General features: G+C 35.7%; 3 protein-coding genes across 3 annotated transcripts; 2 read left to right on the forward strand and 1 right to left on the reverse strand.

The window, feature by feature from the left end:
- The first annotated feature begins 1,152 nt into the window (after positions 1–1,152).
- On the forward strand, positions 1,153–10,650 carry LOC127791597 (uncharacterized). Its single transcript, XM_052321582.1, has 4 exons — positions 1,153–1,215; positions 1,291–1,378; positions 2,277–2,395; positions 9,709–10,650. The coding sequence occupies exons 1-4, from the start codon at positions 1,153–1,155 to the stop codon at positions 10,648–10,650; spliced, it is 1,212 nt and encodes a 403-aa protein (XP_052177542.1).
- Positions 10,651–10,656: 6 nt separating this feature from the next.
- Positions 10,657–11,919, forward strand: LOC127791598 (uncharacterized). Its single transcript, XM_052321583.1, has 3 exons — positions 10,657–11,260; positions 11,362–11,566; positions 11,655–11,919. The coding sequence occupies exons 1-3, from the start codon at positions 10,657–10,659 to the stop codon at positions 11,917–11,919; spliced, it is 1,074 nt and encodes a 357-aa protein (XP_052177543.1).
- A 6,385-nt stretch (positions 11,920–18,304) lies between these two features.
- On the reverse strand, positions 18,305–57,687 carry LOC127791599 (pentatricopeptide repeat-containing protein At2g17140-like). The gene is given in 13 exon segments (XM_052321584.1): positions 18,305–18,542; positions 18,683–19,024; positions 21,405–21,506; positions 21,591–21,683; positions 21,775–21,981; positions 39,287–39,461; positions 39,710–39,772; positions 40,577–42,354; positions 47,885–47,903; positions 54,512–54,685; positions 54,960–55,022; positions 55,815–56,522; positions 56,524–57,687. Coding segments are annotated over 8 exon segments (4,020 nt in total). The 5' UTR covers positions 57,655–57,687; the 3' UTR covers positions 18,305–18,542; positions 18,683–19,024; positions 21,405–21,506; positions 21,591–21,683; positions 21,775–21,981; positions 39,287–39,377.
- Positions 57,688–72,089: the final 14,402 nt, after the last annotated feature.

Raw genomic sequence — 72,089 nt, forward strand, 5'->3', positions numbered from 1 at the left:
CTCTCCCGAAGTAGTGCTTTCCACCATTTCATCATATCTCTCGTGAATGATGGTTTTCCCCATGCTTCGATGCCTTTTGGATGACAATTCCTATGGGAAATGAGCATATAGGTAAGTGTCTCGGGGCTTGGCACGAGTATCCTTAAGGGGGGAGGGTTCCTTTGGTGGTAAAAGATTGCTTCAATCTAACCAATGCCAAAATGCCTCAACGATTTTGGTAACTCGATAATAGGAAGCTAAGTGTTAATAAAGCCTATTAGTTCTTTTAGTGTTGGGTATTTTCCTTATGGCTCCTTCTCAAGTTCTCATAATTGTGCTTTAAATCTTTATACTCTGCAACTAACACTATAGTGGGTGTAATACCCAAGGCTCCCACCATCATGGCACAAGAAATATGATGTGACACCCTACTTGGGATAGAAGAATTGCCCGAGGATAACATCTATGATGTGAAGTTATCTGGGGGAAATAAGCTAGGTGTGTGGTAGAGGACAATTGTCCAGGACAACATTTGGGAAGTCCTCGTCTCAGGCCGAGTGAATAAGCTTCCATTATCCCGTGCACTTGTCTTACAGGAGGTTCCTTTCTTTTTGAAGTCTCCACAGTTGATTTGGTGCAAGCCATCATGATTTTTGTCTATTTCCCACAAATAATGTTAAATTGTTGCTGCTAAAATAAAACAGTTAAAATTAAATATGAATTGTGGATATAAAGCATAGCTGTAGCACAAAAAGATCAATGTTGTGAGGGAATTGTTATGTACCTACTTAATATGTCATACATAAGAATAAAGGAAAGGGGGAGAGGAATATTAGTTGAGAAGACTTGCACTAAGCATATGCTTTGTATGATTGTACGTAGGCGATTATTGCTTTGGCAGGAAAGAACTCCCATGTGACTTGGGGAATCAGTATAAATAGAGACTGATCGTCCCCAAGGAAGGCATGAGAAGATTAATTCAAATTCTAAAAATTCTCTCACTCAATTCTCTCTCTATCTCTCTCTCAAATTCTCTTTTGTTCTCTAGAATTATGAGAATTCTCCTCAGAATTCTTGAGAATTGTCAGAATTCTAAGATCTGACAATTTGGTATTAGAGCACATCCTAGACTGGATCAGTTCACTGTGAATTCAAGTAGATGGCGAAGGAAACATGAATGAAGAATATGGAGATGCAGCTGCAACAATTCGGCTCTACGATAACCGATTTGCAAGCGTAAGTGGGTTAGTTGGAGATAGGATCTAACTATAACTATGAAGCAATCATCTCCATTTATTGGAAATTGGATAGGACGGTCACTCAGATCCAAGAACAGGTTGGGACTCAAATCAGGGAGCAATTGCAGGGGTTCATGATGATGTTTACCAGACAACACTCGGTAAGGCTTTCTCCTAATTTTCCTCCTAGGGGGAGGTTTGATCTGATTCTCCTCGGACAGGGGACAAATCAAATGGTACCTAGAACCTCCGAAATTGGAGATGATCCAGGGAAAGTAGGGGAGCATGTAGTAGGACGTTGGAAGGAAGGACTTGGGGGGTATAACCACCTGGGGTTTCCTATGCCAAAGCTAGACATCCCCATGTTTGATGGGATTATTGGGCCAAAAGCCGTGAGAGGATGTTTGAATGGTAAGGAATTCTGGATCAACAGAGGGTGACCTTGGTTGCCGCCTACCTTAATGATGCTAGTGATGCCTGGTACCAAGGATGGTCCAAGGTGAAAGAGGGGATGTTTGTGGGTTGAATTTTTAGAGGACTTATGTGAAAGATTTGGGGATAGAGGTCTAGCATATGTGGTGGAGGAATTCAATAAGATCCAGCAAAAGGGATTTGTGTTAGAATACCAACTCAGATTTGAAGAGTTGAAGGCATTTATGCTCAACCACAATCCCCACCTTATTGAAGCTTATTTTGTTTCAAATTGCATAAGTGGACTAAATGAAGAGTTGAGGCCAATGGTAAAGGTATTATAGCCTAGAACACTTAAGCATGCAGCGGAGAGTGTAAGATTGCACTAGTTGACAGTTGAGGCACTACTGAGGAAGTAGAGGCTGTTGATAAGGGGTGGAACACACAATGTGTTGACCCCCGTGGGTAAGAACTTTGGTAAGGAAGTTAACAAGGGCATGCAGGGGGTTAGAAGCCTAGCCCTACCAACCCCTAAGACACAAAGGGACAAGACTACAGAACAAAGAAGGCTGGTTGGGCTCTATTTTAGATGTGGGGATAAGTACTTCTCGTGCCACTAATGTAAGAAGCAATTGCTTCTACTGGAAGGGGAAGAAGGTAGTGAAGGAGATGAGGAGATGAATGAGATGCTTGAAGGAGTAAAGGAGGATAACAGGGAGATATCTGTGCCTGCATTAAGAAGACTGACCAATAGCAAGATTATCAAGGTAGTGGGGAAGGTGGAGGATTACATATTGATGATTTTTTTATCAACAATGGGAGTATCCACAGTTTCTTGGATGAAGGGACAACCAAGAAACTGAAATGCCCTTTGGTTAACATTTAGCCCCTTACAGTCACAATACCAAATGGGAACAAGGTTATGAGTAAGTTAGCATGTGCAGGCTTTTGTTGGGAAATGCAAAGGGAGCAATTTGAGGTTGATCAAATTAAGAGGTTGTGATGTAGTGTTGGGAGTGGATTGGATAAAGCATGTGAGCCCCATATGCTTTGAATTCAATAAGATGGAGGTGACATTTGAGAAGGAAGGAAGAAGGATGGCCCAAACAGGCAATAAGAAGGTGGGAGTGTGCAAAATGATTACGAGGAAATGCCTACAAAATATGTTCAGATAAAAGATGACTTAGATGGTCCAACTCTTTTCCATTCAGGCCATAAAAGAAGATGAGGAATAAAGCCAAGAGGAGAGGAATGAACTCATGTTGGTTGTCAGCAGTCCACCACAAATGGAATGGGAGGTATAACAACTTGACCTACTTCATATACTCTTAGTTGAATTTGAGGATCTTTTTAGGGAACCTAATGCCTTACCTCCTCCTAGACCCCATGATCATTCTGTTAGCCTGAAACCCAACTCTGTTAATGCTCAAGCATACTGGGACCCCCCCCCCCCACCCAGAAAATAGAAATAGAGAAAATGTCAAAGACATGCTACAAAAATCTTTGATTCGACCCAACCACAACCCTTTTGCATCCCAAGTGTTATTAGTAAAAAAGAAAGACGAATCATGGAGTTTTTGCATGGATTACTCCCAACTAAATGCCATGACAATTAAAAACAAATTCCTTATCCCGTTCATTGAAGACCTATTAGATGAACTAAGGGATGCCACCATTTTTCTAAACTTGACATTCGTTCAGGCTATCACCAAATCAGGATGGCACCCCAAGACATACCAAAAATTGCCTTTCGAACCCATCAGGGCCATTATGAATTCTTAGTAATGCCCTTTGGCCTTACTAATGCCCCAATCACATTTTAATCTTTAATGAATTGGATATTTGAGCCTCACCTAGGAAGCTTTATCCTCGTGTTCTTCGATGACATATTGGTGTATAGCTAAACCTTTATCTAACACCTAACACACCTAAGGGCTACCTTTGAGATCCATAGGGTTAACCGATTGTATATAAAAAGGCCAAAGTGTGCCCTTGCTCAAAGCCAGGTGGAGTACCTTGGCTACGTCATTTCAAACCAAGGGGTTAGCACGGATCCTAGGAAAGTGGCACCCATGAAATCTTGGCCAAGGCCAACCACTATTAAGGCTTTGAGGGGATTTTTGGGCCTAACTGGGTCTATAGATGGTTTGTAAAGAACTATGGGGTGATAAGTAAGCCATTGACTGAGCTATTGAAGAAGGAGGGTTTCAAGTAGGGTCCCCAGGCTGAAGCAGCCTTAGAATAATTAAAAAGGGCAAAGAGTGAGGCCCCGATGCTGGGATTGCCAGACTTTAACAAGACTTTCATGCTGGAGACTAATGCATGTGGAAAAGGAGTTAGGGATGTTCTAATGTAGGAGGGAAGGCTCGTAGCATTCATCAGCCAAGCCCTAGCCCCGAGGCATGAGGGTTTAAGCATTTATAAGAAAGAATTATTAGTTGTGTTAATTGTGGTAGAGAAATGGAGGCATTATCTTGAAGGGACCACATTTGTGATCAAGATAGACTACGAAAGCTTGAAGTTTTTGCTGTAATGGAAACTTCACACTCAGTTACAAAAGAAGGAAATGACCAAATTGATGGGCTTAGACTACATCATTTAATACAAGAATGGGAAAGAAAATGTGGCAACTGATGTACTATCGAGGTGTTAAGAAGAAGAGGAGTTGGTTGTTATTTCTACTCTAGTGCCTGACAGGTACTAGGAGGTGGCTACCAGTTATGAATAAGATGAGCAGCTTAAATGTTTGTTGGAGCAGTTGATCCTAGACCCTACCAGTAAGAGGGGTTACACATTAAAGAATGGGTTAATTAGGTATCAAGGAAGGATAATAATTGATGATTGTCAGGACCTTAATGAAATGATACTTCAAACATTGCATGAGTCCCCATTGGGAGGGCATTTAGGGATACAAAACACATACCATAAGGTTAAACAACTTTTCTTTTGGCCTAATTTCAAGGAGACAATGATTATGTTTGTGATGGCTTGTGACACTTGTAAGAGGTGCAAGTAGAGAATCGTGGCTTCACCAGGGTTGCTACAACCGTTAGCCATACTAGGACAAGCTTAGGAAAGTGTATCGATGGATTTTGTTGAAGGGTTGCCTAGATCAGAAGGAAGCAATTGCATATTAGTGGTGGTGGATAGGTTTACAAAGTTTGCACACTTCCTAAGCCTAACTCACCTTTTTACCACTTAGGAGGTTACTAGAGTTTTCCTTGACCAAGTTATTAAATTGCATGGAGTTCCCAGGATTATAATCTTTAATCGAGTTAAGGTCTTTACTAATCTCCTATGGCAAACGTTGTTGAAGGCTCTCGAGTCCAAGCTAAGTATATTTTCAGCTTATCACCCACAAACCGATAGGCAAACAGAGAGTAAATCAATGTCTGGAAAATTACTTGAGGTGTTTATGTTTTCTACATCCTAAGGGATGGTGTAAGTGGTTTTCCCTAGCCTAGTGGTGGTATAACTCAAGCCACCATAGCTTAATCAGAATATCACCTTTTGAATCCCTGTTTGGTTATAAACCACCCCTCTTACCGGTCATTCATGACCTTACCAATGTGGCAGCAGTGGATGCACACCTTCAATAGACCCAGAAGATCTTATAGCAGCTCAAAAGAGAGTTAGCTGTGGCCTAAAATAGAATAAAGCAACAAGCAAATAAGGGAAGAAGTGAAAGGGAATTTGTAGTGGGAGAAAAGGTTTATTTGAAGCTACAACCATCCTACCTCAAGGCAATAATAGCAGGACCCGTATCCAAACTATGCCCAAGGTACTATGGACCCTTTCTGATTTTAACCAAGTTGGGGAGTGTGGCATATAAGCTTCAGCTACCGGAGAATTTCCAAATTCATCTAGTATTCCACATATCCCTACTAAAGAATTATGTAGAAGGCTAAGCAGCAAGCCCAAGCTTACCTCTAGGCATTGGAAGCAGTGTCCTTATAGCGGAGCCTATAGTTATCTTAGAGAAGAAGGTCATCTACAGGTATAGAGCCCCTATCACCTAGGTGTTGGTGAAGTGATCCAACCTTCATGTAGAAAACAACACATGGAAATACCTCCCAGACTTGCTGAAGTACTTTCCTAGGGTAGCTAGCCTACTTTATATTTCTTGAGGACAAGAAATTCCTCAAAGGGTGGGAAATTATTATGTACCTTCTTAATATGTTGTACATGGGAATAAAGGAGGGGGGGAATATCGACTGAGAAGCCTTACATAAAGCATATGGTTTGTATGATTGTACTTAGGCGGTTATTGCTTTTGGCGAGAAAGAACTCCCATGTGAGTTGGAGAATCAGTATAAATAGAGACTAATCGTCCCCAAGGAAGGCACAGGAAGATTAATTCAAATTTTGAAAATTCTCTCTCTCTCTCTCTCTCTCTCTCTATTTTCTATCAAATTCTCCCATGTTTTCTAGAATTCTCCTTAGAATTCTTGAGAACTCCTATCAGATCTCCAAGATCTGACAAGAATGTAAGAGAATGACCCTCAAGGAATTACTGTAAAGTACACTGTAGCTTGAGGTCTTGAATAAACAACTTCTAAGCTTTGAAGAAGCAAGTTCCATTGTGCGAGACGAGCTTCTTCCTCGTGGAGGAGTAGAGATCTTTGTTCGAGAGAAGGAAGTCTTTGATTGGGAAGAGATCTTTGAAAAAAAGGAGTGTTATGTAAGACTCAAATGCAATTAGAAGGCATGTGGGGAATTGTTGCATGCGGGCCCTCCGATGCTTAATTTAGAAAATATGTTGAAGAAGCAAGTCAAAGGATGTCGATTCAGCATTACACTTACGTCTGGAGCTGGATAAGAAAACCAATGTTTTAAAAACCAGACCAGACCGACCAGTTCGACCTGTTAAACTGGGAACCGGTCTGTCATCCGGTCCGGTTATATGTATATGGTTGACCTTCGTTTAAACAGGTCAAAACCGGGATAACCCGGTGAACTGGGTCAGAACCGGAAATTGGGTTAACCCCGATTTTTTAATTATTTTAGTTGGTACTTGGGCTACCTAGGGTTTATCACTTTACCTTTCCCATTTGTTGCTGCTTTGGCCTCTCGTAGCTCTTCCTCTGAATATTTTTCTTCTTAGTTCCATTACTGCTGCACATCTATAGATTTGAGATTCTACACCTCGCTGCCACACTTCACCGCACTCCTCTCACCGTCGCACCTTGCCACCACACTCCTCCTCTCGCTATCGTACCTTGCAGCTCTACTCGTGCTTCTCTTTCAAGAGGTTAGTCTGGTTCGTTTGTCTTTTTCTTTTTCAAAATTTACAGTTACTTGGGCTGAAATTTTATGCAATATAAGTATGTTGGGGCTGAGATTTTATGTAATATTTTAGTTTTTCCTTCCTCTGCCTTCTTCGAAAAAAACCTCTGTTCTTCTCGAAACTTACAGTTATTTGGGCTGAGATTTTATGCAATATAAATATGATTGGGGCTGAGATATTATGTAATATTTTAGTTTTTCCTTCCTCTGCCTTCTTCGAAAAAAACCTCTGTTCTTCTCGAAACTTACAGTTATTTGGGCTGAGATTTTATGCAATATAAATATGATTGGGGCTGAGATTTTATGTAATATTTTAGTTTTTCCTTCCTTTGTTGACTTCTCTTGGGTTTATGATAATTTTCTTGCGTGGAATCATCCTCCACATTTATGTTACAATTAAAGTTACTCAAACTGTAATTAAAGTTTGAATCATCCTTCAATTGCATGGAATTTTCTTAAACTGTAATTAAAGTTTGCTATTTGTTGTAACTATTTTCTTTGTTTATGAATTATGAATTCTATTACTAGTTTCATTGCAGTTTGTGAAAGTAAAGCAAGATCGCTACGGGGCAAGCAGCGTAGTTCAAATATTTTGAACCTTACCCCGATCCCGGCGATTGGATCAACGTCGAAATCAAATCATTCACAAACAAATAAATAAATCTAACCTTTAGATTATCGAGTCGTTCGCGGATTCGAGCCGTCCAAGCGTCCGGCCTCTAACTCGTGATACGCGGCACGCGTCCGTTGGCAAGGAGAGCGGAATAGGAGTGCTAGCTCCTTCTCCTTTGCGCAGCTTGTGTATGGACGGTAAAAGAACACCCACGTTTCAAATCGATGCCAAAAGAAACGGGGAAGAGTGAACGGCAATGCGTTTTTCAACTCTTGAAAAACGACACCAAAAATCACCTCAATAATGGGCAACCTATAAAAGGATATTTATAATGAAATATCCTAGGGTTTCTAAAACCCTAATGGATTGGGCTAGCTCATTAATTCTAATTTAATTAGAATCATAAGTGGGCTTATTCTAGTCCAACTAGAAATATAATTAAATGGCCCAATCCTTTTATAGGTTAAATAAAATATTATGGCGCAAATCTAATTCAAGCCCAAATATATTTTATTTAATATTTGGCCCAAATCTAATTTGGTCCAAATATAATATTTAATATTTGGCCCAAATCTAATTTAGTCCAAATATAATATTTATTTTAATATTTGGCCCAAATCCAATTTAGTCCAAATATAATATTTAATTTAATATTTGGCCCAAATCTAATTTAGTCCAAATATTAACTTAAGCCCAAAAATATTTTATTTCCTATTTGCCACTCCAACAAATAGAAAATCATTAAATTAGAAACTCCTTCCTAATTTAATCAAATGCCATTTTTAGGAAACTCTTTCCATTACGACGACTCCTCGTCATATCGACGTCATTACGTCTATCTGTTCTTTTTCCGTGAGAACATACGACGGCACAACTTCTTGCCGAAGTGTCCCACTCAACCATACGTCCACTCTCCTAGTTTAAGCCAGGGACCGTGCCTATTGCGTATGACTCATTAGGCTTCCGAATATGTTGGCAATGTGTCGGTACGAACACATAAGACAAGATTGGCCTCTAGCAAGGCGTCATGCCTACCCAATTATTCAGAAGGATTCATAATCCGCAAATAACCTTTCACGAGCATGGTTACCGTGTAATACGATCCTCTCGTCAATGCATCTTATGTGATCTCAAGTGTGGCGATGTGTTGCTTGATAATAATCACATGAGTTTTCTTCGGTCTTTCGGATATCTTCACTTAATAGAAAGTGAATCAATAACTCCTTATTGATCTCTTTCACCATGGCCATGGATTTAAAGTGAATATCCACCGAATGCGCCTTAGATACATCATCCTCTATCAAGGGATAGACGAGTCCCATCTTGGCTATGCACCCATCTCCATAAGCCTCATGATATACCCAACGATCGCCCACGTGTAGCCTTTGTCTAGGCCCATCGAAACGATGTCAAAGCATACCGGTCTTCTTATGAGATGACCGTGACAACCTCAGGTCCAAGGATTAGTTACACCCATCTCGTATGAGAATTCCATCAACATTTAACCAAAATGGATTCTCATGGCGAGTCATGTCCAGTGACACGTTCTCCAACATTAGTCACCTATGTACTTGTCTAGGCATCCCCATGCCTATGGGTGTGAGACCCCCATTGCTATCACATAGCAAAAACATAGCACATACAAGTCTTACCGCAATTGTCAATGTCCATTCTTGACATTGCTACGACTTGGGACGTTTAATGATGTCTATAAACTGTGATGCATCATCTCACATCTTTATAGATTATTCACAGTATACATCATATGGACTTCTATCTAGTTTCATTCGGTTATTACAATAATAACAATAAACTAATAGAATGACTTCTTGTGAATTTGAATAACTCCTTATTCAAATAATAACATGATTACAATTGTCAGTGTACAACATGCCCAATCTGATTGGGTCTAGAGCACCTACACTTTGCCCCATTAATTAATTTCTTTGTGTAATATTAGTTGTAATATGTGTAATTGTTTGTGCTTTTATTTGTTTTTAGTAAATGGAAACTATTGACTCAAGATCAACTCCAAATAGTGAAGAACAATCCTCAGATCAATATACTCCTAGTCAATGAGCAACTATTAGACAAAAAAAAGACATAACATGGAGATATGTTACTAAAACAAAAAATTATGAAGGAAAAAAGGTCTTAATATGTACTTTTTGTCAAAAACAGAATGCAGGAGGAGACATTAACAGAATGAAGGGAAATGTTGACTCTTGTAAAAAATTTCTAGGAGATGTGAGGTTTTTGATTCAAGGGTCACTACAAGAAAACTTGCAAAAGGCCAAAGAAAAGAATAATGGGCCTCAATTTGATGATGATGATGAGATTGAAGAGATCCAACATTTTACAACTAAAGATGGTAAAAGTGGTAGTTCTGCATCCTCTAAAGGAAAGAGAAAAATTGGAGAGATGACATCATTTTTCAAGTATGGAGTTCAAGATTCTAAACAACCTTCCATTAAGGCTTGTGTGCAAAGTAAAGAAAGATGGCATGTCATTGACATGGCAATTGCTTTATGGTTTTATGATGCATGTATTCCAACAAATGCAGTGAATTCTCCATTTTTTCAGAAAGCAGTTGACAAAATAGCTAGTATGGGCCATGGATACAAGGCTCCTAATTATCATGCATTGCGTGTTAATTTATTGAGGGATGCAAAGACACAAATCAAGCTAATTATTGATTCTTTTCGATCACATTGGGCTGAAGTCAGATGCACAATTATGGGTGATGGATGGACAGATACTAGGCAAAGGCCGTTGATTAACTTTTTGGTGTATTGTTCAAAGGGCCTATCATTCACCAAGTTTGTTGATGCCTCAAATTTCATAACGGATGCTGAAACATTATGTAATCTTTTTGCAGAGATTGTTGAGTTTGTTGGTCCAAATAATGTGGTTCATATAGTGACAGACAATGGTGCTAATTATAAAGCTGCTGGGAGGAAACTTTCAGAGAGATATCCTACTATTCGATGGTCTCCATGTGCTGCTCATTGTATCAATTTGATTATGAAAGATATGTTAAAGATGAATGATGTGAAAAATGTTGCTACTTTAGCTTCAAATGTCACTGTTTTCATCTACGATCACAAATGGACCTTGAATTAGTTGAGGATGAGGCCTAGTTGGAAAGAGATAGTTTGTCCAGGAGCTACTCGCTTTGCCACAACATTTATTGCATTAAAGAGTTTACATGATCACAAAGATCACCTGCAAGCTTTGGTGGTAAGTGATGGCTATAAAACATTTCTTAAGATGCCAAAAGGTAGAGAAGTTAAGCAAATTGTTTTAGATGAAAGATTCTGGAACAATAGCTTAATCTTTGTCAGAATAATGACACCTTTGATACGCCTTTTGCGCATTTGTGATTCTGATGAAAAACCATCATTAGGGTATGTTTATGATGGAATGTATAGGGCTCGTAAAGGGATAAAAAATTTATTCAAAGGAAGGAAGACTTTGTACAGGCCTTATACCGCATTGATCAAGGGACGATGGGATAGAATGTTACGCCATGATCTTCATGCTGCAACATATTGGTTCAATCCAGTTTTTCAATATGATCAAGAAAATTCTTACAAAAAGCCAGAAATTATGAGAGGAGTTTTGGATGTAATTGATAAGCAAAAACTAGTTGATGAGATTCTATTTTTTCGAGATAAAGAGCAAGGTTTTTCACGAGATTTGGCTATTACAAGTTGCAGGACTATTAGACCCGGTAAGCATAAATTAAACTTGTTATTTAAAATTTACTTATCAAACTTGTAATTTGATATCTATTATCTAATGCATTCTATTGATTTGTGTTTGTTTATTTAGATGATTGGTGGAAGATATTTGGTTATGATGCGCTAACTTTGCAAAAGTTGGCAATAAGAATTCTTAGTCAAACATCTTCTTTGTCTGGACGTGAATGCAATTGGAGTGTGTTTGAGCGTATACATAGTAAAAAGAGAAATAGATTAGAACATCAAAGGCTCAATGACTTGGTATATGTTCATTACAATTTGCGTTTGCAAAATAGGTATGAAACCGTTTTATACAACAATTTATTTATTTTATTTGTTCTTATTTTCAAACATTGATTTAGTGATTATTTTTACTTTTTATAGGTCTAAAGTTGACAAAAAATCTTATGACCCTGTTGATTATGAATCAATCAACGAAACTAAGTTTTGGATATTAGAAGAAGAGGAAGAAGGCGAACTTGACATTGATGAGCTAGAGGGTATGACTGAAGAACATCCAAAAAATGATGAAAACAATGAAGATGCTGAATTTATGGTACTTGATGAAGACAATGAAGATGGCAAAGGTGGTGCTTCACTAGAAGAAGATGAAAATAATGAAGAAGATTGGTTGCAATATCCATTATGAGTTTGAAATTGTGTTTGTTAGAGATAATTTGAAATTGAGGAGTGGTTGATGTTGTGTTTGTATTGGATGTTGTTTGTCAAACAACATTGTTTAAGAATACTTTGATATTGAGATATAATTAATCTTGTTGGATTTGGGCATTTGACAGGTTTTGTGATGATTTTAGTTAAAATTATATTGATATTATTGATTATGGTCTCTAAACCATTTTTGGTTGCGTATTGTGGACATCTTAGGCTGTTAAACATTCTTGCTGATTTTTATTAGTTAAGATCTATATGTCCTATTGAGCAATCATTCCCATGCCATTAACTATATTGATGATTTTAGTTAAAATTATTATAATTGTATTGATATTATTGATTATTTATTTTATTAGGATGATTAATTATAATTTTTTGTTAATTATTTTTTGCAGGATATAAATTATCTTTAATAAATTATATATATATATTTATGACATCATCCGATCGAACCACTTCGGTTCAACCGGTTGGACCAACTGACCCATGACCCAGTTAATAGACCGGTTCGCTTTCTGGTCCGATTTTTAAAACATTGAAGAAAACCAGTCAGTCTAAGAGGATCATCATTATAGGAGTGCTAAACACAAGACTACTCTAAAGAGGTTGTGCGGTAGACGTGAAACTGTTTAAAGGTGCTTCTAAGAAAGCATATCTTCCAGAGGGAGTGCTAAACAATTCCCAAAGTGTTATGCTGATATCTTTTGTTTACACAATTCAACATGACCTACATATATAGTTGGAGGTTTAAAGATGCGTTGCCCTTGAAGCAATATCTTTGAGGAGAACACCTTCACCAAAGGAGATACTTTTTAAAGAATATCACACCAGTGCTGGTGGAAACTGGTTGTGCTCGGGAGCGCCTTAATTCAAGCAGCTAGCTTCTAGGACTTCATTGATACGTCCTTCTAAATAACTCTTAATGGCTCATGTAGGTGTTGAGCGACAGCTACAATCGAGGGCATAGTTAATGCTTGTCCCGGGGAGATGACCCTTTGCTTACGGTTTGTTTTCCAGGAGGAGAGAGTTACATCATGTGCCTTTAGGTTGTCTCAAGAGACTGACACTCGTACATGGGGACTTTTAAGTGTTATGGGAAAGTTTACTGGAAGTACTTCTTGAATGTTCCCTCATTTATTCCCACAACTATTCTTTTGCTACTACATTTAGATAAATAAGCCATTAAAAGGAAAGAAAACATTTATTCGAATGCTTCCATTTTCTTCAAGAAATGACAGCAAATAGTGGACCACCTGGGTGGTTGAGGAGACATGCTCGCTTGGGGAGCTGAGTCTTGCAGGCGTTTTTCACTTTTCTTTTACTAGCTAGATGAGGCAAATAGAATATTGGATAAATCCTCATCGTGGTAGATATTTTTCCTCCGTGGGAGGTACAAAGATTTGCGAGATGCTGGTGCACCATCTCCATCACAACTTAGGATATGAAGGAGAAATGGCTATGAGAGACCACAAGGAATAAGACCTTTTGCAATATGGTTGAAAATAAGCAACCCTCTTCATGGTGATCTGAAGGGTGTTGAGGGCCTTCTTAGCCTTTTCTACCATCTTCTCCCTTCATCCGCATGTGGTCTGCAAGGGTAGTCACAAGGGAGGATGGATATGGGGTGCGGAGCTTGATGACTATAGCAAGTGCTTTTGTGATGGAAAAAACTGACCATGGGAAGGTGGATTTGTCTCGAGTTAAAAACTCCGTCAAGCACTATAAGGCCACCTTCGTGCTTTGTCTCCCACTCCGAGAGATCTTGATGTTCCATGACGTGTCCCCTGATGATCATTGGGTTAGATGTTGAAACATAAGAGGAAAAAGTCGTTCGGGAAGAGTTGTGGGGTGCTTTCCTCAACCGAAAGTTGGGGGGTCTTGTGGAGAAGTATGCATGGTTGCCTTTTTCTCCTCAAGTGCTAGTTCGGGAGGCTTAAGAGCGTAGCCCCATCAAGAATTCTTATAATATTAGCCTAGAAAAGGTGAGGTCAACTCGGAGGAACTAGTTTCGGCTGTCAGTACCCTTTAATGGAAAAGGATAATAGGCCAATGAGCTCTTTAACTTAATACATTCTAATGTATGTGGCCTGATAAACATACATGCTAAAGGAGGTTTTTCCTACTTCATCACATTTACTAATGATCATTCTATATATGGTTATATATACTTGATGAGATTCGAATCAAGGTAGAGAATACTTGAGTATTGAATTTTTGGATCACTGGAAAGAGAATTTGATTTTTTGAGAAGGGATACCTTCATATACTCCATAGCTAAATGGTGTATTAGAAATAAGGAATTGCATCTTGTTAGACATGGTATGATCCATGATGAGTTTTGCAACACTTTTAACATCCTTTTGGGGTTATGCCCTAAAAACAACTGCCTACCTACTAAATAGAGTTCCATCAAAATCGGTTGACAAAACTCCATATGAGATATAAACTAGCAAGAAACCAAATATTTGGCATATAAAAATTTGGGGTTGCCATGCTTATGTGAACCAACCAATATTTAACAAATTAGAAGCTAAGTCAAATAAATATACTTTTGTGAAAAAATAAAAGGATATTATTTCTATCATGCTTATAACCAAAAGGTGTTTGTGTCTAAACATGCCGTATTCTTAGAAAAATAAATTATTCTAAGAGAGGGTAGTGGGAGCAAGATAGAACTCGAAGAAGTTTGAGAACCACTTAGTACACAATCGATGGAACTAGAGCCCAAACCACTACCATCAGAGGCACAATCGGAAGCTCTTGTAACACAAGGATTACATAGATCTAGTAGGATATGTCAGGCACCAAAAAGGTATGGTTTCACAATGATTATGCACAATGATGTATTGCTCATAAAGAAATGACAAGCCTGCTAATTATGAGGAAGTAATGTTAGACATCGACTCTAAGAGATGGCATGAAGCCATGAAAGCCAAAATGGACTCCATGTATGAAAACCAAGTATGTACTTTGATTGACGCACCTGAAGAGATAAAACCCATAGGGTGCAAATTGGTCTTTAAGAGAAAGACTGACATGGATGATAATATGCATGCCTATAAGGCAAGATTGGTTGCAAAAAGTCATAATCAAAGGCAAGGTGTTGACTTTAATGAAACCTTTTCAACACTCACGATGCTTAAGTCCATCAAGAACGTTAGTTTAAGATAAGGCAATCAAACAGTTTGATTTGATCTAAAACAAAGATGAACCTTGTGTTTATAAGAAAGTTAGTGGAAGCACAATTGTTTTCCTAGTCTTATATCTAGATAACATATTATTGACTAGGGATAACATACCACTTTTGTAATCAGCTAAGATATGGTCGTCCAAGAATTTTTTTCATGACGGATTTGGGTGAAGCAACCTATGTTCTGGGAATAAAGATCTATAGAGATAGATCTAATAGGTTGCTTGGGTCATCACAACCCACATACATAAACAAGATGTTAAAGTGGTTTAACAAGGATGACTCCAAGAAGGGGTTCTTGCCCATAACATATGGGATTCATCTCTCAAATGAAATGTGTCCTAAGACACAAGTTGAGAGAGAGCATGCAAGCAAGTTTCCTTGTGCTTCTACAATAAGAACTATCATGTATGTTATGTTATGTACAAGGGCCGATATCTTTTATTCTCTAAGTGTTACAAGTAGATATCAGGCCAATCCAAGCGAGGGTCATTGGACCGCTATGAAGAACATCCTTAAGTTCTTGAGAAAAACTAAGGAGGCATTCTTGGTGTATAGTGGAGTAGAAAAGAGAGTTCAAGGCTTTATTGATGCTAGCTTCCAATCAAATAAGAATGATAGGAAATCAAAGTCAAGGTATATGTATTTGTTAAATGGTGCCGTTGTGATTTGGAAAAGTTCCAAATTGGAGACAACAACGAATTAAACAACTAAAACTGAACACATTACTACTTTAGAAGCAGCAAAATAAGTTGTTTGGATCAACAGATACATCAACGATCCAAACATGTGTTACGAGAGTATTATCTGTGAAAAGTAATAGATCGTTGGAATGAAATAAAAGTTGAGTGTGTACCCACAAATGCGAATCTTGCATATTCATTCACTAAAGCATTGTCCCAATAGTAATATGATTATCATATTCAACCATTAGGTATGAGATACATAAACGACAAGCTCTAATGCAAGTGGGAGATTATTAGTGTTGTGCCCTAAAGCCATAAAAAAGTCTATGTAAACCACTATTTTATTATGCAAACCTAATTCTAATTTGGCATTCTTTATCAATGAGTCTTCTTAATACATATTTGTATGCTTGTTTGATAAAGTCCCTAAAGCAAATGCAGTGTAGAGGAAATCAAAAGTGTTTATGATGATGAGCTTCTTATTATATAATGGAATGCTCTAAAATATCCCTAGTCATAGTACTATCAAGATGGGACATTGATAGTGCGAAGAGAGACTAACACATGTTATGTTCTTTTCTTATGAAGAAAGTAACTGTACTCACAAGTTAAAGTGTGGTAACACTTGAACAAACATGCAAATGCTTGTTAGGAAACAAGTTCATTAGGTGAACTCACTAAGAGAATTCCATATGGAGTATAGTTTGCGTGTTTATGGAACGTCTCTCATAACGATGGTGTAAGTGATCGTTAGACTTATGATCATCATAGTATTTTATATGTGAATTGTTATATTTTGATGCTATTTTTGATTATCTTAGCCATAGGTCGCTCATCATGTAATACTTGGGTATAACATAAAGCATATAGAGGTAGGTGAGTAGTCAATATAAGATTCATCACTCTTGATTATAAGAGAGTATATCCCACAGTTGCTTGATGAATTGATAACTCAAAATTCCCTGGCCAAAGTGAAAAGGAAATTTGAAAGGAGTTTCAAATTTCACTTGTCATTAAAATTGATCAATTCGGTATCAAGAAAAATTATTATTAAGCAAATATAGGGTTGACACTAATTCCATACTTTATGCTTAATGGGGATATAATATAATGAAATGATTGAATTACACAATAATCGTTTATGAAAAGATATAGTCAAATCAATTGACATTCTTCCCAATTTGGTGGTTGTGACACATTGCTAGATGTCAATCTTGATCTATAAGTATAAATTGGTTAATTGAAGAATTAATGATAAAATAAAGTTTTTGATTTATCAAATCCTAATTTTAATTAGGATTGTATTTTATATTTATTGCTAACTTGGAAAGGACCTAACGAGTCCCACACGAAAGAAAATTTAGCAACAAATTAAATCAAATTTTAAGTGAAGACTTAATTTACTTTAATATCAGATATTTACATAAAGTTAAAAATTATTATTTAAATATGTGATATTTAAATAAATAAGACTAATGGTGTAAATTAAATACATCAAAAGGGGTATTTAAGTCAAAAGAGTGGTAAATCCTAATTAGGTTAGGATTATAACATAACTATAAACTTAAAGCCTATAAATATCCCATTATGCATCTACTAGGCTTTCAATCTCAAATGAAGAACTAGCATTCTTCAAGATCCGCTCCAAGATTGAAGAGTTCAAGTTTGGAGTTCTGTTTCTAGTTTTCGTGTGGATCATCGTTAGAGACTAGGCATTTGTGCAGCTTGATTTAACGAAATTTGGGATCTACGAAAGCTATAAACAAGGTAACTTTATTATTTGTGTTCATAGTTGTTTTAATTACACAAGGAATATAACGATCGAAGATCTAGTGACACTACAAAAAAACAGCATTTTAGCGGCGGTTTTTTTGTTATTTAGCGGCGGTTTTGAAAACCGCTGGAATAACCGCCGCTAATACAGCCGTCGTGAGGTATTTAGCGGCGATTTTCAACAACCGCTGGAATAACCGCCGCTAAATGTTGTTTTTTGCGGCGGTTTACAAACCGTCGCTAAGTTTGACATTTAGTAGCGGTTTTGTAAACAATTAGCGGCGATTTGGTAACCGCCGCTAAATATTTAGATATTATTTTATTTCCAGCGGTTATGTATTTTTAGCGGCGGTTTAGCAAACCGCCGCTAATATTTTTAGTGAGTATTTTATTTTTAGCGGTGATTTTTTAACCACTGCTAAAATCATAATTCGCAGTGGTTTAAAGAAACTGCCGCTAAAATAAAACAATTGTTAAAACAATTAGCGGCGATTTTATTTTGATTTTTAGCGACGATTATATAACCGCCGCTAAAATAAAATAATTTGTAAAAAATAACAGCGGTTTTATTTTGATTTTAGCGACAGTTTTGAAACCGCCGCTAAAAGCCTAAAAGAATCGCTCCCAGCTTGCTTTTTTGTTCACCAAAACAAAAACCTGTGCCAAATTACTCACAATGCAACTCACAAATAACCTAAAATTTATAACATATATACAAAATTCACATACACAATATTTCAATCCATTTAATCAATAAACCATAAATATTCAATACAACTTAAATATCCAAATATGTAACATATTTTAAACAATTTAATATCCAAAATGAAGTTCCATATCATCACATCAACTTTGTTGGTTTGGATCTTGATGGGTCTGATGAATGTCATGACTTGCATTAGAAGAGAGCCTTCCTGCTGGTGACACTGGTCCACTATGTGCATCTGGTGCCTAAAATAATTAAAATTATATTAGATATGTATACAAAAAGAAAAAACATACTTTGATGAATATTTGTGGAGATAAACATAAACAATCACTTGAAATGAAAAATTAAAATTCATAATTTAAGAATTGATATATTAACATACCATTGTATTGAGCATAGCAGCAAACTCAGGTGGTATATTCCCCACGATATTGGTGAAAATATAAGCCATTGCACTCTTTAAACTTCGAACCTCTTATTGACTAGTCTCTAATTTTTCCTCCAATTTTTTCACATATTGTACAACAGCTGTACTAGTATTATTGGATGACGAGGGTGTCCCACTGAATTGAGCAGTGGTCCCAAAAACTTGGTTTGGACTAGGACCGAAGCCCAAACCTCGAACTCGGCTTGAATGTTCTTTTCCTAGCACACGAGCAAGTGAATCATTTAAGGAGACTGACTGTGAAGACGTGCCTTGGCTCTCAATCTCAGAAATTTTCTCCTATATGGATTAAAAAACAATATCAATCATAAAAATCTCAAAAAAAGACTTGGGTCTTACTCAAAGGTTTCAATGTCACATTCACCTTTATCATTACATGTCTTTTGAGCAACACACACAAAAAAAAGGTGAGGAAATTGCCACAAGGAAAACTTCAACAAAATATAAGAAAATGTGAAGGGCATTATGTAATTGGTTATAGTACTGCTCACATCTAGACGTAGTCAAAGACTCAAAGCACATGCAAGAATTTTAACAAGAAGTTAAAAACATCCAATCCAGCCAACCAATGCATCAAATCAATATATATATATATGTGCGTGTTAAAAAGCTAGATGATATGAATTAGAAGCCCAAATAAGACCAGGCAAATGCTACCTGGCTGACTGCCTTCCTAATATTGCTTCAAAACTATCCCTTCATCATCTTCAACCTCTCTCATCTAAATTTCCCAACCCTAATTTCAGCTGAAATTGCAGTTTTGAGTTCATTCTCTATTCTTGAACATGTAATCACCATAACATTTCATAAAGAAGAAAATATATTATCCAATCTAAGAACCAATCTAAGAACTAATGAAGTAGGATGACATATTTTGAACAGTTGGAATCTACATGAAAAAAATGTGCTTTGAGTCTAAATTATATATTTTTTAAAAGCTGCCTTCAGAATACAAAAAGAAACATTTATATATGATGTCATCAAACCCTATTTAGAAGCAAACAATGAAAATTAAAATAAAAACTAATTAGGAAATTCAATCAAATTACCAATTGTTAATTTTTTAAATTGTACCGTGCTATTGAAGAGGCAATATATAGGAGTCTGATGACATGCAAAATAGTAGTAAGCCAAAAATGCAGCTCAAGTTTTCTTTGGTGAGGTTTCAAATCCTTAACATGGAAAACATAATTAGTATTCATGTCATAAGATCAAACATGTATTGATCTGGATGGATATGAACCATGAGATAATCATCTTGATTCTAGTCCCTAGCTGTAGTGCACATCAATAACAAGTTTATGATCAACATTACTTGTCGTTGTGTTTTGCCTGATCTTGACATGGAAATCATGGATGTTTATCTAAATTTTACTAAAATCAAGAGTTGACTTTCCTAAAAATTCCAAATCCCTCGATTTAGGTTCTTCTTCATGCATCCTAATATAGTTATATGTATTATTTATCATGGTAGTTGTTATGCCATTTTATTCCTCTGTTCTCCCTCGTGGTCTGAGACTAAAAATTAAAGCAATGAACCTCAAGTTTAATCAAACTTACAAGCCTGCTGATGCAAAGTCTAGATAACTCAATGAATGTATTCTTTCTCATTAAAGCACTGATTTTTGTTTATAAACCTCCTATATTTTTCTTGCAGGTTGTGGACTACTTGATTAAATTGATAGGTCCCAATGGTGGTGAAATTTGTGATAATGCCTCTATATTTCTGGCTTGTGATACAGTCATGAATTTTCTTTTGAAGGTAGTATACTATATTACAGACTCGCAGATCTCTGTAAATTTTGTAGTTGTTTCTAGAAGATATTGCTGATATTTGTATTTCTTTTATGAATAGAGTGAAGAAATCGATGTTCCATTAGATGGTGATTATTTTGTTCATCTGTTGGGAGCATTGTCATATTCGGCAGGTATCTATTCAGTCACTGCATTTAAAAATTGCTTGGTTTCTGAATATTGACTGGAAGACTTGGTTCCCAAAATATCTTACTATTTAATCTTTTCTTTTTTTTATTACTGCTTGCCTTCATTACTTCAGATTCTATCTTTTAAATGATATCTGCTATTGTGAAACAGAAAGTAAGCCAATAAGAAGAAACCTTTCCTGTATTCACCCTGTATGGGGTTTTAGTGAGCTGTGGGGTATGGGAAGGCATCTCTAAGGTTGTTTTTCTTCATTTAAGAGTGAATTTTCCCATATTCTTTTGAGCATGCTTTCAGATCAAGAAAACTTGTGCTTGATTCTGAAACTCATGTTGACTTTTATTAAAAAATTAAAGTTCAAGAAGAATGTAATGCAATGGTAAGACTCTTATTGATTACACCTCTCAAAAGACATGAGTTATTTATTACCCAACTTGAGGATAATTGTTACCTGATTTTCGTAACTCATAAGCTTCCTGTTTTTAAGGCCCAGGTGGATGTTTGTGTCTACTAGAAATGGCAATAGCCTGATTGTGGTGAATTATATCAGATCATACGCAGCTTCCTGTTTTTAAGCTTCCTATTTTTTAGTATATGTATGTTTTCTGCTAACAAGTTCAACTAAACTTATAACTCATTTATTAATAAAGCATAATATAGATAAAAGCTTCTTCTATGATTCAAAAAGTGGAATGGTTATGATACAAAAAAAACTTACGCTTATAGTTCGTGCTCCTTCATTCACAAAAGATCCATCTTTCTTCTTATGCGTCGCAATGTATAATAAACCCCTACTCACAGGCTGGCCACTCTCAATTTCCTATAATTTAGAACAATTTCACATAAATATTAGTTGATGTTAGAATAAAAAATTCATATTAAGGATAAATTTTTGCAATATTACCATCTCATATTTTTTCCTTACTAGACTCTTCGACCCTCCTGTGTGTGGAATTGTCAATTTGAATCGATTTTCAGCATTTTTTTGACATATCTCCTAGATATCCAACAAAAACATCATTAGTTTAATCTTAACCACTTAGTCGTAAAAATATTAGTAATCTTATAAGCAAGATTAGTAACATCACCTTAGTCTTATCTTGTGCACGATAGTCAATAAAACTTGCCCATTGGTCTTGAGATATTCCCGGTGGATGCTTTGTAATATTTGCTTCTCGACCAATATTGGGATCATACCACTCATGGTATAATTTACATCTATTGTCCTTCCATTTCTTCCCAATGTTCTTCAAAATAAAATTTTTAGCAAGCCCCTCGTCAACATTAAATTTTTCCTTCAAAAAACAACAATATTAGTTACAATAACATATTCAAAAAATATATCAAAAAATACAATATTAGTTAATTATCATGATTCTATTTTTGTAAATTTCTTCTTTGTATGTCTTCGGTACTTTGTGCCAACTTTCATAATTGACAGGAAAAGCAACAAAATCATAGGCTAATTCTCCTAAAATCCCTCCAAGAAGTCCAACTGGATCTCCAATTGGTTGGAATGATTCATTGAACTCTAACATAACACGCCTTCCACGTGCTAATAACCAAACATCTTTAACCCTTAGTTTTTCCTGTTTTATAAGCCCTTCTTCATCTGTCAATCAAAATACATATACCTAATTTAATAATTAATGCAAGTATATAATAATTACATGCAATTTAAATATTTTGTGCATACCTATCACATTAACTGTCCAGTAACGACGTGATGTAGACGAGGCTGTCGATGGAATATCGTGAGAGAGATGTGGGGTGGATGATTCTGATGGAATCTGCCTAGATCCTGGAGGTTGTGATGGGCATGGCCAGATAATGGAGGTTGCGGTGGAGTTGGGGAGGATGCTATAGGTTGTGGTGGAGCTGGGGATGATGCTGGGGGTTGTGGTGGAGTTGACAATGATGCTGAAGCATGTGTGGGAAGTGAGGCATCTCCACCTAAATTAGTAATGCCTATCTTTCTTAGACGTTTCTTCCTAATCATGGCTGCAATTTTTTATACATGAGAAAAACATGCACATATAAAGCAAAGCAAAAAAAAATAATAATAATAATAAAGGAGAAGGAGAAACATAATAATAAGCGATGTAAAATGCAATATAATTTTCTACATTTAAGAGTGTGTAATGACCGTTAGATGATTACATGATTTTAAAAGTGTTTTTTTAAACTAAATCACTAATCATAATTTGACTATTTCTTAAAGTATAATAAAATCGTTAACCTCCTTTTATCTTAAATTTGAATAATAATAATGTTATAAAGAGCAACCTAGCTATCTGTAAGCCCCTTAGGACAAAGAGGTCTCATTAAAGCAGGGATAATCTCTTTTAAATCAAATCTCGTGTCATTTGGACTATCTCTTTTGAGTTTGAACATGTATGTTTGTGGTACGTGTGAGCACAATAAATCTAAGATAAACTACAGAACATGCAATGGATGGCTACAGTACCTCTTGGTGGCCCATGAAGTACTAGCTACACTCTGATATGAAAATTACCCTATCAAGTACTGCTACTATGTCCTCTACAACTAGGGTTCAAATTTCTTGAGACTAAGTCATAAAGATTTTTGTATGTTTACCTGGTGCACATGGTTCTTAGGTAATTGCACTCACCCACGGCACAATTGGAGTAGTGGCTGTAGGTTCTCGTCTATAGCAGAAAATTAAAAATAAAACAAGAACTGCACCTATTTGCGTGGTCCTCAGACCTCGGGCAGTGCAAGCAACTCAAGAGCTTAGATAGTGTTCTCTTCTGATGGTAAGAAATTAACTCTGAATCCTCAATCACTTCGTACTGGCATCTCAAGTTTTCACAGCCCCAAGAAGCTATAATTGTTGTTATTAGTAACTACCAATTTGTCGATGGAATATCCGTCACTCTGCCAGTGGACCAAACACTAGCTAGTCACGTTTCTGATGACTTGACTAACTTACCAAAGGGATTCAAATGTTCAAGTTTCTCCAATATTTGGCACCTTAGATATAGGAAATATATACTCAAGCAAAGCTCTGCCATACAGATGAAGAAACAGAAGAAACCATCATCCTATCATGCTGCATCCTCCAGTCACATCAGCTTCCCATCTAATACTTGCTGACTCCACCTAAGATGGCCTGATAACCAAATCGATCAATTTCACGTCAAATGCAAAGAACTTAAGAGAGAGAGAGAGAGAGAGAGAGCAAATTAAAATGAAGGACTATCATTCTGTACTCGAAAAACAAGATATAAAGAAGACAACAGACACACTGATAACAACAAACATCTCCACGCATTTCGTGTTATTGTTATTTGGTTGTAACATAGTGGGTTAGAAGGGGAACAAATAATCACATATATAAAAAAACATGTTTCTTCATTACTCTTACCAATAGACTTGGAATCTTGAATGCCTACCTACTATAGATTGTCAAGTTATCCATAACCAAGTAAAACATAACCCTGCCCTGTCACCTACCTCTGGTAATCCTGCTTCATCTAACTTCAATAAATTTAAAAAAAAAAATTAAAACAATCATCTACATTTAGCCCCCTTAAACTTGAAGTTCAGTAAGGTATCACCACGTTACCAACAGAAAATGCTCAGTAGGCACCTAATCATGTCAATGTGTGGTTGCCTGGCAATAACCATACCAGCAGCACTGATGATTATTATTACTCTAAATCATGTTCTCATGCACAAAATATAAAAGGTTGTATTCTTCCTTCTGTTCAACTGTCCTTGCGCTTCTTCTATGTAATAGCACATCAAACAAAATTAACTATATTATTTCCAAACAATATCTTTTACCATTTCTCATAGGTAAACAACGTTATTACTGGCTCTCCATGTCCAGTCAGAAAACAGAATGGATCACTGATCGAAGTTGTCTCCAGAGGAACCAAATACAATTGGAAGCATGAAAGGTCACAGGTTTAACAGTGTGGTTACTAGTGAAATGCCATAAATTGAAGTCCAGCAAGTAATCAAGAGAAGAACACAAGTTCAATCCTTATGATCACAATTTGGAACTGTTCTGGATGAAATTAATGGAAAACAGAGCCCACACTTACACAACATATATATGAATCCAAGATTGCTAATTAGTAATTACAGATGAAAGAAAGTCTTGACTGCATTGCTTATCCTTCAAATGTAGTCACAAGAAAACATCCTCAACAGTTTGAACATGTAAGGTTTCATTAGGTTAGCTTGTATTCGAATGTGCTACTTCTTCCCAGTCTACATTGACCAACTGCCATGAAAATAGCTCTGTTTGTGTCCTAAGCGGTTATGTATTTATTGTCTAATTAGTCTAAACCCTTCTAGTAAGACATGTGAGGTGATGGTGAAAAAAAAATCTTAAACCTTTATGTTGTGTTTGCTTATTATATTGTTGTTACCACTTCTCTATTGGTACCTCTTAGACGTTTCTTCCTAATCATGGCTGCAACTTTTTATAAATGATAAAAACATGCACGTATAGATAAAGCAAAACAAAATGAAAGGCAAAATAAAAAAAGGCTAACAATAATATAATAAGCAAAGTAAAATGTAATATAATATTCTACATTTGCATTAATTAAATCCATAGAATTACATATCCTCATCATCAACATTTTCAACATTAGGCATTGGATCATCATCTATTTGTCCTCTTGCAAGTGACAGAATTCCAGTATCATTAGGAAAAAATAACCCTAAGTCTTGTGTTTGATATGGCTCGTTCTCATAGAATGTCTCTTCAGTGTCTTCACCCATATCATACAAATCTCTTGGTTTTAAATGTACAATAGCACTCCAATCCTTTTCTACAACATCTTCAACATAGTACACTTATTGTGCTTGTGAAGCTTCAATATAAGGTTCATCTTCTTCACGTTCACCAGTATGTATCAATCGAGAGAAATTCACTAAAGTAAACTGCAAAGCATCTTGTCTGATCCCTCTATCAGTTATAGTATTGGCCCATTTACACTTGAATAGAATAATCCTGAATCGACCATAGTAATTAAGCTCGATTATATCTACCAATTTTCCATAATAATTAACATCTCCATTAACTGGGTTGTTGTCACTGATTCTAGAATGACTTCTTGTTCCAGAAATCACAAAAACTCCACTGTTTTGAGTTTTCAAGCTATGTTCTCGTTCCATAGTCCGAAATTTGAATCCATTGACATTATATGCACTAAATCGTCTGGCACGTTGAAGTGGCCCTTGTGCAAGGAACTTAAGATCATCTGAATGGGATTCATTTTCATCATTCATAATCTAAAATGATACAAAAGGAAATCGATAAGTACAATTTTTCATGATTGAAATATTGTTCTTAATAAAATATATCAATGGTAAACCTACACGCTTAGAGAACCAATCAACGAATTCCCGATGTACTGTTCTTTCAATCTCTATAGTTGATCGTGTTCGATTCCTGAGCCTTCTCTTGGTTATCTCTCTAAATTCCCTATATAAAATTAAGTCATTAACGCAACAAGATAGGAAAATAAGGGATTTTGATAAATTATATATCTTTTATGTACGAACTCACTTCACAAACCGATCGACTAGTTCTGAATTCATCAACACATATCTGTGTGCTTGTCGTTTCTCAATATGAGTAAGGTTGAAATATGAAGTACTCCCAACTGATTTCCCTATTTTAGTAAAAAACATTGAAACTTGAGACGATTCATTGTTTTTCGTTTGATCATCAACACGTCCAAGCTGGTTGAATCTTGTCTCAATGCCCTCCAAGTATCTTGAACAAAAGGTCAAACATTCTTCAGCCAAATAACCTTCAGCAATGGAACCTTCTGGTTGTGCCCTATTACGTACATAGGACTTCAAATGTCCCAAGTATCTAAAGTAAAAAACACAATTAGAAAATAGTGTTATACATATATACCTGCAAATCCAATGGCAAATAGCAATTATGATATATAGAATATTTACCTTTCTATAGGATACATCCATCGATAATGTACTGGGCCTCCAAGCTTCAGTTCATTCACTAGATGCACAACCAAATGAACCATGACTGTAAAGAACCCAGGCGGAAAAAGCATTTCCATATGGCATTGTGTGAGAATGACTCGACGTTGGAGCTTGTCAAAGTCTAGAGGATTCAACACCTTGCCACATATTTGCCTAAATATTGAGCACAAATCAACTAAAACAGCAGACACTTGGTTAGGTAACACATTTCTAATTGATATTGGTAGCAGTTGCTCCATAAGAATATGTGAATCATGACTTTTCAAACCAAATATCTTCTGATGCTTTAGATCAATACACCTAGCAATGTTATTTGAGTAACCATCAGGCACTAAAACATTCTTCAAAGTTGTAAGGAATACATCTTTTTGGGCATTTGACATTGTAAATAAAGTAGGTCGATACTGTCCATTTTCATTTGTCCAAAGATCACTTCTTACGCCCATCTCTTTCAAGTCTTTTCGAGCATTGAGATTATCTTTTGTTTTTCCACTTTCATTGAGAATGGTGTACAAGACATTATCACACACATTCTTCTCAATGTGCATAACATCAAGGTTATGACGCAACAAGTTGTACTCCCAATAAGGAAGTTGGAAAAATATACTTTTCTTTCTCCATTGTTGACAACCACTTTCTACAGTATTTTTTCGGTGAGTTCTTTTTCTGTTATCTTCAACCTCCATCCCTTTCCCAAATGTAACATGAACATTTTCCAACTACTTGAATATCTCTGAACCTGATAGTGCCACTGGTGGATTCCTAAACTCTGTATTACCATCAAAGTGAACACGGTTAAACCTGAATCTATGATTTGGCTCTAAAAATCGACGATGACCCATAAAACTCCACTTTCTACTATGAGGTAGACGATGGGCAACAGTGTCAAAATTGCAAGTTGGATAAGCTGAACCAGTGTGTGTGTTCCACCCAGATAAATTACCAAGCCCAGGAAAATCGCTAATTGTCCACATCAATGCAGCGCGCATATTAAACATTTGATTGAGTGAAGCGTCAAATGTTTCCACACCACCATCCCACAAATCCTTCAAGTCTTTAATCAAGGGTTGTAAGTAAACATCGATATCATTCCCTGGCATTTGCTTTCCCGGAATGATCATTGAAAGGATGAAGAAAGTCTGCTTCATACACATCCAAGGGGGTAAGTTGTACGGTATAAGAATCACAGGCCAAATGCTATAATTGGTACTCAAAGTTCTGAAAGGATTGAAGCCATCACTAGCTAACCCAAGCCTAACATTCCGTAGATCTGATGCGAATTCAAGGTGTGTTTCATCGAATCTCTTCCACGCCTCAGAGTCTCTCGGGTGCTTCATCAAGCCATCTTTGTTACTATCCACAGAATGTCACCTCATATGTTCAGCAGTTTTAGAAGACATAAATAACCTTTGCAAACGTGGTTTAAGTGGAAAGTACCGTAAAACTTTGACAGGTTTCTTTTTTCTTTTCTTGCCCCCACTAGACATGTTCGTCGGGTTACCTTTCCTACTTTGTTTCCATCTTGACGTGTTACATACTTTGCATGTCTCCCTACTTTCATCTTCTCCCCAATACAACATACAGTCATTTGGACATGCATGTATTTGACTGTAATTAAGACCAAGCTTGGTAATTAATTTCTTCGCCTCATAAAAAGAATCAGGAATCTTTGCATATTCGAAGGCATCTTTTAACAATTCTAAAATCATAGACATTACTTTGTTACTCAATCCGCACAAGCACTTGATGTGATATAGTTTTACTAGGAATGATAATTTCGAGTACTTCGTACATCCTTCATACAATGTTTGATTTCCATCCCTAACTAGATCGTAAAATGCCTTAGCTTCCTCATTAGGTCCTTGATTCAATTCTGGCATCCTTTCTTCACCTTCATGTACTGGTTGATGTGAGGTCCAGGCTTCTACATTCACATGGTCCCTAGATATCCCAAAAGCATCGTTGATCATATTGTGTATTGGATCATGACTGTATAAGGGATTTTGTATCAAGGGTGTGCTATTAGAAGTTTCCCCTGTAGTTGACTCCCCATGCCAAAACCAAGTAGTGTATGTGGTTGGAAACCCTCTACAAATCAAATGATCATACACCATTGCTCTGGTCTCCCAATTTCTAAAAACACAATCAGGACAAGGACATTTGATTTTGCCTTCAACAGACCGATGGGCAAAGGCAAATTCCAAAAATCCTTGCACCCCTTCCTGAAATTCATGTGTATTTCGTGGCTTTGTAATCCAAGACTTATCCATGCAGCTAAAACAGAGCTTGTAGCTTGTATTCTGCTTCTCTAATCTACACCTCAATATGCAAAACATTACATCCATATTAGTTTTAAGATGCGTACTTCATACATAAAAGGCATTTAAAAACTACAACAATTTTCCAATAGAGACCCTAATTATTGTCACTCTATAAGACACTAATTAAATACGCAAATTAAGTTTTGAATCAAATATTAGTTTATGCCTAAGGATTACCTTTTTGTGCGTAACTTTTTGTTAATAAAGATCATTACAGTCGTGCTAATAAGCGTATATAATATACTCACAACTTTAATTATGTGTGTGTGTGTGTGCACGTGTGTGTGTACAGCAATTGCATTGTCATCAAAGTGCATGTGCTTGAATAAAAAATGTTTCTGGTTCTGCTGCTGCAACATTCCAAATCTATTTTATCGGTGCATTGTCTGCTTGTTAATGTTTTTTGGAGGGAAAACATTTGCAGTGATTAATTAACTAAAGTCCCCTTTCACTTCCAGAATTCATACAATCCCTAAAGTTAATTTGCATAGACTGATTAATTATGCATCTATAATGCTCATTAGGTTCATTTTAATAACTTAATTCAGATCAAACATTTTCTGTGTATGGAAACATTTTATGTGTATCTGATCAAATCCCTAATTCGATGTTTAATTTTAAATTCAAAATTACGAGATGGAAAATAAGTTAAAATAATTTTTTATAAGGAATTAATATGGCATTAATTAGGAAGTAAATTTTCCAGACTTTCTGCACATATATTTAGAGGGGAAATATATTTATATAAGATGAAGTATATATATCTAATATAACAAGGTATACACACACAGACACACACAGATATGCTTTAATTAATTTGTATGGAAAGATAGCTGGCAAATTCCAGTAGAAGATGAGGTACGCTTTTATGTTTCTACATTTCTTCATAATGATATTAATGCAAAATTTAGTCATGTATGCATCACAAACAGTAGAGAGCTGGGCAATAGATATCAATGCCTTTGTACTCTGGCATAGTTAAACGAAGTAATTGAAATTTGGCTTCTTTATAGAGTGGCAAGCCATGCAGTACTTATAGCATTTCTTATGCCATGATATCTGAAAGGGGATCGATAGATTAAAAAAAAAAAAAAAAAGCTTCATATATATATATATATATTTTTTTTAATTATTATAGGTGATCAAGTTCCTAATTTATTCACAACCGTTCTTTTTACCATAATTTCACAGCCGTTCTTTTTACCATAATTTCACAGCCGTTCTTTACCAAAGTGGGGGGGGGGGGGGCGCTCCCAATCATCATAGAGTTAACTGTGTTTCTCTTTTCATTTATCCAAATTACCTTAACTGTGTTTCTCACATTTCATTTCATATTCAACAGACACCATTTTGAAAATGAATTTGACATCCTAAAACAATGACAACTTAAGAAAAGACAAACATACATATGTGTGTGTGGGTGGGTATGGTATGAATGAGTGGATATAATCTGCAAGCCATATCCAAACAACACCAGGTCCACATCAAATGGACATAAAATACAAGAGCAAGACAGTTGGACGGCCACTTGAGTGAGAGGTACTGAGCTTAAGTGAGAACCTAATCATCGGTATAATTATTAAATAGGGTAAACCATGTTTATTTTATACTATCATTAATCATCTGTAGATCGATGGATTTGATGATTTGACTAAACATCCTCGTTTAGTTTTTGCAGGGACAAAATTAGGCACGTCTCAATAACAAATACCAGAACTCTTAAAAGACAATCAATTAATATACCAAGATCTTCTCTCTTATATTAAAATCGAACTAACCTGAGGAACTGCGAGAGGCGAGAGCGAGTCAGGGACTGCGAGAGGCGAGAGCGAGCGCAAGCGATGGCGAGCGAGGGGCCGAGGGTGAGCGCGATCGACTGCGAGAGAGGGGCCGAGGGCGAGCGCGAGCGACGGCGAGCGAGGGGAGGGCGAGAGCGAGCGAGCGAGGGGCTGAGGGCTAGCAACGGCGGTCGAGCGACCGAGGGCGAGCTCGAGCGAGGAGAGGGCAAGAGCGAGCGAGGGTCCGAGGGCTAGCGACGGCGGGCGAGCGGCCGAGGGCCACCTTGAGCGAAAGGAGGGCGAGAGCGAGCGAGGGGGCGAGGGCTAGCGACGCGAGGGAGAAGGAGAGATAGAGATCGAGAAGGGTTCGCAGAGAGAGAGTAAAATTGGGGGAGGGAATTTGAGAATTTGGGAAATTGGGGGTGCCTTGGCGCAGGCGGGTAATGGGAAATTGGGGGAGGGAATTTGGTATTTTTAGTTAAGTAATTTATTTTATTTTTTAATTAATTATTTAACTGTGACATTTAAAGTAATTATATTTAATATACATAATTTAATATAAAAAATTAATATTGTTGACTAATTTATATTTTTAAATAATATAAAAATATTAAATTTAATTATGTGTAAAACTTAATTCATATTAGACATTATCTGAAAAAAAGATTAAAAAATTATTAAAAGAGTGTAAAACTTAATTCACGGATTAAGCCTGGTCAAATTCTTTTGGATTAAGCCCAATTAAGTTTTTTAAAACTTACACTATTGCAAGTCATCTGAGCGTTGACTACAAAGAACTCAGTGGTTGTGGCTATGGTTGTGACATGAGACATTTGAAATAAAGAGGGAGTTAAAAGAAAAAATCGAAAAGGAAGTGACCATGCCATGGATTTGGGGAAGTGACCGGCTGTCTGTCTCGCCACCTGTCTCTCTGATAGTGGTTATGATACTTGTGAGGTGATGGGGGATGGGATGGTTTCGGGGAGAAAATATGTTGAGTATTTGATCTCAACCATTGACACTGTTGGTATTTTTTTAAACTTCATGTCTCGACCATATGAATTTAAATTAATTCATATATATTTATGATTAATCAAACATTGTAATGCTTAATTAATCAAACACAACACAATGCATTGCATTTATTGATTAATCAACACACAATATAGATAAAGATAATACTAAATATATTATTAATCAAAGTCATGTTTGATGTATACTATATATATAGAGATTCTTGTATATTATATAGAGAAATGTACATTCTGATCATATTAGATGTATTGTTATTTTTAATTCAAAAAGTTATTATAAAATTATGTGATATAACAAGTTTTTTGAAATTTGATGTGTTTTTCTTGACTCTATCATCAATCTAAAAATATTTATATCATCTTTTCAATATAAGAATAGTATTTATATATATATTCTCTAAATATTATTCAATTCAGTTTTAATATACTTTTTTCATTAAAAAAATATAATTCATATACTAACTTCTTTTTTAAAATATGAAAGCGCCCCTTTCTCTCTCTCCTCTCATTTTTTTCATTTTGTATATATTTGATAACTATTACAAATAGTTAATTATTATACATTTAATATATATTTTAATTTATAAAATTTTATATAAATTAGTTTACATGTATATATATTTTATTTTATATTTTATGCACATGAAATATAATAATTTATATATTTAGAATTTAATTTCTATATTTATAGATAAAAAATTTATATTTTATAAATTAATATTTTAAAATTTTACATTTTATAAATTTGAGAGGGAAAAAAATTAATTGATAAATTAAAAATTTAATTGATAAATTAACTGATAAATTTACATTTTATATATTATTTAATTGATAAATTTAAAATAAATAAATTATTTAATTTAATTATTTAATTGAATTAAATTAAATAAATTAATTGATTAAAAAATTAAAAAATTTAGATTATATTGCAAAATTTAATTTAATTTTAATTTTAAATTATTAATTTTTTTGAAATTTATTTTTTGATTTTTTTAATTTCTAAATTTGGTGGCGGTTTTGACTAAATCGCCGCTAAATTTAATTTTTTTATTTTTTAATTTCTAAATTTTATCGCGGTTTTAACAAAACCGTCGCTAAAATTAATTTTTTTTTGAATTTTTTTATTAATGAATTTGGCGGCGATTTTGTCAAAACCATTGCTAAATTTAATTTTTTATTTTTTAATTTCTAAATTTTGCGACTATTATTTAAAACCGCAGCAAATTTTATTTTTCAATTTTATTATTAAGGAATTTAGTGGCGGTTTTGTCAAAATCACCGCTAAATTTAATTTTTTATTTTTTAATTTCTAAATTTTGCAGCGATTATTTGAAACCGCTGCAAAATTTATTTTTCAATTTTATTATTAACGAATTTAGCGGCGGTTTTGTCAAAATCGCCGCTAAATTCAATTTTTTAAAATTTTTTTATTAATGAATTTGGCGGCGATTTTCTTAAAACCGCCACTAAATTTAATTTTTATTTTAAATTAATTAATTTGGCGACGATTTTTCAAAACCGCCGCAAAATGTAGGATAAATCGCCACAAAAAACCTATTTTGCGACGGTTGGAAAATCGCCGCAAAATTTCATGTTTTGCGGCGGTTTTCAAAATCGCCGCAAAAAAATCGCCGCAATAAACCTGTTTTTTTGTAGTGTGAATGAGAATAGTTGTTTTAAATTTTTTAATTTTTCCATTGCATTATATGTATGTGATACACAGTTATTCCCAACAATCTGATCCTTCCCAAATTCTCTCTATTTCTTCTATTCTTTCATTTCTATCTTCAAGAAAATCACAAGTCAAGCTCAGGGCCCTAACAAATTGGTATTAGAGAACCAATTCTTGGCTAGATTTGGCTAGATCTAGACATTTTCACTGAAGAATTTGTAAGTGAGTAGGACAAGTTGGTTCCTGGAAACAGTTTAGAGGCAGTTATATTGGCTGTTTAGGGTGAAGTTGGAAGAAATTGACTAAGGAAATGGCTGAGGGAACCCACACGAAACAATTAGAGACTAGGCTGGAGGCCATGAAGATGGGTTTGCAATAGACTCAGGAAGAGTTGGGTCGTTACAGGGCGAAGAACACAACCACCAATGTTGCTGCCAGAGAGGCTATGTAATCGTTGGAGAATGAAGAAGCTAACATGGGCCAGTAGTTGGATAACATCAACCACAGGTTGGATAGGTCCTAATGATGTTTTCCAAGATGCCCCAGGCCAACCTGTCGGAAGATTTTCACCCAAGAGTCGTGTCAAAACCAATCTTGACACGAGCAGGCATTCCTCATCATGCTTCCACTTCATAAAAAGATGAAGAACAACCAGCAATAGACCTGGCATTCCAAGTAAGGGGATCCCACCCAAATCACCAACACACACTTCTATCTAGGCTGAAAATTCCCATATTTGAAGGTGTTAGACCCATGTCGTGGGTTAGGAGGTGTGAGAGATTTTTTCAATATTATAATATGGGCGAGATTTAGAAGATTAACCTTTTAATAACTTACTTTAATGACATGGCCGATGCCTGGTTTCAAGAGTGGAACAAGGTGGGAGTGGAGACAAACTAGACTAAATTTGTGGAAGACCTTTGTGATAGGTTTGGGGAGAAATCTATGGCTAATAAAATTGAAGAGTTCAATAAGTTAAAAAAAAAGGATCGATACTAAACTGCCAAGTCCGTTATGAGGAATCGATGTCCCTAATGTTGAATGCATAGCCAACTTTAATTGATAAGGGGTTAATGTTTCTTAAATCTTAATGAATTATATCCCCATTTTGGTTTTATATTTATACATAAAATAAATAATTATTTGCATTACACATTATTTTCATAATGAAACGAGGAAATTGACTTCTACAATTAATTAAGGGCATAAATCGAAGACGTTAGATGACCCATTATTGCTGCTCAAATTCAAGGACCAATTATATAGTCTAGAGGATGTTTCAAGTGCACTTGAGTCAACTATTAAATGGAGTCCAACACAAGGAAGATCCAAACATTTTAAACACAAGGCCCAAGCATTTTTCACATAGAAAGCCCAAAACCAACCAAAAGCCCAACTTGTAGAAGACCTTTCTTTGTTTTATATTTTTATGAGTGTTTTACCACCCAAAGTCTTTTGTATTCTTATGAGTGTTCTACCACCTAAAATCTTTTGTATTTTGTGTCTTTCCACTAGTTAAAAGTCTTTTGTATTTTTTTGGTAAATGCCCCATTAGCTTAGTTGTGATTATGTTTTGTGATAATGGGGTAATTTTATTTATGTGGTCCTTATTGCATCTTGTGGGCCATAATTAGCTCACTTGGGTGCACTTGTGAAGAAGGTCATTATTCTTGAATCAAAACTTAGTTGTGTTCTTAGAATTTCTCTTGGAGAATTAATCTTATTCTCTCTTCTTTTCTCTCTTGTCTTCTCTTGTGATCTTATTTCTTTTCTTTATTATCTTAAATTCTCATGTCATTTATTGTTACTTTATTATCCACCGCCTAAATGGCAGGTTAATTTCTACAATTTTAATTCACGTCTTTTTATTATCCACCACCTAAATGGCTTGTTAATTTCTGTTGTTTAAATTCATGTCATTTAAATTACGCCATTTAAATTCTTGTCAATTAATTTTAAAATGAAGATGAGTAGCTAAATCCAATCTTAAATTAAGATAAGGACACTGTCCAACGCCAATAATTCCCAAAGAAAGCTGTGTTTTAAATTAGCACTATTAATTTAAATTTCAGTATGAGTATGTATTAATTATTAAGAAATCACTAGATTTGGATTGGAGTGTAAGCTTAACTTAGAGCTTTCATGCCACGTATGGAAGTTACTAGAACTGGAAACGTTATGATACCCAAACCCAGATGATTAATTTAGTTGTTTTGTGTATTAATTGCAATTGAATTTATGGTAGTTGCTTAAACTAGAATCCCGCATATCATGTATGAGGATTGCTTAAACTAAAACTATCTTCATCTCTATTTGCATTTAATAACAATACAACTAAATTAATCATCTGGGTTTGGATATGATAGCGTTTCCAGTTCTAGTAACTCCCATACGTGACATGAAAGCTCTAAGTTAAGCTTACGCTCCAATCCAAACCTAGTGATTTCTTAATAATTAATACACACTCATACTGAAATTTAAATTAATGGTGCTCATTTAAAACGCAACTTTCTTTAGGAATCATTGGCGTTAGACATTGTCCTTGCCTTAACCCAAGATGTGCAGCGTGTGAAACATATCCATTTAATCCACAACTTCCCCCTTCATATACCAAATTAGTTTTCCGCTCTCCCAATTTTAGGCTAAGTTTACTTGCTGCGAGTGTGTAACAAATATCGTTCCCAGGTTGAGAATCACATAGTATACATATGATATTGATTCGACAAACTAACTGGCCTTTCATTTACGTTTGTTCTTTATGTATGCCTTGAAAAGAGGTTTGACAATCAAAAATAGCTATACGGGAATTCAACAAGGAATAAATACATTGACTAAACAATATTTTGTTCCCAACTTTACGAGTGACTTAAAAGATGAATTGAGACCCGTAGTTAAGATGATGCAACCTACAACTATTAAGTAGGTTGTTGAGAACAGGTCATAAGATATGGCCTTGGAAGAGAAATTCAACCATCTAGGTTAACAATTGGAAGAGAATTTGGGGTCTGCAACATCAAGATAAAGCCCTAGGGTTACTACTCCAACCAAATCCATGTCCATGGATCAAAGGAGACAACTAAGGTTGTGTTATAGGTGTGGAGAGAAATTTAGTCTAGGCCACCAGTGCAAAAGACAATTACTATGCATGGGAGGACTAAAAGAAGGCAAAGATGTTGCATGGGTGGGATGAAGGACTAGTCGTAGGGATTTTTGGGGGATGAGAAATGTTTAAGGGGAAGGGAATATCATGATCTAGGCTAGTAATTTTTATTTTTATAGATTGTACTAATCTATGTAATAGGTTAGTTATTGTTTTATTTACAATTGTGAGATAGTTTAGGAGTAGCTACCTCGAGTGGAGGAGTGAAAACTGCCCTATTAAAGTAATTGAATAGCCTTTATATAAGGCTGTACAACTCTTAACTAAAATTAGGCTTTCATTAATTGAAAAGTTATTCCATTCTCTCTTAAATTCTCCTTTTTTCTCTCTCGGGTTATCTCTAATCCTCCATATCTCTTGTCTAATCCTTCCCAAATTCTCTCTATTTCTCTTATTCTTTCAATTCTATCTTCAAGAAAATCACAAGTTAGGCTTTGAACCTAACATGAAGGACCCTTGGAAGGAACTAGGCCTAGAACAGGCAAGCCGCAATGTCGCAAGACAATACAGGATGTTGCAAGCGGGGACGTATCTCCCTGGATTCCTCCAAGAGCATGGCTTCACCAAGGGAATCATGTAGGTCTAGGAAATTGATCTCGGACTAATGACAGGGCGATCAAAGACTTTCTCAGGAGAGAAATACTTCGATCTGGAGAAGGTTTTTCACCGAAAGGATGAGGATTGCTAGTACACTAGCTACTTTGAAAACACTCTCCTAGTGGACTATGGCACAACATTAAGAAATGAGCTTTGTACACCAAATTCAAATAATAAAATAAATAAATTGTGGCACCTCTCCAAGAATGATAAAGAAATTTGTATATTCCTAACATTTAGGTTAACTTTATGCCTAAATATAAGATATAAATATATATATATATATATATACTAGACTCCTAAACATATGATATTTGAAAATGACAATGATACAAAATTTTGATTGATATATTGTATTAAATTGAAAAAAAAAAATCATAAACATCTATCTAACACAAGCATATGGAGTAATTGAAATTCAAAAAGGAAGAGTATTACGTACTTGCTTTATAAAAATAAATGTGTTGCATAACTATTTTTACTCAATAAATATTGATTTTATTGAGTAAATAAATACTAATTAGTAGAGGATTAACACTGCCAATGGCGATGACGATCACCTCCCAATGGGTGCATTTGTCACCCTACCCTTCTTCTTATTTAAAAGCAATAATAATTAATAAATGTGTTACATAACTATTCTTACTCGATACACGTTTGATATAAAATTTCCAATCGCATCCTTAATAAAGGTTTCAACCACGACCACCCATATTATTATAGTATTGTTTCCACGCCACGCCACTTAGGTACATGGAGATGCAAATATACTCCTCCTTAGATATCTAAGGACAACTGAAAAAATACCCACCTAGTTTCTTACTTTTCATAACAAAAGAAATAAGCTCGTATGTATCTAATGATGAAAGATAATACCGATCATCACGTGTTGTATCGGGAATTGATCTTCGAGATCTGCATCTTGAGATTGACTCCTCGAGAATTACATGAACGAGAAAATTAGGTGAGACTAAGTTTCTGAGTATGATCTTCGACGCTCAAGTCAATGAACCACCATAAGTAGGGGCCCGGTGGCTGTAAATGCGACTCGATCTGAATCCTAATGATCAATCATTAGTATTCAAATCGAAACCATGGCAATTGATTGTCGGGATTTCAGATCTAAACCCCAACGGTGTCTAGACATACTCACATCACAGTTAATGTGCAAAATAATCTGTTAGGAAAATTGCAATCAAATAGGATTCAGAAAACAAGTTTTAAAGAATGATATAAAAGTAAGTAATTTGAGTGGGTTTTGCAAAGTTTGTGTCCTACAGAATCCTACTATGATCTGTTGATGAGTTGATGGTAAATCATGAATAATTTTAATCTATTGCATAACTCATTTGCTCACGTTGATTAATCAAGTCAGTCAGAACAAAGAGCATGCGTGGATTCTACTTATATTTGCAAGCATTGCTAGAATACAGAACATCTTTGTCAATGTCAGCCTCTTCTAGAAGTGGGTCGATCGAGCCTTTTCAGCCTGTGTGCTGCAAGGCAATGACTTGCTTTTAGCTAGCTAGAAGAACCAAAAGACATGAGATGGGCTATGTAGGTGAATAGGGCCATCCACCATTAAAACTTAATAAGGTCCAAGCAGTCAGTTCAGCAGCATGACCTTTAATTTGACAAATTTGTTCAAGACACAGGAAAAAAATATATATATATATATTTTAAACAGATATAGAGAAGATATTGTATGCTAATGTAACTCAACGAAAGCGATAAAAAATCAAATTGGAATAAAATGAAAAACCCAGGGGCAGAAAATCCTTGTTATCTGATGATTCTATGACCTCCAAAAATTGCAATTTTAGCAAAGCTGTTAGAAGTTCATGTCTTATCAAGATCTTATGTAATTTAAATTCATGGCTTGGAAGTCCACTTACAAGTTGGGTTGGCTAAGTTTAGAGAAGAAAGGATTCAGTTTGCCATATCAGGCCAACCACTAGAATCAGTATTCTTTGATAGTGAGGCAAGACAATGAATTAAAAGCATCAGCCAGGCGTCTAGTAATGAAGGCATAATAACTAACCATTCTAAGTTCCTCCGCAGTTATGTTTCCATCTCTATCCACATCAAATTTTTTGAAAGCAGCTAGTGACCTAAGATGCCACTTTTGTACGTTAAAGTTCCTCCAATTGATGGACATGTAAAGCTGTTGCAACAAACTCTGTCCAATCCACAAGTCCATCGTTGTTGTTGTCAATCTGCCTCACGCAAGCAAATAAAGCCATCATTACTGACGGGAACAACTTACAGAGACTTATAGAAAATAAATAAATAATCAAGAAACTCACTGAAAGATACACCGAGATTCTGAAGTAAAATTATAACTCTTGAAAGAGAACGCAACATAACTCCTCTTAAGAGTATGAACAGATAAAAGTAATGGATGGCAAAAAGTAAATAAAACTCTGCTGAAATGGACATGCATCTTTGGAAAGATAAGACTTACAGCTTGAAGAATCTCTATCACCCGTGATTCTTTCGATTTCCAAGGAAGATCTTTAGTAAGAGCCTGCAATGAAACCAGTTATCCTAAGACATGGGAAGAACTGCCTGCAAGTATGCATATCAATTGAAAGACAGCTATTTTCTTTCAAGCAATTATTGCAAATATAAGTAGGCTACAATTCTTGAGTATGTAGGCTGCTTAAAAGCTAATAATAGTTCATGAATAGAGAAGGAAATGTAATTCTTGGGCTCCTCCTAACCCTATTCATAAATCACAAGCAATGAAGGCAAATGACAATCTGTTTGAACAAACTAATAGCAAAATTTAGAATACAGTACGAGCATCTTATAAGCAAGCCAGCCAAGGCTGCATAGCTCTCAACCAAACAAAAATTTCCTACCTCAAAACAAGAAACAGAACATGCACTATATCCCAAGATTAGGTAATCATGCTGCACATGAGCTCGCTATATGGGCTAGAAAAATGTAACTTTCTGGTTCCCTAAACCAAAATGAGGTGCCTGAGGAAGTCAAGGAGATTTGTGAACTAGAAACATCAAACATCAGCTCAAACGCCTGCCCTTAAAGATGCCAAACGAACCATATGGTAACTTCGTTTCACGACCCAATCATCATTCATTTTATTTCATGTAACTTTGTTTAAATTTACATTGGATGAGTCCATAGCAACACAAGTCAATGCTTTCTAGACTTTGGTCAAAAGTCAATGCTCATGACAAGTTCTAGCACAATCAAGTCACTGGCCAAGAGCATTGCCTGTATCATCCTGTCTACCCATGTGTGGAAATGTTGGAAGCAAATTTATATACTCAAGATACTTTTTATCCTTTGTGAGCAAGTCTATTACTATGGAGGCTGTCGATGCATCTGCCGGAAGATTTCTTGCTGCCATTTTCTGAAGGAGTTCTAGCACTTTCAGTGCTTCATTATTCTGAAGAAAACCTCTCATAAGGGTATTAAATGCAACAGCATCTGGAGCACAACCCTTTTCCTCCATTTCTTGAAACAAACGGTTTGCCTCATCCAATTTCCCTTCCATACAAAGCCCTTGTATCATGATAGTATATGTTACCACAGTTGGCATCAACCCTCTCTCAGACAATCCACTGAATATTTCCCTAGCAACTTCGAACTGTCCCACTTTACAAAATCCATTAAGGATGGAGGAAACAATTGTAATGCTTGGTTGAAATCCTTTAGTTCCAAGAGCCTGAATCAATTCCATTGCCTCAAGAAGGCAACCATTCTTGCAAAGCCCACCCAAGACAATTTTATGCGTAATTGAATCTGGTCTCAGGCCATCAAATTCTATTTCAGAATAAATTTTACGAGCACTGTCAACTTTCCCTTCCTCAAATAGACCTGTTAACAAGATGTTACAGGTAATAATGTTTGGCTTCTTTCCTGTAGAAATCATATGCTTGTAAAGTTTGAGCGCCTCATCACTCCTCCCACTCTTGCAATGCCCATTGATCAACACACTGTAACTAACAACGCTTTCATGGCCCTTGGTTGCCATCTGCATAAACAATTCTCTTGCCTCATCAACTCTACCCTCCATGCAGTATCCACCCATCAACATGTTGTATGTATAAGTATCAGGCTTTACACCTCTATGAATCATCAATTCTAACAACTTATTTGCTTCTTTGGTCTTACCCTTGTTGCACAGTGCATTGATTAACGTATTGAATGTGAACACATTAGGACGAATGCCTCTGTCCACCATTTCATTAAAGAAACCTGTGCCCTCTTCCCACTCATCAGCATGGAAGTAACCAGAAATTAAAGAATTATAGGAAACCACGTCTGGTGAAATATGCCTACCCTTCATCTCCAAGAACACTTCTTTAGCCTTACCTACCATTCCATCTTTACAAAGACCATCAATAATCATACTATAACAAAGTACATTAGGACTGTATTTGAAACCTGCACGACCATTTCCATTCACCATTTCGTCATGCAATTGAACTGCAAGCCCCACATTGCCCGTTTTGCACAACCCATTTATCAAAGTCCCAAAGGTAATTACATTGGGTGGGCAACCGAATTCAATCATTTTCTTAAACAACTTGGTTGCGTCGCCAATCTTATCTACCGTACACAACCCCTTAATCAATGACGAGAACGTAACAACATCTGGACAATAACCTTTCTTCAAAATTCCACCCATAACAGCAAAGCCCAAACCAACTTGATTCGAACTACAAAAGCTATTAAGCAAAATGTTCAAAGTGACATAATTGGGCGAAACTCCAACTTGACTCATCCTTCTACACAGAGAGATTACGTGACTGTAATGCTTGGATTTGGCAACCGCACCTAACAAGTGATTGAACGATGAAATTGGAGCAATGGGTTGCACGGAAAGCATCTGGTCAAAGAAGCGAAATGCGTCATGGAGATTGATGTTTCCTGATTTAAAGTTACCGCTGAGGAAATTTTGAAGCGAGGTTTGGGGATTAGAAGTGGGGTTTGAAGAATGTGGGTTCGAGAACAAAGAAGAAAGATTACCTCTTCTTTGAACGGTAGTAGATACCGCAGTCGCAGAACAACGAGAAGCTGTCGAATGCATCTGCAACCTTGAAGAGAAGGCGAGAGAGAGAGGGCGGGGAGTGAGGACTTATGGGGCGTTTGGCTCGTTTGACAACTACTCCTTTCAGTTTATAAGGTAGATAAAAATGTAAGATCTTAAATCTTATTAAGATTATAAATTATTTTAATAATATTTAAAAAAATTATCCCTAGTTTTATTTTTTTAGAACTTGCTTTTAAGCTATTTAACTTTTAAATTGTGTAAAACTAAGAAATTGAGTAACCTTAATAACATATTTAGATAAATATAATTTAAACTATCAGTTATATAATTATGTGTTTTATTTAAAAAATCTGATAAGTTATTAGAATTTGACCAAAAAATAAAAATAGATATACTGTTAAATAATATAAATAAAATATTAATTTTTAATAAAAATAAATTATAAACTAATGTTTAATAATAAAATTTTATTATTAGATGTTGATAAATTATATACAATTATTAAAAAATATATCAATACAATATTTTATTAAAGTCAATATATATTATGGGTTATATATATATATTATATGTTATACATACAAAGGCGAATGATGGAGAGGGAGGATTGGTCATCGGACAAGGAGCAACCAACAATGGGTGGGCTATGAGGGGAGGTCAGTCAACGACCAAGGCAACGAACGGCGATGTGTGAGCCACGTGGGGAGGTTGTTGGTCATAGACGAACGATCGTCGGAGCCTTACCCTTATCATCAACTGTTAACAATAGCAAGGATAGGCTAATTTCATGGCTCACCCTCTCAACCACACATGATTTCACGCGTGGCACTGACATCGATAACTAAGTGCTTGATGGGTCAAAAATTAAAATTAGAGGTGTATAATAGGCCCCCATTGAAAGTTGAGGGGCAATATCGATTAAACCCCACAAGTTGAGGGGTGTAATTATGTCTTTAAGCCTATATAAACCCAATATATATTATGTGTTATATTTATATATATATATACAGTAAATGGTGGTATCATTAGCCAAATGAGGCGATGGCTGAGGCAATGGAAGAGGAGATGGACGATGACCAAGGCGATGGAAGGAGGCGACAATGGACAATATAAGCTGAGGGGACAATGGACAAGGAATGAAGAGATCTAGGCGACGGCGATGAATATTTAGCCATGGAGGAGGTGAACAGAGAAAAAGATGGGAAAAGATGAGAGTGTAAATATTTGAATTATGTGAAGACAATTTCATAATTTTCTTGGTCAACACAATAAGCTACTAAGAGCTTATTTGAAAAAGCTAGGGGAGGAGTTTTTGAAAAACACTATTGAATTAGCTTAAAAGCTGAATAACATTTAAACTCTTAATTAAATGTTGCTAAATACGTAAAAACATAAGTTACATAGCGGTCAAACTAGTAAGCCAAACACCCTTTAAATCAATAAATATATATAATATATATATATTCCCAAATCCATAAACGACTTGTTGAAAGGATGAGCATTCCCGTTATATCGATGGCAATGTCCCCTATTAGACCGATATATATAAGATATATACATATATACATAAGATAGATGGAGATATATAAGATATATAGATCAAACTTGTATTTTCCCTCCTGAATTTTACATTAAAAATCTATTATCTCTATAGACTTTAAATTTGATATATTGAATACTTTACATTTATAATTTACACCTATTGACTACTTAATTTGATTTAAAATAATGTGTAAGTTACACGCGAAATGAGCTAGAAAGAAGAAAAATAAAAGAAGAACCGATCAAACCAATCATTTTTTCCACCTTCACTTTCGCCTTTGGCCATTGTCTTTGCTCTTATCTCCTGTCTTTTGTCGACCTAAACGGAAGAACTGAGTCTCTTGTTGGTCGTCACCATCTCGACCGATCCCGATAGTTACATAGAAAGTGAACTAGAAAGAAGAAAAATAAAAAAAATAAAGAATAGAAGAAGAATCAACCGAATCGATTCTTCCTTATGTGTTTCTCTTCACTTTCAGGCATCGTTTTTACTCGTCTCTCGTCTCCTATCAACTCAAATGGAAGAATTGAGTCTCTCATCGGGCATCTCTGTCTCGACTCATCCCGACCCCTTTTCTTTACTCCAATAGGTGAATCACAAGTTGCGACCGACCTACCATTCCTCTTCTCTAACTGGTGACTCGTAACTGACCTACCCCATCCTCTTTGTTCCGATCAGTGACCCATGATTTGCGACCGACCCATCATTTCCCTTCTTCTTTGCTCCGACTAATGACCCATAACCGACCTACTGTTCCTTGTCCTCTTTTCTTTGACCAATACGCCATAACCTATCTATTAGTGAGTTTATAATCTGGTGGCCACTAGAAGCAATGTTTTGATGCTTTGTTTTCACGTGCTTAATGGCATATTTATTACATGTAATATCCCATAATTTAATGTAAAGGTTGGATGATGCAATAAAGTGTTTTAATGGAAGTTTTGGATTTAGGTGCAAATGGAAATAGTTTTAAGGACCTAAATTCAAATAAGAAATGATAACTTCTCCAACAATAAGAATAATTGTAATGATAAATGCTTATTTAAAAAGCTTTGAGTTTGAGAAATTGGATTGGAGGGTTAACTTAAAAGTCTAAAGTTTTGAGATAACAATAATTACTTACACCATTAATTCAAAGTAAGGAAAACTTGGAAGAATTCTATTGGTTCACCAAAAGAAAAGGATAAGAAGGGTTGCTTTAAAGGCCACGTGAGGGGCAATTGGAGGCATGAGATTGGAAGAATGAAAAGCTTTCAAATGAAGGAAGAATCAAGTGGAGAAAATTCAAAACTAGTCATTATTACTTGGGTAGAAAAATGGCTAACTTAAGGGTTAAGTGTGACCTTGGAAGAGTAAGATTGGCTAGGGGTTGCTTGCAAGGAAAGGGGATGATAAGGCTTATCTTGAAAAAGTATTTGGTGGCCTAGGATTGGAAGAAGTGAAGGCTTGCTTGAGAAGATTGGAAAATTTTCAAAGTGTAATTATTACTTGGGTGGAAAATGAGCAACTTGGTGGCTAAGTAAAATCTTGAGGATTTGGGCATTTAAAAGCTATATAAAGGGAAGGAATTAAGGCCACGAGAAGCTAAGGAAAGAGAAAAGAAAGTTAGTGCAAGAAAAACTAAAGAAAAAGCAAAGAAGAAGGAAAGAGAGACCTGGCTGGAAAACCGAGAAAACAAAAGGGAATTCGAAAAGGTAAGCCAATTTTCTTTTCGTAGGATCGTAGAGCATGAAAATAGGAGTCCGTAGGTTCAAACGGAAAGCAAATCGGAGTTAAAATGAGCAAGATATGGCCGTTTTAATTTTGGGTTACAAAATAAAGAAGGGGTAGCGCGTGGACACCTTCCGGGGGCCCATGAGGGCACATCCGGCCTCCGTTTAGCCTGAAATTTTAACCGTTGTTCTCCTATTTTAATTACCTACAATCCTGTGTAAACGTATTCAAAGTTTGGTTTACTTAAATACATGATTTCTGCAGAAAAAGCCCCTAGTGCACGAAATCGGGCTGTAAACCGTGTTATCGAAGGGAAAACGGTCAAGGTGAGTGGTTCTCGTGCATGCTTCCTCTTGATCATTATTGGTTTCATTTGTGAGTGGTTCTCATGCATGCTTCCTCTAGATCATTCTTGGTTTCATTTGTGAGAGGTTCTTATGCATGCTCCTTGATTCTTATTAATCACTCTTGGTTTCCATTTGTGGATGGTTGTTGCTTACATCTCATGTTTCCCTATTTTCGAGCATTTCTTTCCTATTTTGCTTGATCATGGAGTTTGTTGTTGTGGTTCGTCGATGGGATTAAACATGACTACTCTTGCTCATAGCTTATGGATTGCATATTATATTTTCCTTGGTTTATGCACTGTGCCTACAGGTGAGGCCGTGCCTACTTGATATTCCTTAGTTGTACATATTCCTTCTGTTTTGCTTTCAACATGTTATTTGGTGATAGTTGCTGTTGGTAGATCGGGAACTTGTTGGCTGCTTGTTGGGAACATCACGAGGATCGGGGTGGTAATCTCGTGCCCAAAGGTGGGGTTGTGCCTAGAGGTGAGGCTGAGGGGTTGGACCACGATCCCGTGCCTACAGGTGGGGCTGAGATGTTTCACACAAGTGCCGGCGGGCATAGTAGTGGTTTGTAATCCCGTGCCTAGAGGTGGGGCTGAGGGATTGGACCACGACCACATGCCTAGAGTTGGGGCTTAGCCTGGAGGTGAGGCTGTGAGGTTTGACACAAGTGCTAGAAGGGATGATGGTGACTCGGGGAGGTTTTATTTTGATATGGTCTTGGAGGGTTTATACTTATTTCTGCTTGTTTCCTGGCATAACTACATATTGCTCTTGCATGCATAATTTCTTTCTTACCACTCACTTAGATGTAATAATCTAACTCGAGTGTTTCTTACTCCTAGGGCATTCATCGTCCCAGTTTTGTCAGAAGTATCAAGTGTCTCAGGTTGCAAGATCAAAGCGTGGGCAAGGAGGTGGAGCTTCGCTAGCTTTGGGATTTTGGTTTCATTATGTACCCTTTAACCTAAGTATTATATTGTGAATAGCGGTTAGGGTACTCAAGGTTGTAAGAACTATGTGTGTAGTGTCCTACAATTGTACTTGCTATGATAAATTATGTTTTTGAGATTATTGAAAGTTGTATACATTTCCTGTGCATATAAAGGAATCTAGTGGAAACCCATTTATTTAGCTTCGGTTAAACTTGCAGGTTCGATCCAATGCATCCGTTGGTAAGGGTTTCCATAACGCCCGTAGGTGATATCTTCCTATATTTCACGTTGTTTTGTATTTGAAAAAGTGGGGTGTTACATTACACGTTCATTACTAACTAGATAATTAGGTAGTCAATAGGTATAAATTATAAAAGTTAAGTATTTAATAAGTCAAATTTGAAATTCAAATGGGTGATAGGCTTTTCTTATAGAGTTAAGGGGAGAAATATGGGTTTGGCAAAGATATATCTATATCTATATATATAAAAGATACATATACATATATATCAATATGTTTAAGTGATTATTTAATTATTTTCTAGCTTTTTGTTTTTCTCCATTAACGTTGCTAACCATAGAATCGCATATTTCACTATGAATTTTTCTAAATTTGGTTTGGGATAGCAGATCTATCTAACAGATCTTATATTGGGATTAATTAATTAATCTTATACTATTATATTATGTAGGGGTGTGCATTCGGTTATAACCGAACCGAACTGCCCGATTTTAACTAACCGAACCGAACCGACCTTAAGCATATAACCGAACCAAAAATCTACACTAACCGAATTAACCGAAACCGAACTAACCGATTCTGAATTTGGGCTAACCGAACCGAAAGCCTACCCAAAAAATCAAACCGAACCTACACAAAAATCGACCTAACCGAAACTGAATGACAAATAATTAACATTCATTCATTCAACCTTGATTACCAGCAGCCAAATACGAAAACAACAGTGTATGACATCGAAGATTGAATGACAGAAAATGAACCAAAACTAGTGTTTTGAGAATGATATAAAAACACAAATTCTACACCAAGATGACTTAGAGGAGGACTAACCGATTGACATCAATTCCACCTATCAAGAGAACAAGAAATGTAGGGATCATCACAGCAATCCCCAATGCCAAGATATAGTGTTGTAAGCACATCGCAATTGCCTCCCCTGTTGAAGGACATGAACAAACTTGAATCAAAAACAAATTAACAAATGAACAAACTAAATCTGAAACAAATTAACAAATGAACAAACGACAAATGAACAAACTGAATCTGAAATAAGTTAGGGTTAGGGTTTCGAAATCACTCACTCTCGGTCTCTTGAGAGAGAAGGGATGAAGGGGCGACAGCGAACGGACGAAGGGAAGGTAGCCGACGACGAATGCGAGGTCAAGGGTAGTCGGTTAGGGTTCGGTTTGCTCTCGCCTTCAACGGGTGGGGGGTGACTCGATAGCTATCTGGCGGCTAACGCAGAGGGGCTGAGTATTGGGGAGGGAGAAGCCGACAACGAGGGCGTTTGGGTTCGACGGCAACAGCGAGGTAAGGGTTAGCCGGTTAGGGTTCGGTTTGCTCTCACCTTCGACAGGTAGGGGGTGACTCTCGAGCTATCTAGCGCAGAACATGCGATAGGTGTTGGGAGGGGGGGAGAAGACAACGGCGACGATGACGTTGACGAGGGCGTTTGGGTTCGACGGCAACGACAAGGTGAGGGTTAGCCGGTTAGGGACCTAGGGTTCGATGCTATCGCCTTCGAATGGTGGGGGAGGGAGGGCGACTCTCGGGCTATTGGGTGTGCAGGGCCTGAACAATGAACTTGGGTTGGAGGAGGGGGGCGCGGGGGTATGTGTTAGGGGCTGAGAAGTGAGAACGGGTTGCCGGTTCGGTTATTTGGGTTCGGTTATTTTGACCCAAATAACCGAACCGAACCAACTATCCGATTTTTTGTTAAATTGGTAACCGAAACTGAACCGATTGTTAAGACTAACCGAACCGAACCGACCGAACCGGTCGATTCGGTTCGGTTAAATCGGTTTATCCGAATTTTTGCACACCTCTAATATTATGGATGATCTTTGAATTGTTATATAATCTTTAAAGTAAGTAAAAATTACATGTCAAGTTTTATAAATAATTACAAAATTATTCTTGACATTTAAAAAAAAAATGACGATTAAACCTGTTATGCCTAACAAAGAAAAAGGCCCAATTATGGTAAAATGAGTTGTTGTAGCATAGCCTCTAAAGAAGAGTCCTCCTAAAGAAATCAGTACATCAGCAATCTCGGAAGGAGCCATCCTTATGGGAAGGTTTCCCTAGGGCCGAAGCAAATCCCCCTGACAAGTCACCATCCTTTCGAGACTAGCTTCTCAGACTTATAGGTCTAGGTTTTCGCCTAGTCGAGACAACCTCCCGAGAGCAATTTAGGAAGACATGTCTCACGCCAACACTACCACTTATTATTTCACAACAACGCGGCTTACCTATTTAGGCCCTCCTTCCTTCAGGGGACCTTTCCTATGGGTTTCTCCTAAAGGTCATTCTCCGAGCTTGACCATGGGATAACACCGCATGCAAAGGGATAAGCACTACACTTTCATTTGAAATAGCACCACACCCTTGCACGTGAGTGTCACGTGTCCTTGTCACACCCAATGGGTTTAAATACCAAATGACCCTCAATTTTGGGGGTCTTTTTTTGAAATTCCTAAGGCCCTTTAGACCTTTTACTCTAGAATCATTACCATGTTCCTAGATTTTCTGATGATCTCATTCTTAACCTGTTAAGAATATATTACAAAGACCTATATCATAGGATTTGTTAAAAGTATTCCTAGTCCTAATATTTCTCATATGGGAACTATGATTAATCGATTATGAACTAGCACATTGGTTACTACTTTTAATTAGTATGAGATACTAATGATAAATGATAGTGAGTCATATGTCATATTACATGAGATGCATATAGTAAATATATGAGTGGATGTTGGTTGAACATCTATTGAATATGATGCTTGTAACAAATTACATGGCTAAGAGGATTAATGATCTGTTGGTTTCGATTGTGTATCTGGTCCTCAAACCAAAGGTGACAGAGTCATCTTATGCACTACTGTCGAAGATTTTCCGTTGAGTAGAACCATCCAGTGTGAAATATGGAAATGCTCTTTATGTGGTTTATGTGTAGTGGTGTATGGAGGCAAATGCTCACTAATAAGATCTATTGACCTCTAGCGTGAGGCGAACATCCTATATGGTCACAGTTAGCCGTGGTTGGAACCCCTAGGTAGGGTGTCCATGATCGAAAAGAAGTTTCTGATGTCAAAAGGAGTTCCGATGTGTCATCTCGATCACACCATACTAGATCTGAGCATAGTTACTGAGTCTTGTGAGTTTAATCAATTCATGGCTTTTACTTGATTAGGACGATAGTTAGTAGAAGGATTATAGTGTACCGTAATCGAAAGCCCTAATAGGTTTACCGCATTAGGACCATCCTGACATTATGCTAAAGATCACTTAGAACCTTTCGAGGTGCTGTGAGGAAATGAAGAGTTTCTCATAATAGATCGAAGTGTTCAATTTGCGTCAAAGAGTTTCACATGTTCTGATCGTAACAAGGTAGTAAAACTAGAAGATCACACACAAATTGGGTAATGTGTTGGATTAGTGATTCCTTGCTATCGTGTGTTCTCAAATTATCATTAAGAGTTGATGATGATGATGATGAATGTATTGTTAAGAGTTAGCAAATGGATTAACAGACTGCTAAGAGTTAATAAGAGGGAGATCGTTAAGAGTTAACGAAGCATACTGTTAAAAGTTAACTGGAGGTCTTGGTTTTATTAATGTTGTTGCCAAAATACAATAATTAAAATTTGTGATATGGGGTTCACTCGAGCTCGATGTCGGGTGAAGTTAGGTTGTCGTAAGAGAGGTCGTCTCAAGGGAGTTTGCCGCTAGGATGCTCGCCGCAAGGATTTCGTCACTAACTCTCGCCATAAGGTTTTGCCACAAGGCTTCACTACTAGCTCTTGCCACAAGATTCTATCACAAGGCTTCGCCACTAGCTCTTTTGCCACAAGGCTTCGCCACTAGCTCTTGCCACAAGGCTTTGCTTTCGCCGCTAGCTTCGCCGCAAGGATTTGGTTTTGCCGCAAGGATTTGACTTCGCCGCTAGCTTCGCCGCAAGAATTTAACCCTATTAATGCTCAAAAAATGGGTTAGAAAGCTCGCGAGAATCTTCCCCGAGAAGACCCTCCAATGCCAAAGTCAGTTTCGAATCTCAATGACTATTCACGAAAATAGTAAATGTACATTCAAAGTGTCTAGATTTTACCAAAATTGGAAGTCCTTTTCAATATCCTATAGCTGGGTATTTATAGGGCACAATTCTCAAGGATGCTTGATACTGACACGTGTTGCTTGTTAAATGAACCATGTTCAAGGTGTGTGGCTACAATCAAGTCTTTGCCATAAGGCCTTACGACACACTACCGCAAGGCCTTGCCACAAGGCTTGCCGCAACATCGCAAGCCTTGCGGCACACTGTCGCAAGGCCTTGTCACAAGGTTTTTTTGCCACAAGCAACTTCGTCGCTAGGTCTCGCCACAAGCTTTTTTGCCACAAGGTTTCGCCGCAAGGCTTTAACTTCGCCGCTAGGTCTAGCCGCAAGGATTTGCCTTCGCCATAAGATTTTGCCACAAAGTTTCGCCTTTGCTCTTTCGCCACAAGGCTTCGCCACTAACTCTCGCCACAAGGTTTTGCCACTAGCTCTTCCGCCACAAGGGTTCGCCACTAGATCTTCCGCCACAAGGGTTCGCCACTAGCTCTTCCGCCACAAGGGTTCGCCACTAGCTCTTTCGCCACTAGCTCTTCCGCCACAAGGTTTTGCCACTAGCTCTCACCACAAGGTTTTTTCCACAATGTTTCTCCATTAGCTCTTGCAACAAGGTTCTGCCACAAAGGAGGCTCGTGGCACACTGCCACAAGGCCCTTGCGGCAAGCCCTTTGCCGCAAGTGGTCTTGTGGCACACTGTCGCGAGCCTTTTTATTTTTTCTTTAAAAATTCTTATTTTTTCTCAACTTATTTTTCATGGCACAACAATTAAGAGTTAATGGAAGGACCATTAATGTTAGTGTTAATGCCCTAATGCTATATTTAGATAACATCTAGTATGAGTGTTGTGCCTAATAATATAATTGTTGGAATTGACATATGGTGTTGTAATACATGTGCCACGAGTGGGGGCGCGTGGGGCCCTTTCTGGAGGCGCGTGAGAACGCGTAGGGACCCCTCTTGACCTGAAAATTTATAGACTTTTTCCTCTAATTATTCCCTATAATCCTATGCAAAAATATTTAACATTTGCTTCACGAAAATTTGTGTTTTACGCAAAAAATCTCAACATATCGCTGTGAACAATACCGAATCGAATAACTGATGTTGGTGACTCCTACTCTTTTAAACTCTTACATCTCTTGCATATTATACTTTCATTTGGGTGGTTTGCATATCATTTATTCCCATTGGTTCGCATTTTTTATATACTTGGACATGCATCACTACATTCATGGCTAGTGACTTGAAATGGGCTGTATCATGTATGTGGTCATGAACCACACCATTCCAAGTTAGGAATGGCTATGGCTTTTTGATAGCATGATGGCTAGTGGGGGTGATTACAACACTCTGGTGTCACTACCATGGGGTTACTTCATGACATACTGCATTATGCATTTGCACACACCACTAATATTGGGTCATTCTCTTAGATTTTAATATATAACTCGGGTATTTCATACCCCTGGAACAGTCAACATTCCAAGTGTAGCAAGTGTTTCAGGTATCCCGAGATCAAGCAAAGGCAAAGAAGAAGCGACTACTTAATATCTTCCTTATATTTTTTACTTTTTAATAAATCAAAACATTGTAATGATCCAACCTAAATTGTTTAAATTTATTACAAATTCCTATTTGGGATGTCTTGAGGCCTTCATTTCTTACAAGAAAAGGATAAAGATTGAAGTATGGTGATTTTCAGGTTATATCATGTGGCGTACTCATATTTTTATTCAAATCTCTAAAGAGCATTATTGAAAATACAAGATATTAAAGATTGTTTAGTTCATGCTATAACCCGATGAATAATTATATGATTACTCATTCTACGTTGATTTCATTTTGACTAATTAGAGAAAATGATTGAAACCACAAAAGTAAGGAAATAATAATCCCTCGAAGCTTTCAAAATATTTGATGTGAATGATGTTAATTTCAAAGATAGAATCAAGGTACAAAACTATGATGATTCTCCTGAGAGTTTCCATATCTCTTGTCTAATCCTTCCCAAATTCTCTCTATTTCTCCTATTCTTTCAATTCTATCTTCAAAAAAATCACAAGTTAGGCTCCAAACCTAACAGGAAGGACCCTTGGAAGAAACTAGGCCTAACAGGCAAGCCGCATTGTCGCATGACAATACAGGATAATGCAAGTGGAGGTCGTATCTCCCTGGATTCCTCTAGGAGCATGGCTTGACCAGGGGAATCATGTAAGTCTAGGAAATTGATCCCGAACGAATGACAGGGCGATAAAAGACTTTCTCAGGAGAGAAATACTCCATTCTTGAGAAGGTCTTTCACCGAAAGGATGGCTTTCTTCAGGATTGCTAGTACACTAGCTACTTTGAAAACACTCTCCTAGTAGATTATGGCACAACATTAAGAAATGAGCTTTGTACACCAAATTCAAATAATAAAATAAATAAATAAATTGTGGTACCTCTCCAAGAATGATAAAGAAATTTGTATATTCCTAACATTTAGGTTAACTTTATGCCAAAATATAAGATATAAAAATAAATATATATTAGACTCCTAAACATATGATATTTGAAAATGACAATGATACAAAATTTTGATTGATATAGTGTATTAAATAGAAAAAAAAAATCGTAAATATCTATCTAACACAAGCATATGGAGTAATTGAAATTCCAAAAGGAAGAGTATACGTACTTGCTTTATAAAAATAAATGTGTTACATAACTATTTTTACTCAATAAATAGTAATTTTATTGAGTAAATAAATAATAATTAGTACAGGATTAACACTGTCAATGGCGATGACGATCACCTCCCAATGGGTGCATTTGTCACCCTACCCTTCTTCTTATTTAAAAGAAATAATAATTAATAAATGTGTTACATAACTATTCTTACTCGATACACGTTTGATATAACTATTCTTACTCGATACAGGTTTCAACCACAACCACCCATATTATTATAGTATCGTTTCCACGCCACGCCACTTAGGTAAATGGAGATGCAAATATACTCCTCCTTAGATATCTAAGGACAACTGAACAGAAAAAAAAATCAAATTGGAATAAAATGAAAAACCCAGGGGCAGAAAATCCTTGTTATCTGATGATTCTATGATCTCCAAAAATTGCAATTTTAGCTTAGCTGTTAGAAGTTCATGTCTTATCAAAATCTTATGTAATTTAAATTCATGGGTTGGAAATCCACTTAGAAGTTGGGTTGGCTAAGTTTAGAGAAGAAAGGATTCAGTTTACCATATCAAGGCCAACCACTAGAATCAGTATGCTTTGATAGTGAGGCAAGACAATGAATTAAAAGCATCAGCCAGGCGTCTAGTAATGAAGGCATAATAACTAACCATTCTAAGTTCCTCCGCGGTTATGTTTCCATCTCTATCCACATCAAATTTCTCGAAAGCAGCTAGTGACCTAAGATGCCACTTTTGTAAGTTATGTTCCTCCAATTGATGAACGTGTAAAGCTGCTGCAACGAACTCTGTCCAATCCACAAGTCCATCGTTGTTGTTGTTAATCTGCCTCACGCAAGCAAATAAAGCCATCATTCAGAAAAGAAGCACTACTGAGGGGAACAACTTACAGAGACTTGATAGAAAATAAATAAATAATCAAGAAACTCACTGAAAGATACACCGAGATTCTGTAGTAAAATTATCACTCTTGAAAGAGAACGCAACATAACTCCTCTTAAGAGTATGAACAGATAAAAGTAATGGATGGCAAAAAGTAAATAAAACTCTGCTGAAATGACACAGGAAATGGACATGCATCTTTGGAAAGAAGACTTACAGCTTGAAGAATCTCTATCACCCGTGATTCTTTCGATTTCCAAGGAAGATCTTTAGGAAGAGCCTGCAATGAAACCAGTTATCCTAAGACATGGGAAGAACTGCCTGCAAGTATGCATATCAATTGAAACACAGATTTTTTCTTTCAAGCAATTCTTGCAAATATAAGTATGCTACAATTCTTTAGTATGTAGGCTGCTTAAAAGCTAATGATAGTTCATGAATAGAGAAGGAAATGTAATTCTTAGGCTCCTCCTAACCCTATTCATAAATCACAAGCAACGAAGGCAAATGACAATCTGTTTGAACAAACTAATAGCAAAATTTAGAATACAGTACAAGCACCGTACAAGCGAGCCAGCCGAGGCTGCATAGCTCTCAACCAAACAAAAATTTCCTACCTCAAAACAAGTAACAGAACATGCAACTATATCCCAAGATTACAAGCGAGCCAGCCGAGGCTGCATAGCTCTCAACCAAACAAAAATTTCCTACCTCAAAACAAGTAACAGAACATGCAACTATATCCCAAGATTAGGTAATCATGCTGCACATGAGCTCGCTATATGGGCTAGAAAAATGTAACTTTCTGGTTCCCTTAACCAAAATGAGGTGCCTGAGGACGTCAAGGAGATTTGTGAGCTAGAAACATCAAATATCAGCTCAAACGCCCGCGCCCTTAAAGATGCCAAATGAACCATATGGTAACTTTGTTTCACGACCCAATCATCATTCATTTTATTTCATGTAACTTTGTTTAAATTTACATTGGATGAGTCCATAGCAACACAAGTCAATGCTTTCTAGACTTTGGTCAAAGTCAATGCTCATGACAAGTTCTAGCACAATCAAGTCACTGGTCAAGAGCATTGCCTGTATCACCCTGTCTACCCATGTGAGGAAATGTTGGAAGCAAATTTATATACTCAAGATATTTGTTATCCTTTGTGAGCAAGTCTATTACTATGGAGGCTGTCGATGCATCTGCCGGAAGATTTCTTGCTGCCATTTTCTGAAGGAGTTCTAGCACTTTCAGTGCTTCATTATTCTGAAGAAAACCTCTCATAAGGGTATTAAATGCAACAGCATCTGGAGCACAACCCTTCTCCTCCATTTCCTGAAACAAACGGTTTGCCTCATCCAATTTCCCTTCCATACAAAGCCCTTGTATCATGATAGTATATGTTACCACAGTTGGCATCAACCCTCTCTCAGACAATCCACTGAATATTTCCCTAGCAATTTCGAACTGTCCCGCTTTACAAAATCTATAGAGGATGCAGGCAACATTTGCAATGCTTGGTTGAAATCCTTTAGTTACAAGAGCCTGCATCAATTTCTTTGCCTCAAGAAGGCAATCATTCCTGCAAAGCCCACGCAAGACAATTTTATGCGTAATTGAATCTGGTCTGAGGCCATCAAATTCTAATTCAGAATAAATTTTACGAGCACTATCAACTTTCCCTTCGTCAAATAGACCTGTTAACAAGATGTTACAGGTAATAATGTTTGGCTTCTTTCCTGTAGAAATCATATGCTTGTAAAGTTTGAGCGCCTCATCACTCCTCCCCACTCTTGCAATGCCCATTGATCAACACACTGTAACTAACAACGCTTTCATGGCCCTTGGTTGCCATCTGCATAAACAATTCTCTTGCCTCATCAACTCTACCCTCCATGCAGTATCCACCCATCAACATGTTGTATGTATAAGTATCAGGCTTTACACCTCTATGAATCATCAATTCTAACAACTTATTTGCTTCTTTGGTCTTACCCTTGTTGCACAGTGCATTGATTAACGTATTGAATGTGAACACATTAGGACGAATGCCTCTGTCCACCATTTCATTAAAGAAACCTGTGCCCTCTTCCCACTCATCAGCATGGAAGTAACCAGAAATTAAAGAATTATAGGAAACCACGTCTGGTGAAATATGCCTACCCTTCATCTCCAAGAACACTTCTTTAGCCTTACCTACCATTCCATCTTTACAAAGACCATCAATAATCATACTATAACAACGTACATTAGGACTGTATTTGAAACCTGCACGACTATTTTCATTCACCATTTCGTCATGCAATTGAACTGCAAGCCCCACATTGCCCGTTTTGCACAACCCATTTATCAAAGTCCCAAAGGTAATTACATTGGGTAGGCAACCGAATTCAATCATTTTCTTAAACAACTTGGTTGCGTCGCCAATCTTATCTACCGTACACAACCCCTTAATCAATGACGAGAACGTAACAACATCTGGACAATAACCCTTCTTCAAAATTCCACCCAAAACAGCAAAGCCCAAACCAACTTGATTCGAACTACAAAAGCTATTAAGCAAAATGTTCAAAGTGACATAATTGGGCGAAACTCCAACTTGACTCATCCTTCTACACAGAGAGATTACGTGACTGTAATGCTTGGATTTGGCAACCGCACCTAACAAGTGATTGAACGATGAAATTGGAGCAATGGGTTGCACGGAAAGCATCTGGTCAAAGAAGCGAAATGCGTCATGGAGATTGATGTTTCCTGATTTAAAGTTACCGCTGAGGAAATTTTGAAGCGAGGTTTGGGGATTAGAAGTGGGGTTTGAAGAATGTGGGTTCGAGAACAAAGAAGAAAGATTACCTCTTCTTTGAACGGTAGTAGATACCGCAGTCGCAGAACAACGAGAAGCTGTCGAATGCATCTGCAACCTTGAAGAGAAGGCGAGAGAGAGAGGGCGGGGCGTTCGGCTCGTTTGACAACTACTCCTTTCACTTTATAAGCTAGATAATTTATTTGGTTATATGTTTATTAAAAATTTAAAATCTTAAATGTTATTAAGATTATAAATTATTTTAATAATATTTTAAAAAAAATTATCCCTAGTTTTTTCTTTAGTATTTCTTTGCATCATTTTAAGGGAGTGTTTGGCTTACCTTTTTTTTTTTTTTAGCAACTTTTAAGCTATTTAACTTTTAAATTGTGTAAAGCTAAAAAATTGAGTAACCTTTAAACTAATAACATATTTGAATAAATATAATTTAAGGTATTAGTTATATAGTTATGTGTTTTGTTTGAAAATTTTGATAAACTATCAAAATTTGACAAAAACACAAAAATAGACATGTTGTTAAATAATATAAATAAAATATTAATTTTTAATAAAAATAAATTAAAAATTGACATCTAATAATAAAAATTTTTCATTAAATATTGATAAATTATATATAATTATTAAAAAATATATCAATATAATATTTTATTAAAGTCAATATATATTATACGTTATATATATTATGTGTTACATATACAAAGGCCAACAGTGGAAGAGGAGGGTCAGTCGTCAAATAAGGCATGACCAACAATGGGTGGGCTATGAGGGGAGGTCGATTGATGGCCAAGGCAATGAACGACAATGTGTGAGCCATGAGAAGAGGTCATTGGGTGTAAATAAACAATCGTCGAAGCCTCGCCCTTCTTGTCGACTATATGTGGCAATAAGGATGGGCTAATTTCTTGGCTTACCTTCTCAACCACACATGATTTCACGCATGGTGTTGATATTGATAACTAGGTGTTTGATGGGTCAAAAATTAAAATTAGAGATGTGTAATAGGCCCCTAAAAGTTGAGGAGCATAATTGGTTAAATTCCACAAGTGTAATTATGCCTTAAGCCTATATAAACCCAATATATATTATGTGTTATATATATATATATATACACACACACGATGAAGGGTGGCCTCGATGGCCAGATGAGGCGACAACAGAGGAAGAGATGGGCAATGACTAAGGTCATGAAAGAGGAGATGGGCGATGGAAGGAGAAGATGATGGATGCAGTAGGAGGTGATAATGGACGAGGAATGAGAAGATCTATGCAATGACGATGACGTTGGGTTGGAGGTGGCACTACGAAAAAATTGATTTTTTGCAGCAATTTTTAAAACAGCCGTAAAATACGTTTTTAGTAATATTTTTTTAACATTTTGCGACGATTTTTTAAAATCGCTGCAAAATTCATCAAAATATTTTATTTAGCGACAATTTTCAAAAAAAGGTCGCTAAATTCTAAAAATAATTAAATAATTAAAAAATTAAATTAAATTTAGCGGTGGTTTCTCAAAAATCGCCGCTAAATTTAGAAATAATTAAATAATTAAAATTAAAATACATTTGCAGCGATTTTTCAAAATCATCGCAAAATTGACTAAAAATTGAATTTAGCGGCGATTTTTGAGAAACCGCCCCTAAATTAAAAAATAATTAAATAATTCAAAATTAAAATTAAATTCACATTTACGATGATTTTTTAAAATTGTCGCAAAATTCATTAAAAAAATTAATTTAGCGGTGGTTTTCAAAACTGTCGCTAAATTCAAAAATAATTAAAATAATTATATATGATTTTAATTAAATAATTAAATTTTGTGGTTTTTAATTGAAAATTATTCAAAATTAAAAATTTGCAGTTTTTAATTTTAATTAAATAATTAAAATTAAAATTAAATTAACATTTGAATTTAAATGTTACATAAAAATTTGAAGTTTACTTAATTTAAATTAATTAAGTAATTTAAAATTTTAATTAAAATTAAAATTAATTTAAAATTTTGAATTTTACTTAAGAAAATAATTAAAAATTAAATTAATAAAAAGAAATATAAAATCTTAAAAAAATTTAAAATTTAATTTAAATTAATCGCAAATTAATGAAAAATTTTAATTTAAAAAAATAAAAATAAAAATAAATTTAACAAAATTTTAATATATAAAATTTTAATAATTTTAAAAAATATATAAAATCTTTTTTATTTTTTAATCAATTAATTTATTTAATTTAATTCAATTAATTAATTTTTAATTTACTCCTTTATTCTTTTAAAAAATAATAAATAAATTAATATTTTTTAATTTATATTAAGAAATATAAAATATAATTATGGAAAATAGTAAATGGATTGGTATATAATTTATATGTATGGTTAAATAATAAAAGGGCTTGGCAGATCAGACGGTTTAACGCGCACACGTACATATGGGAGGTCATATGTTCAAAATTGGAGAAAAAATGTTAGAAATTTAATTTTCAGCATCGCCACGTGGCATGCGGACATGCGGCATGCGGGGGGTTGAACAGTCCAAGTGATTGGGCAAGCGCAAATCTGGGCACTGGCGCAGGCGGCTGGGAGAAATTTAAATTTTTAATTTTATTTTAATTTTTGCGACGATTCTAAAAATCGCCACTAAAATTAATTTTTTTTTTAATTTTTACTGCAGTTTAAAAAATGTCACTAAAATTAAAATTTTTATTTTTTTAAATTTTTATTACGGTTTAAAAACCGTCGCTTAAAATTAAAATTTTTAATTTTTTTTAAATTTTTACGGCGGTTCAAAAACCGCCACTAAATATTTTAAAAATTGCTACTAAATCACTAATTTTACAGCGGTCTAAAAACAGCCGCAAAAAATATGATTTGCGGTAGTTATTCTAACGGTTACTGAAAATCGTTGCTAAATGCTCCACGACGACTGAATGCAAAAAAAATCATTGTTAAATGTCAGTTTTTTTATAGTGTGGCGACAATAAATAGTCGGCCATGGAAGAGGCAATTCGAGAAAAAAATGGGAGAGAATGAGAGTGTAAATATTTGAATTGTGAGGGAAATTTCATAATTTCCTTGGTCAACACAATAAACTACTAAGAACTTTTTTGAAAAAGCTAAGGGAGGAGTTTTTGAAAAACGCTACTGAATTAGCTTAAAAGCTGAGTAACATTTAAACTCTTAAATGTTGTCAACTATGTAAAAAAAAAAAAAAAAAAAAAAAAAAAAAACTCACATAGCAGTCAAACCAGTGAACCAAACACCCTCTGAATCAATAAATATATAATATATATATATATATATTCTCAAATCCATAAACGACTTGTTAAGAGGATGAACATTCCCGTTATATCGGTGGCAATGTCCCCTATTAGATCGATATATATAAGATATATACATATATACATAAGATAGATGGATATATATAAGATATATAGATGAAACTCATATTTTGCCTCTTGAATTACATGAAAAGTCTATTATCCCTATAGACTTTAAATTTGATATATTAAATACTTAATATTTATAATTTATACCTATTGACTACTTAATTTGATTTAAAATAATGTATAAGTTACATGTGAAATGAGCTAGAAGGAAGAAAAACAAAAGAATAACTGATTGAACTGATCCATTTTTCCGCCTTACCCTTCGCCTTTGGCCTTTATCTTTGTTCTCGTCTCCCATCTTCTGTTGACCTGAACAGAAGAACTGAGTCTCTTGTCGATCGACGCCATCTCGACCGATCCCGATAGTTACATACAAGGTGAGATGAAAAGAAGAAAAATAGAAAAAAGAAAGAATAAAAGAAGAATCAACCAAATCGATTCTTTCTTTTGCGTTTCTCTTCGCCTTTAGGCATTGTCTTTACTCTTGTCTCTCGTCTCCTATGAACCTGAATGAAAGAATCGAGTCTCTCATCGAGCGTCACTGTCTTAACTAATCCCGACCCCTTCTCTTTATGCCAATAGGCAAATTGCGAGTTACGATTGACCCACATTGTCTCTTCTCTAACTAGTGACTTGTAACTGACCCACCCCATCCTCTTTGCTCCGATCGGTGACCCATGATTCGCGATCGACCCACCCTTCCCCTTCTTCTTTGCTTTGACTAGTGACCCACAACTGACCTACCCTTTCTTATCCTTTTTTTCTAACCAATACGCCACAACTTATCTATTAGTGAGTTTATAATTTGGTGGCCGCTAGACGCAGTGTTTTGCTACTTTGTTTTCACGTTCTTAATGGCATGTTTATTACACGTTCATTACTGACTAGATAATTAGGTAGTCAATAGGTATAAATTATAAAAGTTAAGTATTTAATAAGTCAAATGGGTGATAGGCTTTTCATACAGAGTTTATGGGAGAAAATATAGGTTTGGCCAAGATATACCTATATCTATATCTATCTATATATGTATAAAAGATACATATACATATATATATCAATATGTTTAAGTGATTATTTAATTATTTTCTAGCTTTTTATTTTTCTCCATTAATGTTGCTAGCCATAGAATCACATATTTGAGTATGAATTTTTCTGAATTTGGTTTGGGATAGCAGATATATCTAACAAATCTTATATTGGGATTAATTAATTAATTTTATACTATTATATTATGTACGATCTTTAAATTGTTATATAATCTTTAAAAGTAAGTAAAAATTACATGTCAAGTTTTAGAAATAATTACAAAATTATTCTTGACATTTAAAAAAAAAAAACAATTATTACCCCTATTATGCCTAATAGAGAAAAATGCCTAATTATGGTAAAATGAGTTGTTGTAGCATAACCTCCAAAGAAAAGTCCTCCTAAAGAAATTAGTACGTCAGCAATCTCGAAAAGAACCATCCTTATGGGAAGGTTTTCCTAGTGCTGAAGCAAATCCCCCTGAGAAGTTGCCATCCTTTCGAGACCGGCTTCTCGGACTTGTATGTCTAGGTTGATAGAATTGAACTTATATGACACACACCAAGAGGGGGGGTGAATTGTTATAATTAAAAAAAAATTCTTTTGAGAAGCAAAGATACTTTCAAATGGTGAAGAGTAAATATGGAATTTTATCAATGAACATTCAAAGTCAGTAGAAACAGAAATGCAAAGGAAGCAAGAAAAAAAATATGGAAAGCAGTGAAGACACGTATTTATAGTGGTTCAGCTTTCCAAGCTTAGTCCACTACCTTAGCTATCAACTAAGGATTTTAAAACCAATCTTTACTCTCAAACCCCCTACTCAATACGAGCAGGTCCTCTAGTTCTTAACTAGGGAACTTACAACCTCCCAACTTAATGGGCCCTCTAGCTACCACTAGGAAAAATACAGAGAATGAAATTGAGATTCTAAGAGTACAACTCTTAGTTACAAGCTCTCTCTTTAAATGTAAGATCGAGGCTTAAAAGTAATATAACAGTAAAATATCAAAGCCTCTTAAATGAAAATACAGAAAGAAAAGTTAAAGCTCAATGTAACAGTGAAGGCACGATCGTTCAAGATATTCAATGTGTTTCAGCAGCCTTCAATGCATCTTCAACCACCTATTTATAGTTGATGGTGGGTAAGTTTGAATTTTGGACCGTTGTGGGTGGTTGGGCGAGCATTTAATGCGCCAAAAACTAGCCGTTATAAGTTTCTGTGAAACACATAGTCGACAGAGAAAATGGTTAGTCAACTATTTTATCAAATAAAGCTAAGTATAGTCGACAGATAGAAAGAGATAGTCGACTATCTTTTAATACAAAAAAACCATAGTCGACAGATGCAAGTGAATAGTCGACAGATGAGAAAATGTGAAGAAAATTTTGAATTTACAAAACAAAAATAGTCGACAGATGAAAAGCCATAGTCGACTATCCTTACTTAATAGTCGACAGACTAAGAAATAGTCGACAGATGCCTCACATAGTCGACAGATCAAACCAGCATAGTCGACTATCCTTATACATAGTCGACTATCCTTAACAGTATAGTCAACTATTCTAAGGCATAGTCAACAGAATGAAACACATAGTCGACTATCCTTTTGAAAACAAAGAAAACTTAACAAATCCACATTTTGATCTTTTTGAAGGCAAGTTGAGATTATCAAAAATATATTTTTTTAAAATAAATATCACTCAACCAAACTCAATATTTCTTCTATAGGATTTCATATCTTGCTTCAAAATTCATGTATTACAAATTTGTTTTCTCATTCATATAATCCATACCTTACTTCACAATTCACATATTAAAAGCTATTTTCTCATTTACATAATCCATGCCTTGCTTCATTTTATAAAAGTTATTTTCTCATCTATGTAATCCATATTGTAGAGATTGATTTTCATATAGTCATTATCAAAACCATTTTATTACTAAGAGTAAAATATCATAGGTTTTCTCCCAGTCGAGAAACCCTCCCAATAGCAATTTAGGGAGACATGTCTCCTGCCAGCACTACCACTCATTATTTCACAACATCGCGGCTTACCTTTTTTAGGCCCTCATTCCTTCAAGGGACTTTTCCTATGGGCTTCTCCTAAAGGTCATTCTCCAAGCTTAACCATGGGATAACACTGCATGCAGTGGGATAAGCACTGCACTTTCATCCGAAATATCACCACACCCTTGCACGTGAGTGCCACGTGTCCTTGTCACACCTAATGGGTTTAAATACCAAACGACCCTTAATTTTGGGGGTATTTTTTTAAAATTCCTAAGGCCCTTTTAGACCTTTTACTCTAGAATCATTATCATGTTCCTAGATTAATTTTCTGATGATCTTATTCTTATCCTGTTAAGAATATATTAAAAAGACCTATACCATAGGATTTGTTAAAGGTATTCTTAGTCCTAATATTTCTTAGATGGGAACTATGATTAATTGATTATGGACTAGCACATTGGCTACTACTTTTAATTAATATGAGATACGAATGATAAATGATAGTGAGTCATATGTCATATTGCATGAGATGCAGATAGTAGACATATGAGTGGATGTTGGTTGAACATCTATTGAACATGACACTTATAACAAATTACATGGCTAAGAGGATTAATGATCTGTTGGTTTTGATTATATATCTGGTCCTTAGACCAAATGTGATAGAGTTGTCTTATGCACTAATGTTGAAGATTTGTCGTTAAGCAGAACCAAGTGTGAAATGTGGGAATGCTTGTTGAGCCAAGTTGCTCCAATCAACCTATTGTGTATTTTGATATTTAACAAAACATAATTTTAGTAAAACTATTTTTAGTATGTTTAAAACCCTAATGAATTTTTGATACTCGTTAAGTATTATAGTATTTTGTGTATCAAAACGAACTAAGAAATGTTATTTGATTATAAATAGAATATTAGCACTATAAGGGAACAAATAAGAAAATGTTTTCCTTTTGGAAAACTAACTCTCGGTATTTTCATACCTAGTATTCATTATTGTGAAAATGATTTTTAGTGAATTTTTCAAGTAATGGAAAGTATGTATTTTGGAAGTGCTAAAATCATCAAATCCGAAATTTGTTCTAAAACCCAAAATCTACTTTCTTATCTATTTGGATTTTGATTTTTTAGATATTTTTATTGAATCCAAATGGGGGTACTTTGTTATTTACATTTATGTATTAAAGTAAATGGAAGGTAAAATATAAATAAAAGAAAATGATAAATGTAAATATCTTGTAATGAATTTATGTTATGTATTGTATTATCAAAGCAAATCTTATTTTTCTGAAATATGGACTGAGAGTCGACTCTTGGTGAGGGACAGTCGACTGTAAGTCAAAATGGTAGTCGACTGTGGATGTGCATCAGTCGATATAGCCGAGCATTGTTTATGCAGAGTCGAGATAGCCGAGAGTGGGTTTTGGCCAGTCGACTGTAGGCCAATGAGAGTCGACTGTCTGTGAGAAAGTCGACTGTGGGTTGAGCGAGAGTTGACTGTCGACAGCGAGAGTTGACTGTTGGCAGCGAGAGTCGACTGTGGGTGTCGCGGAGTCGACTGTCAGTTAGAGCAATCGACTACCAGACTCTAACGGTTGAATTTTTGGAGTCGTTGCAGGTAGTTTTGGGAGCCTCAATATAAATATCAAAAGGAGAAATCTTGAGAAGGCTAATGCTCTACCATTTCCTATCTTCCTAAAGCACACCCAAGCTCTCAAGCACTCAATCAAAGCAATCCAAGGCCCAAGGAGCTTCAAAGATCTATCCATTGAAGCCTCAAGGCAAAGAAGAAGTTTTCTTCTTATTGGTAACTTGTATCATTTCATTTTGCCTTGTATATTGTTCTTGTATTGATATCCATTGTAGTCCAAGTGTGTTACACATAGGATTGATTTATTTGTATTAGATTGTGGATTGTGAGTGGTATCCTAGAGCCTAAGTAATCTAGGTGTATTATTGTGTTGTAATAGTTTTCGGGATGAGCTAAGGGGAAACCTCGGGGTGTACAAGTTTGCTAGGTGTTCTTGTGTGGAAACCTAGTGGTGGTTTTAGTGGAACCTCAAGTCTCGGTTTGACCTTGAGAGAGTGGAGTAGGTGTTGGATACATCGAACCACTATATATCTAGTGTTTATATTATGGTTGTTTGTGTATTTATATTGCTATCATTTCCAAACAACATATATATTTATAACAAGTGTATTTTGTGTATAAGAAAATCTCAAGAGTTTTAAAAAGGAAAGAATCAATTCAATAAGTTTTTAATCACTCAATTCACCCCCATCTTGAGTGGCCATTGTGTGTGTCAAAGGACCAACAATGCTCTCTATTTGGTTTATGTGTTGTGGTGTATGGAGGCAGATACTCACTAATAAGATCTATTGACCTCTAGCGTGAGGCGAACATCTTATATGGTCACAGTTAGTCGTGGTTGGAAAACCTCTAGGCAGCGTGTGCATGATCAAAATGGAGTTTCTAATGTCGGAAGGAGTTTGGATATGTCATCTCGATCACACCATACTAGATCTTGGTATAGTTACTAAGTCTTGTGAGTTTAATCAGTCCATGACTTTTACTCAATTATGATGATAGTTAGTGGAAGGATTATAGTGTACCATAATCGAAAGCCTTAATAGGTTTACCGCATTAGGACCATCCTGACATTATGCTAAAGATCACTCAGAACCTTTCGGGGTGCTGTGAGGAAATGAAGAGTTTCTCATAATAGATCGAAGTGTTCAACTGGTGTCAAATAGTTTAACATGTCTTGATCCCAACATGGCAGTGAATCTAGAAGATCACACACAAATTGGGTAATGCGTTGAATTAGTGATTCCTTGCTATCATGTGTTTTCAAATCATCATTAAGAGTTAATGATGATGATGATGATGGTGATGAATGTATTGTTAAGAGTTAGCAAATAGATCAACATACTGTTAAGAGTCAACAAGAAAGAGACCGTTACGAGTTAACGAAGCATGTCGTTAAGAGTTAACTAGACATCTTAGTTTTATTAAGAGTTAATAGAAGGACCATTAATGTTGGTGTTAGTGGCCTAATGCTAGATTTAGATGTCGTCTAGTATGAGTGTTGCACCTAATAATATAATTGTTGGAATTGACATATGGTGGTGTAGGTAAATTTAAAAAAAAAAATTCACATCAAACATGCACAACAGAAGTGATTAATACACATACCATACACAGGTTGGGCATTTAAGCAACACGATATTTCATCAGATGAAATATAATAAATAACATACTTGTAGCCAGATGTCAGGTGGGTGTAAAAATTATTTCTATATTGAGATTGAATCTTCCTTAACACGAGGAGGGCCTAATCCATCCACATCTAGCAACCTACTTGGTACCACGTCGCAGTTCTAATCCTGTGCTAGCCTGAGGACTTTGATTCACTTGCACCCATGTGTCTCCCCGGACTTTTCAGATCAACCCAATGCAACTATTACATTGTACTGTAAATTTTCGTATAACAGAAAACAGAAGTTATAAGGGAAGCCGAAGAGCTAAGAAAACAATTCACCTCCCATCTCTCCCGATTGATATTTTACTCTTGTGTTTGGTTTTGATGATGAAAAACAAAATCAATTTGTTCCCTAAGTCATTTGTCAAGAATACGATTTGTTGGAGATTATGATTTGTCAAGAATATGAAAAACCAAATGATCTATGATTTTTTTATATTAGTTGGAGATTAGCAAAAACAAGTTTTAGGATTTGAAAGAATCTCCTAAATGATTTTTACAAAATAGTTTTGATAATGACAAATAATGTAATTTTCATTGAATATGGAATTCATGTATTAAATGTATATTATCTTTCAAAAATCAATTTCATGAAGTATCTTAAAAAGAAATGAAGTTGGGTTATTTTAAATCCAAAGGGTTTATTTGAGTCAAAAACTCAAATTAAATTGGTTTAAGTTATTTTTGAAATATCTCAAAATGTTTCAAACCTAAAGCAAAGCAAGTCTATTAACTAGTCGACAAGGTTTCAAGAATTTTATGCATCTGTTGATAAAATATAAATTGGTCGACTAACAGTATTCTCAATATTGTAAAAAAGATTTTAAAGCTTAACTTGGTCGGCTATGTTATAGGCTCTGTCGACCAACAACATACTTGTTTCTGTCTTGGTCGACTAAGCTATATGCTTTGTCGACTGACAGTGCTTATGTGCTGATTTGGTCGACTAACTCCCTAAGTTTGTCGATAGAAAGATAGCCTTGGTTGACTAAGTGCCATGCTTATTTATGTCTTGGTCGACTAAGTGTTCTATTGTTTTTACGACTTAGTTAACCAACTTATTTTTTCTGTTGACCAAGCTCGTTACTTTGTCTGATTCTGTCGACTAACCATTTTTATCTGTCGACTAAGTCTCTTTCCTATAAATCATAATAGCTAGTTTTTGCCTCATTAAATGCTCATCCAACCACCACAACGGTCAGATTTTTGTATTTATCTACCATCAACTATAAATAGGTGGTTGACGGATCATTGAAGGCTGCTGAACACATTCATTATTCTCAACTACCGACCATTCAAGTGTACATCGAGCTTTAAATTTTATTCTCTCTATAATTATCTTTTCGAGGCTTTGTATCTACTCTGTTACATTCATTTTAAGCCTCTATTTTTTTGTGGAGAGAACTTGTAACTAAGAGTTGTACTCTTCTTAGATTCTCTTATTTATTTCTCTTGTATTTTACCTAGCATAAGCTAGAGGGCCCATTTGAGTGGGAGGTTTGTAACTTTTCTAGTCGCAGACTAAAGGACCTACTCAGCTTGAGTAGGGGGTTGGTAGTGGATTTATTTCAAAATCCTTAGTAGAAAGCTAAGGTAATGGACTAAGCCGAACCACTATAAGTCATTGTCTCTTGTGTTTGTGTTCTTTATTTACTTATCTTTTTAAGCATCTCTCTATTCCTCACCTGACTCATATATTTAACCTTTCATCGAAAAAGATTTTATATTTTTCAATCTTATGTTCATTATTGCCAAGATGAGATTGTCTTTATATGATTGATACCTCATCGTGCCATTTCAAGGTCTTGAGATTTAACGAAGTCGTGGTCTTCATAAACGACATCTCTTTTTTATCAAAAGAATTTTTAAGGAAAAATAATTTTACCAATTCACCATGTCTTAGTGTGTGCCATAGCATTTTTTTAAACCTATCACCGATATTTGCCTCCAATTTTTGCCACCCACCCTTACTAATTGAATGACATGTGGAAACCACTATTTACACCTTTAGCGACAAAAATGGTCGACCAGTTCATGAAATACGTGATAAAATGCATGTGCTATGGAACACACCCAGAGGGGGAAGAATTGGATTATTTTTGTAATGGCTTGCAAACTTAAGAAGTATGAAAACTTTTCCGATGAAAGATTAAAGTATGAAACAAATAGGAAATGAATGTATGCTTGAAAATGGAAAGAAAATAAAGAGCACAAGCACACAAAAACACCAAGAATTATAGTGGTTCGACTTAACCAAGCCTAGTCCACTATTTTACCTCCTCACTAAGGATTTTGAAATTAATCCACTAAACCCCCTACTTGAACCAAGTAGGTCCTCTAATCCAAAAACTAGGTAATATAACCTCCTACACACAATGTAGGCCCTCTAGCTCTTGTTAGGAAATTTAATACAAATTTGAAAGAGAGATTATAAGAGTTTTACCTCTTAGTTACAAGTTCTCTCAATAAAATACAAGGCTTTGGAATGATGAAACAATGAATACAACAAAAGCCTTACTAATAAAAGTGAGAGGATACAAATTTAAACACAATGAAAGCTCTTGATCACTTGGTAGTTGAACAATAAATTCTTCTAAGAGCTTTAAATGATCCACTAGTCCTCTATTTATAGTTGATGGAGAGTAGAGACAAAAATCAAATTGTTGGTGGTGGTTGGGGGCATTTAATGTGACAAAAAACTAGCTGTTATAAATTTCTGTGAAACAAACTGCCGACAAAAGAAACAAGTTAGTTGACAAATTCAGGCAATAAAACTAGATTTAGTTGACAGATTGATACTATATGTCGACAAAATCATTTTATTGATTTTGTTAGTCAACAGAGCCTTAGGGATTAGTCGACAAAATAAGGCTTAGAAAGATTTTTCAAGGAAACAAACACACTACTGTTAGTCGATAGATGCATATAAGTTAGTTGACATATCGAACAACTGTCATTCTATTTGTCGACAGATCATAGAAAAAATATTTAATGTAGCCGACAGAAAAATCTTACATATTGTTTTCAAGATATTTGATTTAAGATATGTTTCATTTGTTTTTCCAATCTCCTTAAAACATACACGAAGTCTTTGAATACTTGTTTCATTACATAGAAATTGATTTTTAGTTGTAAACTAAAGACTTGATACATAGAGATAATTTACTTGGTTTACTTGAAATATTTTCATCATCAAAACCTTAATCCCAAGAGTGAAATATATATCTCTCCCTTTTTGGTGATGACAAAACCTATCTTGATTTAAAAATCAATTTCATTATTTTTCATTTTTCTTCCCCTTTTTGTCATAAGTCAAAAAGGTTTAATGTTTAAAAAAAAATTCTTTTGAATAACATAGTACAGAGAGATCATTACTTAAGTATACGAGATTAAGCTGAAACTCCCCCTTAAGTTGGCATAATCAAAGAGCATTGCAAGACACACATGAGAGGTAAGCAAATGATTATAAAACATTCGATCAGCATTATATCTCAAGTAACTCATTCATGAAATTTAAGACATCAAAGCGTAAAAGATAAATACCAAAACAAAAAAAAATTCCATACACATTAGTTTCTCAAAAGAATATAAGATAATCATTCAAAATGCCAAAAAAAAAAATTGTTCTATTACAGAACAAAATGTGTGATACAAGAAGAACTAAGTGTCTTAAGAAGAAGAGAACGAAGATGGAGAGGAGGCTGAGGGAAGTGATAAAGATGACATCGATGATGGAAAGTGTGATAGGATGACCTACATGAGATGTGACACCTAAGATGATATCTCCTTTTGGTGGTGTTGAATCTCCCCTTGACAGTGATGAATGTGCTTGAGGTCTTTTTGAATTTCCTCTCGAAAGATAGAAAAATCATACTTAAGTTCGGTTAAACCATGAACGATGCACTCATGAATAGCAGAGGCAGGAGGAATGGACGATCAAGCACTCAGGAAAAATCATACTTAAGTTCGGTTGAAGGAATGTATGGAGTGGGTTCTCCTTCAACTTTCCTTTTCTTTGCGGAATGGACCCAATCCTCGTATTGACAGTGAAATTCCATACAGAGGGTTGCATTTCCAATGATGTGTTGAGATGAACTAAGGTATCCTTCCTCACATGGTCAAGATAATGTTTTTCCTTTGATATAGTTTTGATGATGAAAAACTATTGTGTTTATTATCTTAATACTCCAAATCAAATGATGTTTTAAGAAATCTCAAATGTTTGTGGTCAAAGTATTTTCCAATATATATGTGTTGTTTATGATTTAGGAGATTGAAAAATGAAGTTAAAAGCATTTTTGTAGCATCTGTCGTCTAAGTGTTAAGTTTTTCTAAGTGAATAGTCGACTATATGTTTATGTTCTGTTGACTATGTGTCATGCATCTGTCAACTATGCCCAAGCATCTGTCGACTATTGTGTTGGTTCTGTCGACTACTAAAATTATGTTGTCGACTATTTGTGTGTATGTTGTTAGAAGTTTTCTTCATATTTTTGCTCTGTCGACTATACCTTGTTTTATTTATGAATTTGTTGACTATCTATTGTCTTCTGTCGACTAACTCTTTCGCAAAAAGCCATAATGGCTAGTTTCTCAGTCTCTAACAATCACAAAATGGCTAGTTTTGGGCAAGGCTCTTGGGATGCTTATAAATACAAACCAAGGAGATCAAGAAAAGGCTAATGGATGGAAATGAAGTGATATGAGCTTATATTTATATTGATTTGTATTTACATCGACTGTGCTTCATTTTTCTCTTTTCAAGGCTTTAATCTTCACTTGTAATTATTTATTTTAAGCCTTGTTTGTATTTTTGAGAGATCTTGTAACTAAGAGA

Source organism: Diospyros lotus, chromosome 15, assembly GCF_014633365.1.
Source record: "Diospyros lotus cultivar Yz01 chromosome 15, ASM1463336v1, whole genome shotgun sequence".
Taxonomy (NCBI): domain Eukaryota; kingdom Viridiplantae; phylum Streptophyta; class Magnoliopsida; order Ericales; family Ebenaceae; genus Diospyros; species Diospyros lotus.

Bases quoted from the DNA above. Each gene is read 5' to 3' on its own strand.
- LOC127791597 (XM_052321582.1), top strand. From the start codon at position 1,153: ATGAATGAAGAATATGGAGATGCAGCTGCAACAATTCGGCTCTACGAT. The intron at 1,379-2,276 runs GTAAGGCTTTCT...TTCTACTGGAAG, and splicing joins TGTTTACCAGACAACACTCG to GGGAAGAAGGTAGTGAAGGA. The intron at 2,396-9,708 runs GTAGTGGGGAAG...TGTCAAAAACAG, and splicing joins CCAATAGCAAGATTATCAAG to AATGCAGGAGGAGACATTAA.
- LOC127791598 (XM_052321583.1), top strand. From the start codon at position 10,657: ATGAGGCCTAGTTGGAAAGAGATAGTTTGTCCAGGAGCTACTCGCTTT. The intron at 11,261-11,361 runs GTAAGCATAAAT...TTGTTTATTTAG, and splicing joins TTGCAGGACTATTAGACCCG to ATGATTGGTGGAAGATATTT. The intron at 11,567-11,654 runs GTATGAAACCGT...TACTTTTTATAG, and splicing joins AATTTGCGTTTGCAAAATAG to GTCTAAAGTTGACAAAAAAT.